This window comes from Magnolia sinica, chromosome 7 (genome assembly GCF_029962835.1).
Source record: "Magnolia sinica isolate HGM2019 chromosome 7, MsV1, whole genome shotgun sequence".
Classification (NCBI taxonomy): domain Eukaryota; kingdom Viridiplantae; phylum Streptophyta; class Magnoliopsida; order Magnoliales; family Magnoliaceae; genus Magnolia; species Magnolia sinica.
In genome coordinates, this window is record NC_080579.1 from 85,647,257 (window position 1) to 85,719,345 (window position 72,089).

Sequence of the window (72,089 nt, forward strand, 5' to 3'; positions counted from 1 at the left end):
CAGATTGGAAAATCAAAAAAGCAATTTTGGAACTTTTTCTAGTTGAGACTGGACCACTATTGTATTTTTCTTCTAAACCGTCTATTTTAGGCCACAAATTGAAAGTTTCAAATTATCCTATCAAAGTGATTATTGGGACACAATTCATCCACGAAGGGGTGCAACAGATTAATTAAAGGTCTGGATTATCGATCCATGGAACTTGCTTGCCATAATAAAAACTCAGGTATGTCAAAGCTGACTCGTATTTTGTATTCCTATAATGCTTGATTCTTCAATTTGTAAATGTGGGCCCATGGTTTCATTTCCTAGTGGAATGCAGACCTATTTTCTAATATGTCCATTCATTGCAGTGTTGTTGGGCTACATCATTACGTATAGCATTTAAAGTAGTAGTGTTGTTAACATAAATGATAATGTAAACCAATCACAATGTAAGAAAGTAAAAAAATTCTGTTTATAACAAGTGGATGATCTGAACTATTCCCAGTGCTGTTGACAGCCCATCCACCAAAAACCATCCAAACCAAAAAATCCTAGCCATTGATTGAATTCAGTTTTCTTAGTCGAATATGAATCATTGCTTCATTTTGTTTCTTAACGGCTTAGATTTTGATCCATGGCCCATCCACAATGGGGTCCACCATATAGATAGTGGAGTCACAGAACTAAGTACCATCTTGTACAAACTCAAAACTCCAGCTACTAGATACTAATACTGTTCAAACCCTTATTTAAAAACTCCAGGAGTAGAACTCGAAGCTGGACTGAGTCAACTCAGCTCGACTCCACGAGGTGTCTTGTATACATGCCACACGTGTGCCAACATGTCACGTATTAATCAGGTTGGTACACTTCTCAAGTGGCCACACTATCAAATAAATATACGGCTGCCAGAAAGTTGGCCACAGTTTTCTAACCCATCAAGCTATTTAGATGATCAGGGCCCACCTGCTTAGTGGACCATATTAATCTTGGGAAAGAACATCTACACGGTTGGATCCAGCTAATGGATGATTTGGCTATTGCACCGTTCTGCCAGGCCACTTTTGGAGATTCTTTGAGAATGGCCCACCATGATGGGGACCACAAATTCAATGGTCTAGATCACTAAAATAAAACTAGTGGGTCCCACATCTTCAACTCCATTAAAGGTTAGGATCTATTTTACTAATCCAACCTGTCATTAATGCCCAAGCCCAACCTACATCATCCATTAAAGGGTTTGATTCAAGATCAGTGCACACATCGATCGTAGGGCTGGGAATGGACTGAGCTTAGGCCAGGAAAATCTAATATTTCGAATGGGTGTGGCCCCACCAATTCAAAATCTAGGCCTGAACCAGCACCATTGTCAGGCCTACTCAATGGGCCAGGTCCAGCTATGGTGGGGATCTATTAAGTTTTAGGCCTGATCCGCTATGGTCCATTGCTACTTCAAATCTTAGCCGTTGGTCTGCTTGTCTTTGGTACTGAATGTCGTCGTTCTTCAGTCAAGGCACCCTGAATTGCATCTCAGATGATGATCTGAACCGTTCATGTTCTCGTTGTTTTCTTATAGATCCTGCGGCCATGCTTCATTGATGATCCTAACCTTTCATTCTTGCCTTTAGATATGAGGGGTTGAGGCTTTATTTTCTAATGTTCCAATTTATCTTTATACAAAGTCATTTTTTTTCAACAAATGTTTTGATAGACACTGAGCATAGAATGCCAGATATGAACGGTTTAGATCATTGTATAAGATGCAATCGTGGGGAAAACCTACCCCATTTGATAGTTGTGATTCAGTGGGCACTGATTCCCATTAAAGTATGGGCCCACTATGATGCATGTATTTTATTGACATTGTCCAATCATTTTTCCATATCATTTTAGGCAGTAGTCTAAAAAATGAGGCAGATTTAAATTACATGTGCACCACATAATAAGAAACAGTGGTGTTTTAACACCTGCCATTAAAAACTCTATGAGGCGACAAAGGTTTTGGATGAAGCTGATATTTGTGTTTCCCTTCATCTATGCCTGTGTTATCTAATCAACGGGTTGGATGGAAAATGAATGTTACGGTGGGCCTTGGAAAGTTTTCAATACTGAGTGTTCAATCAGCACTCTTTTTCCCATGCCTTGGTCCACTTGAGATTTGGATATGTCTCAATTTTGGTTCATGCCCTAAGATTATTTTGAAAAAATAGATGAACATGGTAAAACACATAATTACGGTAGGGCCCATAGAGCACAGTCCAATAGCCAACTCGATGTTGGTACAATCAACAATAGGGCTGAAAGTCGGGCAGGCTGGGTTAGGTTGGTGCTCAACCCTAACCCAACCCAAGGTTCCTCTACCTTAACCTAACCCAACCTTGGGTTGGCAATTCTCAACCCAAGCTCAACTTAATCGGCTCAATTAGGTTGGTCAAGTGAATACATGTTAATATTTTTATTATTACATTAGTCTATTATATTTTCAATACATGTCTTATTTTTTGTACCTATAATCTTATAAATTATAAATATAAAGAACTTTATTTTTTTCTAAACAAACGAGTTAAAATACAAGACTACTTCTTTAAAAAGTGAATGCAATATATTTGAAAGAGAGAAATCTGACATATCTTGTTAGCTTGAGACACAAATGATGCACGCTCAATTATAACTTATAAGTAACTTATAGATCAATCAGGTTCACGTTGGGTCAAGCAACCCAAGCCTGACTCAAGATTCATCGAGTTGATATTTGTATAATCTAAGCTTAATACCGAACCCAATACATCCTGCCCAAGCCCAACCCAATATCGAGTCGGTCGGGTTGAACCCACCCGGCTTTCAGCCCTGATCAGCAAGCAATCCGATGTGTCAGGACCGGAGTCGCTCGTAACAAGAGCTTATGCAACCTATCAAACACCTAAGTTTTATGGGCCCATCATGTTGTCTTAGGACATCCACTCCATCCGTAAGGCATGCCCCTTAAATCTCAGTAATGTAGTAAAAAATCAACCTGATCCATAGCTCAGTGGGCCACACCACATGTAATAATAGGTATGGGACTCCAACTATAGGTTTCTGTGTGAGACTAGCATGGTTTGCATATTGCATCCAACCGTTCAAGAGGTATCACTCATCATGATGAAGGGAAATACCGATCTAATACCCGGGTGGGCCACACCGTGTGAAATCAGAGGTTTCAGGTGCAATTTTACGTTGATCCATGGCATGAAGTCATAGTAAGGGATCTAATACTTAGATGGGCCACATGGGGGTGAAGTTCGAGATTTTAGGAGAAATTGTACATTGGTCCCAATGTGGGGCTCATCTTAATCTAATATTTAGGATGTCTTGATCACTTTCATCTTAGAAGTATGTTCCATCAACGAAGTTTCCTGCAATTTAAATGGATTGATTAATTGTATTTAAGTGCCACATGTGAGGAGGGTTACTCACCATCACCATGCAACGGTCCAATTTCAACAAGAAAGCAAATCAAAGGTTAGGATTGTTGAATAAATTTTTTATTGGGACCGTAACTTTGAAGCAGTGGGCTATATAATTTAGTCGATTTTACAGCTGCATGTATCTCATTTTTCATTGCATGCATGGCCAGATTATGAAATAACTCTAAGGGCCCGTTTGGCCGGTCGATTGGAAGGGATTGAATGGTATTAGGGTGGATGGCATGGATTTCTAGGTAATGATGGTGTTGTCAGTGGATTGTCTTGAGATCCATGGGATTGCTATATCCAGTCTATTTGGCACGCCCGGCCAAACCCGGGATTAAACCTTCCCAACCCTTCCAATCCCTCCAACCAAACACATCCAGGCAAATTTGAATGGATTAGGGTGGATTGGATGGGATTTAAAGGTAATGATGGTGTTGTCAGTGGATTGTCTTAAGATCCATGGGATTGGGATCAGATCACCGACTCTGTTTGGCACGCCCGGCCAATCCTGGATTTAACTTCCAATACCATCCAGTCCCTTCCAATCCGACTAGCCAAACGGTCCCAAAGCAATTTTTTTAAAGAGAAATACTTTGATAGTCTGGCTAGAGTTTATTAAGGAAATGAATTCGGGGAACTAAAGTGATCAAATCTGAACCATCCAAATCCCAAGCCAAATGCGAGGTGACCCCAACACCATGAATGACCATCTCTTGTCACTGGACTTTGTATGGCCCACCATAATGTATGTGTTTTATCCAAGCCATCCATATGTTATTCGGATTCATTTTAGGGCATGATCTTAAAATTGAAGCACATCCAAAGCTTAGGTGGACTACACCACAAACACAGTGCAAATAATGGCATCCATTGAAACCTTCCTAATGATTTCTCCAATATTTATTTGCCATGCAACCTTTTTTAAGGTCACAAGACCTGGGCAAAGGAGAAATAAATATACCATCTTGACCGAAAACTTCTATAGCCCCTAGGAAGCTTTCAACTAAAAGCATTCAATCCTTGATGCAGAATCTAGTTAGCCCCAAAGGTCTTGTGACCTTAAAAAAAGTTGCGTGGCAAATAAATATATTATCTTGACCAAAAGCTTTTATAGCCCCTAGGAAGCTTTCAATTATAGGTATTCAATCCCCATTATTTCCTGTTGATGCAGAAATTTAGTTAGCCCCAAAGGTCTTGTGACCTTAAAAAAGGTTTCATGGCAAATAAATATCGGAGAAATAAATCTATCATCTTGACCAAAAACTTTTATAGCCCTTGGGAAGCTTTCAATTGTAGGTATTCAATCCCCTTTATTTCTTGTTAATGTAAAAATCTAGTTAGCCCCCTCCCACGGTAAACCTGCATAAAGAACGAACAAAGAAGACCCTGGCTCGTACTGGGGACCCTCCAATGCCAAAGTCAGGAATTTAGGTCTAGTTTGGCCCCTGGGTATAGGGCTAGAGAGTGTACGTACCTCTCCCCTATAGGGATCACCTTATTTATAAGTGGGAAGAGCCGGTGGCGAAGGGTGCGATCGTCCCTATTTTGGCAGGGACAAAATCCTACTAGGATTTTGAGTTTACGCGTGGCGGGAATTCTTCTAAATCTTCAGCAAGGAGAACCACATTGGAGATAGTTTCCATGATCTCTGGCGCGGATCGCAGGCCGACTAAATGTCAGTTAGTTCGAGCATGGGCTAACGTTGGGGTCGAGTGCGGCTTATCCATTGAAGTCAAGCTCAGCCAAACATTGGGGTCGGGCGCAGCTTATTTGTTGAGGTCGAGCTCGGCCAAATGTTGGGGTGTTCTGCATCAACATTTCTTATGGTTGGTCCACTTGATCTTGGATTTGCTTCCAATTAAGGCTCATGATCTAAAATGAGCTGGCTAATAGATGGACAACTTGGATAAATCATATACATCATGATAGGCCCTACGTTGACACTAGGGATATTCGATGATATTGGGTACCACCCAATTCGCTTCGCCAGTCCGCCCTCTCATCCTTAGGTCGGCCCATTGTTTTTAGTTTTTATGACCCCATTGTGTATGCCAGCAACTCGAACCAGGTAGCAATGACTCTACCTATGCACATAAGAGGGCCCACCATATCGCCTCCCTATAAAAAGGAACGACACATGTTAACAAGATATAGCTCTTGTATGAGTGGCATGTGCATCGAGGCATGTTCTCCGTGCCCTTATATGATGTACAATATTAATATTTTGATGTCTATGTTGAGTGTAGATAGTTGTTATATCATAAAATAGTCTTGATTTACAAGTTACTTGTAACGTCCTAAAATTTCACTATTTTCGATTTCTAAAAATTCTTGAATTTTTTTTAATTAACTTATAATATCACTTACTGACCATTAGCACTCAATGTTAGTTTATACACTGGTGGTACCAGTAAAGAACCGCACAAGTCCGATTAATCAACCGTGGGAAGCCAACGAATCCGCCCGATCACTTGAACATCAAGTTTAACCCCATGATTTACTCACATGGGACCCAAATCTAATCGACTCATTGCTAACTAATCAAGACAATCATAACTAAATTAAAGATCTAACCGAAGCCGAGTCGGATAAGGCCCGAATCTTGACTAATAGACCAAATCAAACTTGTTACTCTTTTCACCTAGTTTTAGAATAATCATGACCAAATCTCCACTTTCACTAGTTATAAATAGACCACACTATGAATATAATAAATTCAAACCCTAATCATTGTCCACGAGAAATCTTTACCTAATTCATTCCAAAAATGCTTTGATTTTTCGAACAAGCTCTAGACCGCTCGTTGGTGGGTCATTAGTTCCAAAACTATAGAATAATGTCCGTCTTACTGGGCTCGACGTCCATCGCGGGAGTCGGACTTGGGTACTATCTAGAACCACTCAAGTTGAGCCAAAGGACGAGTGCATGAGAAGTGTAAATACCCTAAAGGAAGAAGCTGAAACTTAAGTGAATTGGGTCGTCCACTCTTATGCAAAGTTGAGGATTTCGGACCGTCGATTTACGACCAAACTTCACACGTGGAGTAAGGATATTTTTCTGCTCATATCCATATAGCCGCGACCTCAATCGACCATCGGTGACCGTTAAACAGACTTCTAATCATATCTGTCGATCGGCGCATCCAAATGGCGGACCGATCATATCCATACGTAGATCATCGTTAGGACTAACTATCATACGGTGTATATCAATATGTACGCCCCATAGTGGGCCCTAGGAGTTAGAAAGACCCTCCTTTAGGGTTAGTATAGTAAAAACCTACCCCTTGGGGCCATTTACACCAAATTTGATATTATCTAATGGTTTCATTTAGGCACCCCTCTCCCCATATGAATTTACCATAGAAGAAAGAAATGGAGAAAGGGAGAAAAGAAAGAGGAGAAAAGAGAAGAAAGAGAGAGGGAGGGCTTGAAAGCATGAGGGTTTGTGCACCTTCACCCTCTCATCTCCTTTATAGCAACATTGTTCTTAATTGGTGTCGATTCAGCGACGATTGAAGGTAAGTATTGAGTTATGTTTGTAGGTCTAGGTCTTGTGTTTAATTCCTTCCCATTCTCATAAGCTTGTATGCTTATTTAGGCATTTCAACGATGATTTCCTAACACCCTAACGCTACGAGCGCCGTGAATCGAGCGGTTCGTCACAAGGTGCGGACTATTATCCTTAGGTGACAAATTACCAATTCTATGATGAACTTTATGATTTTGGATGCTAGATTGATATGCATGTATAGATTTTAGGAGATTCTATCTAGGAACCAGTTTGGTGTATATGTCTAACATGCATATAAAGATAAATTGGTGTTTGATCAATCTGAAATGGTGTTTAGGCTTAGAAATTTTGCTGCATGTTCACCCTTGCATTTGATTTCCAGCATGATTTTCTATACTTTCGTATGTCTGCATTTCCTGCATTGTGAATGACGTATGAAATTTTTGTCTCTTAGAAAGAAAAAAATCCAATTCCATGTACATGCGTGTATAATTTTTGTTGTTAGGGGTAGTTTGCATTCATTTTGATATTCTGAATAGTATGTCTTGACTGCTTGTGTTTTATATTCTATGAATACTTAATGAGAAATCATGACTATCTTAATACGTTAAGAATTGAAGCCCTTTTTGTCTAGGTTGGTCAGGAACCTATAAATTATGAGGGCAGCCCTATCAGTTAAGCCGTCCCGAGACTAGACTGACCAATTTGGACGAACTCGTATGTATGACAGTAGTGAGACTACATGGGTTGCTTTCACCTGATGTCGTGCGATACATGCTCGCCTAAGTTTAGGCGGTTGGGTCCACCAACTGACTCACCGTGTTTGTTAACCATGTTTGCTCACGCCTGTTGGAACCTGAAACACCCCTTGCCCACTGACACCCATTGATAACGGTTAGTAAACTGATCCACAGCCTCGTGAGCTGGGCATGGTGGAATGAGATATTATGTCCGTGCTGTCGATCTACGTTGGGGTGACGAGCCTCTCCGTAGTGATCTGCGAGTGATCCCACTTCCCAACACTCCTCACGTGCTTTCAAATTGGGGGTGAGGAACCTGATGGGATCAAGGATCGTGGGGTCCTGGCTTAGCACATTGAAAGGTCATGGCCTCACAAACGGATGAGGGCATTGATATCGTCGGGTGTAATAGTTTCCTCAACCTGCTGAACGAACGGACTTAACTAAAAACTCAGCTAACATGTTCACGATCGCATTGCATTAATTAGATTAGCGACTCGACAGTTGAGGTTACAATGAGGGAGTGTTGGTCATACGCGATCGCAAGACGAAGTTGCTCGAGGGAGTATTTGTTGCAAGGATATGCATCGTACTATAATTCATGCGTATGCATTAATAAGTTTAGTCAGAGTTATGTGAATGTATGATTTTCATTAAATTCATCATATAATTGATATTTGATATAACTTATGGCTGATGGCACCCACTGAGTTAGCTACTCACTCTCACTTTGGGATAGTTTTTTAAAACACCAACCAGACCCTTTACTAGATGCAGGCGAGGCGGAGCTCGACGAGTCGAGCGAGGTGAGCATGGATAGGGATGAGCTTTCCTACTTCCAGCTTATGAGTAGATCACCGTAGAATGTGCGAGTTGATTATGGGTTGTTGAGTTGTAGATCTAGCGCACTTTTCCTTTTGGACATTTATTTTATAATTTTTTTTGGACGACGCCTTGTGCGACTCGTTTAATATTCCTATAGACTTATATTTCTTAGTCGCATTTAATTCAGTAAATTAGTTGTGGTTGTGGTTTATGTTACAGCCGATTCCTTTATTGCTCATCTAAATTGATTTATGTACAAATCACCATAATTAGGATATAAGCGACACTTGGGAATTTGGAGGCCAAGTTCCTACACGGCCCCTGAAAACCCGGGGTGTTACATTACCATCTTCGTACTTGGAAGATGTGGATTGAGTACTACCCTCATGTACAAGCGTGCTGGCATAAGCATAATATGGTGGAATTTAATTAGACTACAGGCTGCTATCAGAGAATATACCCACCTAAAGTATATGTGATTTGATTGAACTACAAGTTGATATCAAGCCCATGTGAAATTCATGGGAGTTGATTAGATCGCAGGTTGCTATTAGAGAATAGCCCCGCGGGAAATATATGGGATTTGATTAGACCGCAGGTCGCTATTAGATAATAGGCCCACGTTAAATATATTCAAAGTTGCTACCTCACTGTCCTCATTTCTCACAACAATCTATCATCCCATCAAATCACGGGGTCATGCAGGTACTTATGTTAGTTACTCGGTTTACATCCACACCTCCGTGTGCATTCCCTATGTATATGGTGGGCCCATTAAGTATAGAGCTACGCCGAATATACAAATTGATGTTTGCTCGTGGAATGCAAAATTCCTACAACAACGTGGTTAGGAACCTGTATGGCCCATTTTGATGTAGCTCATATTAATACAAGATATAATTAAGCAGATCCAAAACTCAAGTGGGCCACACCAAAGAAAAAAATCGAGATTGAACTCCCACCATTGATAAAATCCTAATTTCCAGTGCGGCCCACCTGAATTAAAAATCAATTGGGGTTTTAGAATACATACCTAAAACAGGGAGATGCATCTACTGGACGGTTTAGATGGCACTTACACATAACAATGGGCCCTATGCAACTACCACCTGTTTGATCATTCTACCTCGGCATTTCAAGTAACGTGACATATCCATCACGTCCAATTTCAACTTTTGGAACCTGCTTAAGCCCGGCCCAAATTTCAACCTGGTCTGACCCCATGAGCAACTGGGTTTAGGTCGAGCCCAGCCCAAGGTGCACCCCTAGAGTATGGGTCAGGGCTCGATCAGGCAAAATCATTACTTTCGATAGGTAGGCCCCACCAGTTCAACATCCGGGTCTGGTCAGGCAGGGTCGTTTGCAGGCCGAGCTCACACCCTCGAGGTTCTTGAGCATCCATTCGTCTGGGGCATACAAACTAGAGATTGGACATTAGATAGACGGCCCGGATCAATCTGCACTTGGCCACATGAAGATGGGTGTGCCCCTTAATAATCCGTGACATCCAACTGGCACTTACTGACACGTCCGTGCCGCTCGTGTCCCTTCACGGTAACAGAAGTAAGAAAGGTAGAAAGAGAACTACAGTGTCCTGCTTGCGGCAAAAGTACGCTTTGCAATCACGTGGGTTGACGGTTTGGTAATCCAGACCGTCAATCTAATGTGGCCCACCGTGGATGAAGATTTCACAAACTTTCATAGATTCTAATGACCTAGTCAAAATTTCGTACTTTCCTACATTGAATACAGACCGTTGCTTTTATTACTTTTACTTTCTGTTTGTAATCCATGAATTGAAGGGTTAGGGTTTTGGATCTGGCTCGTTTTAGCAGAATACCCTATATTTAGTAGGTTCCATCGGATGGACGGCGTAGATCTCTGAACGATGGCCCACGTGTATGGAATCGTGCGCGGTAGCATTTTGGACAGCACGGAATAATGAGAGATACTAAGGGTAGTTTGGTAAAATGCAGAAAAGCAAAACGCTGCACCAGAGTATATAAACTAGCAGTTTGCAGGATCTCCATTGTATATAAGCCACATCTTCAGTGACCCACTATCCATCAACGTACCCCACATGTCCCGAAGATAAAATCGATGGTGTATTCCAATTGAAAAATGGTATTCTAACGGATGAACGGTTCTAATCACAGGTATGAAGTTTCGAGAACTACAATTTCGAGTGGTCCAGCAGACTATTGTACCTCCCACTCGAGAAATTGACCACTGTTGACGCCACCTTTTACCCGTCGTCTTTTCAAAACGCTCCCAAGGTAAACCATTCACGGTGGCTAACACCTATGGCTACGGTTATAATTCGTAGCCATAGGTTGTGAAGTACTTTCGTCTCCTATGTCCGTACAAAATGGTTTACTTTTACGGACATGATTTACTTTGGGAAAGTAAAGTTTCGGAGCGTGTTGAAAAGACGCTGGGTAAAAAGGTGGCATCTACCATGGTCAATTTCTCCTTCATCACGGTCCGCGTGGAACGGGAGTTAGGTGAGGCAGGGGTAACAGCTTAGTCGCCGAGTCCCCAACCGTGGGGCCTACTTCGATGTATGTGTTTTATATCCATTCTGTCCATACGTTTTTTCATATCATTTTAAGGTAAATTATCAAAAATGAATTATATCTAGATCTCATGTGGACCACACTAACCGAAAAAAGGGTCACCATTAAAAACTTCCTATGGTCTACTGTAATGTTTATCTGTCATCCAACCTGCTGATAAGGTCATTTAGAGGTGGATGGATGGACAACACAAGTATCGTCTTGTTCCAAAACTTTTGTGGCACGTAAGAAGTTTTTAACGGTGTGAATTCAATTCAAACTGTGTGGTCCCCGTAAGAGTTGGATCTGCCTCATTGTTTATAAAATTATGTAAAATGATCTGTAAAAACCGATGAACGGCGTGGATATACAAAATAAACATATAAGTGGGACCCACGGCAGGGCCTCGCCCACTAAGCAGTTTACCCCTGCCTCGCCTAATACGCGTCCGTGCGCGTGGCGCGTGGGGCGTCTGTCTGAAGGGGTGGAATCGCTCAGTCGCGGGCCGGAGGATGAATGTACGGTATCCTTAGCCGCGAATTTGTACAGGCTAGCATAGTATTAGGTGATCCTGGTCGTTGAATTGATGACCCCTGAAACGGATGGACCATGGCTACTAAAATCTATAAGATGGTACAATCCCAGCGTGCAAATGGATGGGGAAAATTGCAACGGTCTTTATTAATTTGAGAAAATGTCGTATATTGGATGGGTTGGAATCATTAATTTTGTTAGATTTTTATACCACCGTCTATCAACAGTGGGCCTCTCAGATCAGTGGTTTAGATCATTGAAATGGCTCGAATTGTACAAACTACAAACACACGGTCCGACAATGACACGTCCTTTCATGCGAACTGAACGAGATATACAAAAAATGCTCGTGTTTCTCGTCCACTTAAGCATGGACGGCCCTCTCAAAATACTATCCTCGACGGGGCAATCTTGACCTTTCATTCTGTCGGCTGCAAATAGACGGTCAAGCAAACAATTGCAACAACAACCCTCCACATTCAACTGAAAGAGACCCGAGATTGATGGCTAGCATCATCCGATCCGTTCATCTTCCTGAGCATGGTCAATCCAAATTAGGGCCTGGAATCCAACGCACTGATCCGTGGGCCACACTTATAGGAAATGAAAACCCGAGTATACAGTGCACACTTCAGCTCGAGTATCTAACGACGAGTAGTAATAAGATAACCGGTCCCTGCGTTTGCACATTCTACGCGGCTTTTCAAATCTACCAAGTGGAGCCCATGATTCGTTAATCCGGATCACCGGTCAGATGCATGCAAGCGTGGATGGACCCTAACCAAAAAAGTTTCCTCAACAGTACAATCCATAACCGTCCGATATGTGGCCTACATATAGACGGCCGATAACGGAAATACAAGGTCCCCGTTTGGTTTGACCGAAATAACCTTCAAAAGGGTTGGTTCTGTGGATAGCTTCTTAGAGGGAAAACGCGTGCGTACCTCCCCCATAGGGTCACGACTAAACGCGCATGAAATCCACACCGTTCATCGGATACACGCCCCTTGTTTGGCCTGACCCAAGGATCATGATGATTCAACAATCAGGTGGGCCACCTCGTAGTTAGTGGCTTAAACTTCTAAATTCACTTGATATGGTCCCCTGAGTTTTGGAATACCGTGAATTTTGGGCAGCTCTTTCATCCCTCTTGGGCACATCAGATGAATGGAATGGATGGCATAAAAATACAATGACGGTTCTTGCACGAAAGTAATGATGTGCGTCCCATCTCAACTTTTTTTTTTTTTTAAAAGTGTGGCCTAGGTTGTGGATCATGATGATATTTGGGTTCAAGGGTGAATTTAAGGCAGCATATTTGATGGACGGTGTGGATCTGGTGAAAACGCGCGTGAAATTACAGCGAGGCATGAAAGCGCGGCTCTTCTTACCATCCTGTCAATGTTCAGTGATGGGGAGCTATTTGATACTCTTGCGCCCTACGATGCTTGATACACATGCACTTAAAAATTCCACGCGTGGCATTCATGAAGATATTGTATAAATTGTGGAGCCCACTTAACTAAGTCAGAATCTCAAAATACAACTGATTTAACGATACCTAACCACTTATTCGTGAACACTTGTTTGCTGAATCATGACCATTGGATTATTATTATTATTATTTCACCTACCGATAAATGTCCACCAATCCAAAAGCAATATATAAACCATTCTGGGACAAATTTTAATCCGGATGCAGTTCGATTTGAAATACATATGTGCCACGTGCACGATATATCAGGGCCTTTTTTTCTTTTTTCTTTTTTCGATATAGCAGGGCCTGCGTATCATCTATCACATTCTGACAGAGTATCAAAAGATTTCCTCTTTCGTGATTGCTGGGCGGTCCATCCCAGGAAACAAATGCTCTCGATCGCCATTGTACCACGCACGTTGTAGGGAGCCGCATCAACAAAAAGCTCTGTGGGGCCCACAATAGTGTCTTTGTGGCATCCATTCCGTCCATCAGCTGCTCCGGATAATGTTGGAGTGTGTTACGAAAAATCAATTATATACAAAACTAAAGAGGACCACACCACAGGAAACAGCAGCACAGGGATGTACACCATTGAACGGGTTCGATATTGTATAAACATGGCAGAGGTCGTAGGAAGATTTCCACAGTGGGGTATCCTCGTATTCAATTTTTAGTATGGTGTGGCCCACTTTTAGATTGCTCGATTCATGGGTTTAACTCCTTACTTAAGCTGTTGGAACGAGTTTCCTCTTTCACTCATTGCGGGAATTTAGCTGAATTCTGGACCGGATGGTGTAGCATAGCACGCATCACCGACGTTGTACGACACGTTGAAAAAGCTCCTTGGGCGACAATGATCTATGTATTTCGTCAACGAAGTCCATTCATTTTCTAGCTCATTTAATTACATTATCTTAGAAATTAGGTAGATCTAAATCTCAGGTGGACCACACTAAAGAAACAGTGGTGTTTGAAGGTGCATCATTAAAAACTTAGCATTGAGTTGACTCATACTAAGTTAGGGCTGACCTGGCTTGATGTGGTTTTGAAATACAATTGACGCGAACTCAACTAGGCCCCATGGTCTAACTTTGACTAACCCGGATTGAGTCGGTCAAGTCAACAGTGAGTCATGTTGAGTTGATTTTTTTCTTATATGACAGTTTCTTCTTGTTTGTATCTTGATTTAGGTAGTGTATTTGAGTTGAGTTGTTTGGAATAAACATTATCAAAATAAGTTGTAATGGAAAAAAAAACGAAGTAAATAAATATTGTGAAAACTTAAAAATATATTTGGATGAAGTTGCACATACAAATCATTCCATCGATTAATATTCTTTGTATAATTAATGCCTTTTGTTGCGTGTATACCAAGTAACATTGTTTATAATAGTAACTCATTCATCTACCTTCGTTGTCAAAATTATCATTCATCTATCTTTTTTACTGCTTGAATTACAAGAGAACTTTGAGCTGAGTCAAGGTTGAAGGTATTTAAAAGATAGTTGTTTATCTCTTCCGAAATGAATGTTGGTGGTGCATTTCTATCGCCCTGATTCATGTGTTTAACAAGTTTTTTTAACCTTATTTTATCATACGATTTGTATAGGATTCACAATTACTTATATAATGCAGTGGGATTTTAAAGAAATTTTAATGATTTATTACATGGTTTATGTCTATGTACTCCTGCTTACTTCGGCATTATGTTATCTTGTAGGAGGTTGTTGTTGTTTGGTCCTTAATGTTGAAGGATTAACTCACCCACTCAATTGGGGTCGAGTCGGGTTTGAACAAGTCAAAGGAGCTGATTTGCCGAGTCCACTCGTCCTGTGCCGAGCTCTAACCGCATTAATGTTTATTTACCATCCAACTTGTTGATTTGGTCACACAAACTTGGATGAAGGGATGGCATAAATATCAACTTATCCAAAACATTTGTAGCCACTGATAAGTTTTTAATGGTAGGAGTTCAATCACCACTATTTCCTATAATGTGGTCCACATAGCTTTCTTAGCTGCACACTATACCAAGTTAGTGTTGCGTGCTCCCTCATGCAATCCAAATCCCTGTAATCATGCTCAGTGGAGCCCATTGATTACATGCTTGGTGGAGCCCATCTCATTGCCTGGGTGGAATCCACTCTCATCCGGCCACTATTAACCGAGAGCCAAACACATGTTGCAAACCTTGGACTTAAGTAGGCCATGACATAAGAAACAAATGTGGTTGAAAAACACTCACCATTAAAAGCCTTCCTGACCTCGCCTTCATGTTCATACACCACCAAGCCCGTTGATGGAGGTAACTCTCGGGCCAACTCTCACCCAGATGAAGGGGAAACACAAATATTAGTTTTCATCCATAATTCACGTAGCTTTAAATGTTTCAAGGGCATGCATTTAATCCTTACTTATTTTAGTGGTGTGGTTTAGTTGGGTCTTGAATCTGCCTCATTTTAAGGGGCATGGTTTAGGTGGATCCCATATCCATCCGGATGTGGGTGGATCCCTAATTGCAGGGCCCAATGTGATACATTTGACTAACAACCACACTGTCCATCTATTTTGAAAGCCCATTTCCAGGCATGATCCAAAAAAAGGAAGCAGATCTAAATCTTAGGTGGATTATACCACAGAAAATAGTAATAATTGAATCCTCACTATTGAAAACTTCATGGGGGCCAGCGGAATATTTATTTACCATCCAACTTGCTGATAAGGTCAAAAAGACCTGGATGAAGAGACCACATAAATATCGGCTTCATCCAAAACTTCCGTGACTTATTAAAAGTTTTTAATGCCAATTACCACTGTTTCTTATATTATTGTCTCCCTTGAATTTGGACTTGCTTCATCTCTGGGATCATGCCTAATAATGAGTTTTCAAAATGGATAGATGGTATAGATATAAGGTACATAAATCACAATAAGCCCTACGGTCAAGGATCCCACCCACCTCCGTCGATCGTAAGATCTGCTAAAGTGGCAGCTCAATTTTGTGGCCTCACCTTAACATAAGCTGATGATTAACTAATGGACAGAGTGGACTCCAAATGAATATCTTGATGGACCATACATCTGGTGGAAATAGAACTTTCCGACTAAGGGAGAATGTAATTTGTGTTAAATTCATTTTACTGGCTTGTTTTTAGATGGAAGCCTCTGCACAAGGTAGATCTAAAACTCAAGTAGGTCAAACTCTGAGAAAAAGTAGAGATGGAAATGCCTACGTCCAGCCCATTTGCAATGTGATTCTCATCTACTACGTCGAGGGTTTTTTTTTTTTAATTAAAAAAATCATCCTAATTCAATACTTCTTTGGCCCATAGGAAGGTTTCACTAGTCCACTTTCAATCCACACTGTTTCTCATGATGTTTGGCCTGCTCTAGCTTTGGGTCTCCCTCATTTTTAGTAGGCAGCATGTCTTAAAATGGCAAAACAGATAAAACAGATATAATGATGGGATATAACACAAACATAGTTGTGGGCCCTACAAATCGGCCATTCTATGACTCAAAATTAAAGCATGCCAGGTATTAAGTGAGCCACACCGCAAGTAAAAGGGAAGGTAATAATACCCACCATTGAATCCTTCCTAGGGCACATAATAATGTTTATTTGTCATCCAACCGTTGATAAGGCCACACATCCACGGACCAACGGTAAACACAAATATCAGCTTGATCCAAAACTTCCGTGGCCCTCAAGAAGTTTTCAACTGTAGATGTTCAACTCCTAGTTTCTCTTATGTCGTGCCGCACATGAGCTTTTGATAGGCTTCGATTTTGGGTTCCTGATCTAAAATGAGTTGGTAAAATGGATGAACGGCATGGATAAGACACATACATCACGGTGGACCCCACAGTTTACACGCAGAGTTACTTAGTACGCAATCCAGGCAAGTGGAACGGAGTAGGTGTAAGACAGACATCACCGTGGGTCCCACATCGACTCTTTGTTGCTCGGGCACCCTGCAACAGTAGCCGCAGGCCCCGAAACAAAAACCCGAGTGCAGTGCATATATCCTCCGGACTCGAGTATCATCTTATTCATGTTTGTTGCCCAGAGAGGGAGGGAGAGAGAGAGAGAGAGAGAGAGAGAGCTGCTGCTGCCTCGCAGGAGTTGGGTTGAAAGCAGTTAGAGAGAGGGAGAGAGGGAGAAATCGATCGATCTATACTTCATCACATTACATCTATAGAAATTAGAGAGAGAGAGAGAAGAGAGAGAGAGGCTAAAAACCCCCTTTGTAGTTTCAGTCATATTGATATTTCCTATCTGTCTTTCCAAAATCCCTAGAAGTCCCTTTCATTCCTCCCTTTCTCTCTCTCCCTCCCCTTTCCTAGGGTTTCTTCTCTCCCTTTCTCTATCCTGAAGAAGCAAACAGACGCTTTTCAGTCACTCACACTCTCTGGTATGATTCTTCTCTCTTTCTCTCTCTTGCTTTTTTGAATATCTATCGCTGTTTCAAGTTGTAGATTTTGATGTTTTCTTCTGCTTTGTGAATTTTGATGCAAATGATTAGTGTTGAAGAGTGTGATTAATATCTGGATTCCGCATGATGCGCTCTTTTGATTTCGAGATGATTTTTTTTTTGCATGCTATGTTGGTCGCTCTGATCTATGTTTGGTTACCGGAATGGATTTGGTTTCTAGGGCTTCGTCTTTGTGTTTGATGTGTTTTGATTTTGATTGGATTTGGAAGGAGAGAAGTAGAATGGGAATCGAGTTGGTGGTGACTTTTTTTTTTTCCGTGGTGGTTGGATTCAGCTGGAGAATTATTAGAGTGACGCTCTTTTTGGTGCTTGATGTTTCGAATTGTAATTATGAGATTGGATTCACGAAGAATCGACATTGTTACAAATTCACGAGGGTTTGGAATCATATGCTGCATGTTGGTTTATTTAGTGTTGGGATGCAGTGCCAAATGGGTGGTTTGTGTTTAGGATGGCACAGGATGCAGTACTCATGTTAAGTGGGCTTCCATTTTCGTGCCTTTTCTGCCCCAAATCAGTAGGGTATGTATAGCAAAGTCCTAACTTTTTATCAAATGCGAGTTTTGTGTGCCTTGGTAACTTTGAACTTTCCAAGGGACCCTTATGTTCTGTACTGCTATGTTATGAGTTCTATATTCAGGGGACTTATTGGGTGCATACGACTGCTAGACAAAGGGAAAGCATGCTGGTTTTACATACATGCTTTATATTTCTAGCATTTGTTCAGAAGGGGGATTCCGTTTCTATGCTTTAAATGTGTGCTTATGTTGGGTTATGGTCTTGGATCCTTGGCTGTCTGGTCTTTCGATCAAGGGTCTGTATCTGTCAGACTGTAATATGTGGGGATCTTCACTTTGCATGTAATGGTTTATCATGTGTCTGTTTAAGCATTTATCTGTTGATTCAGAGCTCTCCTCTCAAAGAAAATAGGTATATGTTCATCATAATTCTAGGTAACCAACATAGTTAACATTCTGCCCCTAAAATCTGTATGAACTTCGGATGTTTTTGGAAATTACCATACTTCAATTGAGAAAAATGGCCATTGAGCTCAGTTTAATTCTTTGCCTCATTAAGCTCGCTATTTGGTGTTAGTTTTCTGTTCTTTCTACATTCAGCTCAATGCGGAATGGAGTTTCGACACTTCCCGGATTAAACCCAATTTCAAAGCAGCAGTAATGCAGTTTAAATAGCATGACATGGGGATTTTCACACTTTCCAAATGGGGTCTTAATTATCCATTAAAAAATATAAAAATTCCCTTTTTTCATGATCAGAAATGCACACAAAATGACTTCTCAAAAGAAGAAGAAGAGGGAGTAATGCACACAAAATGGAACATGAATAACTTTGGGAAAGTGGAAGAAGTGATTGCTAAAATTCCTTTTGAGATCCAAAATATCGATAGGAAAGAAGAACAATGAATGGTGCCTTACAACAATAGGTATCGTGGAAATGAACTCCATGTTGAATACAAGTGAAAAGTGGAGGAGGAAGAAATTATGTGGGGGCAAAAGTCTAGAGCCCTTTGGCTTACAAGATGGGGACAGGAACATTTAACCTTTTTCCACCATTGGCTAGTGCTGGAAGATGGGTTAACAATATCCAAAAATTGGAGGCAAACAATGTGGCATTGTATAAATGAAAGGATATTCATGTTGTGATTTTAGACTCTATCAAAAGTTGCTTAAAAGATAGAAGTGTAGAAGACCACTTATTGACTATCTTGAATTTGACTGTGTATTCAAAGAAAATGGAGGCAATGTTGTCATAATCGTTATCGTATTGTAAATCGTAAAGGGGTCTGAATCGTATCGTATCGTATCATAAATCTTAAGATTTTTTCAGATTTTCACAAACCATATCATAAAAAAAAACAAAAAAATTGTATATAACTTAAAAAAAAAAACAAAAGAAAAACACATCAACCATCCATTTTGTCATCAATATGTAAAAAAAAGATGTATCATGTAGGTTTGCTCCCTACAAGTGAGGGTTCGATTCCCCTCCTTGGCTTTACCCAATACACGTGGTTGTGGGTGATTGCGTGTATCTGCATGGATTAGTTTCACTTCAAAAAGAGGTGGGGACACCCTGTGTCTTTAAAAAAAAAGAAAAAGATGTATCATGTATATATCGTCATGTCATAATCAAGTTCAAACAACAATCCCTTTTCCCATCCCATCTACATCTAAGTTTTCTATACGATTCAAAAAATAACATTTTCCCCATTCCCATTTACATGTATAATCTCTATTCAATTGTTTCTATAATTCAAAAAGGAAATAAAATGTCCAAATAAATCTATTCTTCATCGGTTGTGCCACCATCCTCCTCCTCATCACCAATGACATTATCAACATCATCTTCATCTTTAGAATTTGATGTCGAAATAAACTCATATTCCTCCTATACTTCTACCACTTTCACTTTTCCCTTCGCCTTGCTTTGAATATCAAAATTTCTAGGACCTACAAAATAGTTGTTGCAAAATTCATTATAATATAAGAGTAAGACTATTAATTAATAACTATAAGGCTACAAGACTAAACAATAAGAATATGACTATATGAGTCATACCACGTCGCCCATCTGGTCTTGATGTGGATCCGCCTGCACCCTGCATATCTTCCAAGCCTTTAGCAAAGCATTCACCTTTGTCCATCCAAGCGTTACCTGTAGGAAGTGCAGGATCCTCGTTCTCCGTGATCCATTCATCACATGGTGTGCCGTAAAGGCCGTTACGGGGCCGTAAAGGTTGTTACGTAAAGGTAACGGTGACAACTGTTACACGTTACGAGGTCGTAATGGCCGTAACAGCCGTTATGAAAAAAATGACTCGTAAGTGCTGTTAACGGTACGTTACGTCCCCTATAAAGGCCATAACAGCCCTGTAATTGTCTGTTATGGGACAAATACAAGTTTTCCATACTTTTCAATCAACATTACGGGGCAAGTACATGTTTTTCAGGATGTTTTTTTTTTCAATAAAAAAAGAGATTGTAACGGCCGTTACGAGGGCCATAACAGCCGTTACGACCCGTATTGTAAAGGTAACGGTGGTGGCCGTTGCGGCCACCGTTACCGTTACAGAACACCTTATTTCATCATTAGATTCCATATCTGATAAGCATATGGGATCAAGCCCTTGGTCCTCTCTCTTTGCATGGCGGATTTCGAGCTGGAGATAATATTTTACGAAGACGAGCGCATTCAATTTTTGTTGCTCAACTCTATCCATCTTCTTTGAATATATCTGCAAGCCCAAGAATGTGATAATATAAGGCTATTGGTCACAGTCAGTGTTCAAATTGTCGGCGAAAAGTCGATAATATCGACGATATTATCGGTGTCGCCAGCCCTGTGACACTGAAAACCCCTTTTTTCGTCTCTCCTAGTTGTCGGCTAAATATCGGCGATTTTTTTCATAGGGCGATATTATCGAAATACGGGCGATATTATTGGGGCTGCGTGAATAAATCGGAAGAAAAATCGGAATGTCGGGGCTGAACTTGCGTGAATACGTAAAAATTGAGAGTGATTTACGTACTTGGTTAATCGAAAGTCGGAACAGGAGGATCTTCTCGAATCTCGATCGACAGAGTTGGTATAGATTTAGAGATTTGAAATCTCCTGCAAAACCCTTCGCATCTCACCGTCTCCCCGCAAAACCCTCTTTAGGGTTTTTTTTTTTTGGTTTTTCCCTCCAGCGAAAAACCCTCTCGCAGTCGCACTGGCCTTTTCTAAGGTTTTCGTGGGAAATCGGTTACTGAGTATGCTCTTATCGTACTGACTAAACTCAGTTGGGCCCACCTTGGATGTATGTGGTCTATCTACGCCATCCATCTGTTTTTCCATCCACTTTAAGGGGTTGAGCCCAAAATTGAAGCAAATCCAAAGATCAAGTGGATCATACCATACGAAATGGTGGGTATAATGATTTCAACCGTTGAAACCTTTCTAGGCCCCACCATGATGTATGTATTTTATCCATTATGTTCTTCCATTTTTACGGATCATTTTAGGGCTTTATGCCAAAATCGAGAGGGATACGAATCTCAGGTGGATCACACCACAAGAAAATAATAGTGATTGGATATCCACCATTTCAATCCTCCTAAGGCCCACTGTATTGTTTATTTGACATCCAATTTGTTAATTATGCCATACAGACCCAAATGAAGGGAAAAAACAAAGATCATCTTGATCTAAAACTTTTATGGCCCCCAAAAAGTTTTTAATGGTCTAAGTTCATTCAACACTGTTTCCCGTAATGTGGTCCAATTGAGATTAGTATATACCTCATTTTTTTATCATACCATAAAATTATCTATAAAAATAGATAGACGACATCGATGAAACACAAATTGTGGTGGGGCCCACAGAGCACCGACCACCAGCCATCCGCCAGTGGCAGTAGCCAATCTGTTTCAGCGGATGGGCGTAGATCAGGTACCACCCGATCCGTTCGGAGCTTGGTACAAGGGGGGATCCAAGGGCCACTGAGGGACCACTGTGATGTATGAATCTTTACCACATCCTCCATCCATCATTTCATATCATTCTAGAGTACTAGACCAAAAATAAAGCATATCAAAGGCTCAAGTGGACCACACCATAGGAAGCAATGATGCTAAGGACGCCCACCGTTGAAACCTTCCTAGGGCCCACTGTATTGTTTATTTTACGTAAAACCCCTTGATATGATAATATACACCTGGATGGAGAGAAAAAAACAAATATAATCTTGATCTAAAACGTCTGTGGCCCCTAAGAATTTTCCAACGGTATTAATTTAATAACCACCGTGTGGCCCATTTGAGATTTAGATATTACATATTTGTTGGATAATGTTATAAAATAATATGAAGAAATGAATGGACGGTGCGGATAAATTTCATACATCACGGTGGCCTTTCAGTGGCCATCGGATCCTCCGCGCGCGTGGGATACAGTGAGATCCTGGACTCGGATGAAAGCGGATTGCGTATTGAGTTACTCAGTACCATCGTATGGACTATGGTACTGAGTAAACTCTTTTGGCCCCACTGTGAATTCATGTGGTTTATCCACACCATCCATACATTTTTACAGATCATTTTAGGGGTTGAGGCCAAAATTGAAGTATATCAAAAGCTTAAGTAGACCATGCCACAGGAAATAGTAGAAGTATTGATTTCCACTGTTGAAACCTTTCTAAGGCTCCCAATGATGTTTATTTTTCATCCAAACTGTTAATAACATCAAAAAGATATGGATGAAAGGAAAACACAAATATCATATTTATGTAAAACTTATGTAACCACCAAGAACTTTTCAACGGTAGAATTCAATTCACACTGTTTCTGATGGTGTGTTCCACTTGAGATTTGGATATTCTTAATATTTGGTTTAAAGATATAAATTTATATGATAAAACGGATGGACGGCGTTGATACCGTGCATGAATGACGGTGGGCCCCACAGAGTTTATTCAGTACCCCTAGCGTACTAAGTTACTCGGTACGCAATCCACTTCCGAAGTGGATTGGCTGGTGTAACACATACCAGTGTGTTGACGTCACCAAGTTCTGTGGGTCCCATCATAAGGTATGAGTTATATCCAAACCGTCCTTCCACTTGGTGAGCTCTTCGTAAGTCTTGATCTGAAAAATAAAACAAATCCAAAAATCAAGTGTACCACACTGTAAAAAGCAGTGGAGGATTGAACGCCCTGCCATTGATACCTTTTTGGGGTTCACATAAATTTTGATGTGGGTGAGTTTTGGTGCATGAAGCATCGGTGCTGAGGCCCATCATATAAACAGTTTGGATCACCGAATCATGGGACACCATACAATTACAAACTGAAAGAAAAATAAAATAAAATCTGAAAATTGGTCAAAAGTACAAATTCAATGGGCAAAATCAAACAATTATGATCAACTGGATCTATGCACTTCCATCTGTAATTTGTGTACATTAAGGAGCTCAAATGGCATTATATGTACCAGCATGGCAAATTGAGATGAGATCCAATCCATCCATCATGTGGTCCACTTGAGCTTTGGACATCCTTTTGGCCCCTATTAAATGGAAACTTATCATTTAATGCATTCTTTTTGTAATTTTTTAATTCCTCAATATGTAAATATGTGTATTCAGGCATGTCCTGAAGTTTCACTGAAAAATTCTACCATTTTCTCCATGTTTCCACCATTTTCCCTGCATTTCCGGTTATCAGCGATATTCTTGGCGATAACAATATTATATCTTTATCTCTGCCCAGCGAAACTTGTAGCGATACTGACAACTCGAACACTGGTCCCAGTCTACATTGTAAATTCATAAGTTGATTAATGAATTCAATGGTGTCTCGTTGTCACCCACTCGAAAGTGCTCTAGTTGTGCTTACAACTAGTAGCACTACATGTCAAACTTAAAATATGAATAGCCAGCTTTTGCAATTCCGGATACTCGTCTCTGTAACTCTCCCACCATAGACCTAAAACATAATCATATATAATTTATATAAACAATAGGCATACAGTTGAACTCAAAGAAGCAAAATAATTGTAAGTAAAATTATCCGGTTGCTTTGTCGTTCTGGTTAATTTTGCCGCCTCTCTTCCAAATAAACCATAAGCCTTCTTGAACTTATCAATCTTCTCATCAATGATGACCCCCCGCCTTTAATCAGAGACCATTATTTCAATACAGTCACGCAGGTTGGTTTTAATATCTAAATTTGGACGAAAGTTGTCATCATATTGAAATCTAAGAAATAAGCTGCCACTGCATTTAAGGGGCCTATGCAATTGAAGATTCCACCACTGGTCTTTGATTTCCCATATATCCGAATATTGTTTCTTCACCTCTCTCAAGTTTTTTGTTATAGCCTCTTTCGCTCGTTCCATCGCTTCATAAATATATCTCATGGCTAGCCTCTCATCTAAATCAACTAGTCGTAGCACCTTGACCAATGGGAGAGTGGTCTTTAAGCAAAACTTGATAGATGGACAAAAAATCTACATCGGCCAAAACTATGTCTTGAACATGCTTCCCTTTTATGGCCTTGGAGAAGCAGCTACTTCCCATTCTTTGGAGGTAAACATTGAGCTCAGGCCAATTCTATTTTCATGAATGCTTTTTAAAGTTAAGTAACATGTAGCAAACCGTGTTACGGCTGGTCGAGTCAACTCCTCCTTTCCGTGCTTTCTTATGAAATTCAAGATCCAACAATGTTTGTAAATTTAGACCGTTATGGCCCTTGCTTTCGTGACGGTCTCTAAATGAACTTGTAGCTTTCCAATGTCTGCAAGTATTAGGTGTATGCAACGGGCCGCACATGGAGACCAAAACAATGTCTTCCTTTTCTCCATTAACAAGTAACCCGCCTTCACATAGGTGGATGCACTATCCGTAATTACCTGCACAACGTTCTTACCCACTTCATCAATCACTGATTCGAGCAACCCTAGCAAATTGTTTGCATTTTTTTGAAATATCGGACATATCAACATATCTTAAAAATACCGTACCACTTGGACTATTAACAATTTTGATTTTTAATTTTTTTAAATTTTTTTTGTAATTGACCGATTCACTCCATCAGTCCACCCATTCGATATAGTCATGCATCTAGTCTTCTCCCATTCATTCTTATATACATCAATAGATTTCTCTATCGACTTAACCTCCATTTGCAAAAATTTATTCATCACTTCATGATATGATGGAAGCTTCAATCCTGGCCCAAATGCAGCAACTGCTTCCATCATTGGTGCAAAGAATGGGCTCTTTACAAGGTTGAATGGTAGAGCATTCGCATATAGGAAACACAAAATATATAGGCACACATTATCTCTATCTCCCTTCTTCCAGATTTTGTTTAGATTAGCTTGTTGTTTATCTTTTGGCCCACACTTTACGATAAAATCATCAATTGTTCTCTTTCTTTTTCCACCACCCATTTCATCGACATCATCAATTATAGGAACCCGTCCAACATCATATGCCATCTCTTCTTGTTGCTTCTTCTCGCTAACATTACCATCCAATAATTTCTTGAATTTTTCTGCTACCTCATCACCTAGGGGTGCACACGGGTCGGTTCAATCTGGTTTTGGGGTGAAACCGGAACCGAACCGTTCCTAACGGTTCTGCAATTATTGCAATCGGAACCGGACCGTTAGCACCCTAGAATCAAACCAGAACTGGACCGTGAAGAACGGTTCGGTCCCGGATTGGATCCATGGTTCTGGGCTTTTAAAAATCCAGCCCAGCTTATGGAATTACAGAGAGCTTTGATCCAACGGCTGAAAAAGTAGTATTGGGGCTGATTGGTTTTAATGCATTGTTAGAGAAGAAAGGCAAAAAAAAAGAAGAGGTTTTTTGGCAGTTGAATTTCTTCCATTGATAAAGGAGAAAAATTACATGATTTTTTTTGGGAACTGGTGATGGTTTTCTTCAGGTTGCAGGGGGATTGCTGAGAAAAGATAGAATTTTGGTTGATGGGTTTTTCATGGATTTGGAGAAAATAGTAGTGGAAATGAGATTGGAATAGATGGTGATTCTTGGTAGCTTGGTTTTCATGGATTTGGGAGAAAGATGACAGAGGAAATGAGATCAGAGTAGATGGTGGTGGTGATTTTTGGAGCTGGTGAAAGATTGCTGAAAAGATATTGAAGTTTTGGATGATGGGTTTTGCAGGAATTGGGAAAAAAAATGGGAGAGAGAGATGGTGATGGTGGCCTTCCTGTTGTAGTAGAGAGAATGTTGAGAATGGATTTGAGCTTTGAATGATGGGTTTTGATGGGTTTGTGGGAAAATGGCATTTCAATATACAGTGATGACAATTTTCTTGGAATTGTAAATAGATTGCTGAAAAATATTGAAGTTTTGGACAATGGGTTTTGCATGGATTGGGAAAAAATGGCAGAACTGGCATTGGCCTTGTTTTAATCGCAGAGAGATTGCTAAAAAATGGTTTTTTTCTTCTTCTATTTTTTGACTGATATATTTTAATGGGTTTGTGGAGAAAATGGCAGGAAAATGGTACCTGAGTATACAGTGATGTTCGTTTTCTTGGAATTGCAGAGAGATTGCAGAAAAGATAATTGATTTTTTGCTGGTGATTGGGAGTTGGGACGGGCGGACGGCGAGAGAGAGAGAGAGAGAGAGAGAGAGAGAGAGAGAGAGAGAGGGCAGAGGGACTGAGGGAGGGTAGAGAGTGCGGCGAGAGAGGGCAGAAGGCAGGGAGTGCGGCGTGAGAGAGGGCAGGGCGTTAAACGACTTAGGCATTATGGTTTTTTTTTTTTTGGTTTTAAATACATCGGATCTACGGTTCCTGTCACGGATCGGTTCTACGGTTCGGATCAACGATTCAGTTAACGGTTCAGATTAACGGTTTGGTTCGGTTTCACAGGACCCTAAACCAGAACCGATTCGTAATCAACGGTTCAGAAAATTTGGGAACCGGAACCGGACCGTTAGCACCCCGGAACCGGACCAAAACAGACTGATCCAACAGTTCTGGTCCGGTTACACGGTTCCAACGGTTAAACGTGCACCCCTATCATCACCCACTTGGGGACATGTCGCAACATTATTCAGATTAGCTTGTTGTTTATCTTTTGGCCCACACTTTACTATAAAATCATCAATTGTTCTCTTTCTTTTTCCACCACCCATTTCATTGACATCATCAATTATAGGAACTCTTCCAACATCATATGCCATCTCTTCTTGTTGCTTCTTCTCGCTAACATTACCATCCAATAATTTCTTGAATTTTTCTGCTACCTCATCACCCACTTGGGGACATGTCGCAACATTATTCTTTGTTCGGGCTAGGTGATGTTTCATTTGAAACACTCCTCCCCAATTTGCCTTACCACAAAAATTGCATCTTAGGTGGAGATTATTGTTCCAACACTCCCACATAAGATCATTGTCTTTCGTTTACGATTTCTTTCCCTTCTTCAATGCTTAAAACGAACCAACATGGTAAGTCGACAACACACAAGTGACAAGCTAAGCCTACATATATATTAAGGAAAAAACTATTTAGGCCCCACACAAAAATAGAAGATTATAAATTGATTAAAAATGAGAGAAAACTAGTTTCTATTTGAAATAAATGAGAAAACTCTTGAAAAAAAGCTATTCAGGCTCACATAAACTCCAAATCTCACCACTATCTCTCCGAAGAAAGAAAAGAAGTGATATTATAATGTATGTGGGGCATAAATAACTTTTAAACACAAAAACCCTTAAAACGAATTGCAAAAAACCGAAAAAAAATGAAATATTTTAATTTTCTTTTTCGAAAAACCCATATTTCCACCAATATACGAAAGAATGAAATAGAAAGTAATAACTAAATATTTTACATGTATTCTTACCTATTTCAACGTAGAAATCGAATGCAAGAAGTGACGTTTGATTCCATTGAGCAACGAAAAAGATATCCTATTTTCTTTCTCTAGGTTTCTTATGGCCCACAAGCTCCAAAAGTCCCTAAAATCTATAAAAAGTTGCAAAAGATATGTTTTTCTATTAAGGTTGGGGCCTCAATACACTTTAAAACAGAAATCTCTAAAAAAATTGCAAAAAAAGAAAAAGAAAAAATAAAAGGAAAAAAAAAATCAATTTTTTGATAAGGCGCTGTCGATTTTGAAATGCGATTGTCTAATCGTATGATTCATAATTTGATCGTACGTTTCAGATTTTAGATCGGAATCGTACGATTCACTTGTAAATGCAATTGGTATGTATGATCTAAATTGTACGATCATATGATATGATATGAATCATATATCGTATGATAATGACAACACTAAATGCATGTTCCTTTAAAAGGCTGATAGATGTCAAAGAAGTTTAGGAAGCAATTGAGCGCTTCGGTTAAGACAAGGCATCGAGACCAAATGGTTTGCGTTGGTGCTTTTCAAGACATTCCGCGAGGAGATTAGAGATGTTTGATGGTATTTATAAATGTTTCTTCCATGGGATCGATATTTTTCAAAAGAGATGGGAGCATCTTTCATTGTCCAAATTCCAAGGAAAGAGCGTGCTAGCTTCTAGACTCGGGTGTGTGTGTTGGGATCCATTATTTCGCCTTCACAAGGGCATTCATAAAGGGGTGTAAAATTTTGGATAGTGTATTGATTGCACGTGAATGTGTAGATTCACGTCATAAATTGAAGTGCCTAGGTGTGCTATGCAAAGTTCACTTAGAGAATGCTTATGATAATGTGGATGGGCGTTGTCTAGATTAAATGCTTAGAAGGATGAGATGTGGCATGAGATGGTGGGTTGGATGAAGAAATGCGTGTCTTCAACCAAATGTTTAAAGCTTATGATAATGCGGATTGGGATTGTCTAGAATACATGCTCAGAAGGATGAGATTTGGCATAAGATGGTGGGGTTGGATGGGAAAAAATGCATGTCTTCTGCCAAAATGCGAAGTTTTAGTCTCATTGAATGGTTTTAAAAAAGGACCCTTTTCCATTCTCTTTGCAGTGCTGGCAGATTCCTCGAGTAAAATGTTGAAAAAGGCTAGAATGGAAGGTCTAATAAGGGGCTTCAAGGTGAGTCAATCTCAATATTTCTCGTTTGTTGATGATCCTTTAATTATATTCAATACTAGTCCTCAACAAGTTTAATGCAAATCCTCAACTGGCAGTTAAGTCTGACATACGTCTTAAGATGGATTGAGGCAGTCTTACGTCTCAAAATTAATCTAGCAAAAAGCAAGATTATGGGTGTCAATCTTGAGGATTGCGAGGTTCGTAGAAGAGTTGGCAATGGTGTTAGGATGTAAGGTTGGGGTCCTTCCAACCACTTCATCTTGGTATCCTCTATGCATTGGAAAACCGTAAAAAAGTTTACCATAAAAAAGCTTATGGGAACCAATTATTGAAAGAATGCAATTAAAGGTACACTGTAGGTAGATTAGCAGATTTTGGGAAGATGATTCGAGTGTTGAGGGTCCCCCTTGTAGTAGATTTGCTTCTCTCTCTCTCTCTCTCTCTCTCTCTCTCTCTCCCTCTCTCTCTTGAAAGAAGAGAATTTTATTAAGCTGCGAAAATAAGGAACAAAGAAAGACTAAAAAAAATAAAGTAGGAAAAAATACAATAGGCTGTCCCTTGACAACACGAGGATAAAAAAAACCCAAGGTGCCAGTCCCTGAAAAGAACTAAAACTCTCGAAAACACCCCAGCCAAAGAGACCCTAATATTCCTGAAGCAATGATTGTTCCTTTCGGCCCACACAACCCTTAGAATTGCCAGGAGAAGGATTCTCTACTTCCTTTTTCAATTGCACCTCCCAAATCCGCATGCCAACCACAGAGGAGATTGTCTATTGACTTTGGCATAACCCACAAAACTCCAACAAGCTTTGGGACGCTCCACCAAATATCGGAGGAGCAGTGTATAAAAAGATGATTGACTGATTCTCTAACCCCAAAGCAAAGAAGATATACATTGGGATGGGCATTCCTTATTTATTTATTTATTTTTAATTTTTATTTTTATAGATTGTCAACCGTCAAAACTCTGTTTCAGCCCACCAACCATCCAAACATAGCTGCTACCTTTGGAGGCACTCTGTAAGATCACAAAGGTTCGGTGTGACAATAAGAAGAAGAAGATGATGATGCAGAATGATCGAACAGAGAAAATCCCTATCCTTGATAGCATCCAACGGAACGAGTCGCCCAAAAGAGGGGATGGATGAAAATCCTGCAGGCGAGATAAAAGAAGAGTAAGCTCCTTTATCTCAAAATCTAATAGGTTTCTGTGGAAAGGAGGGTAGCCGAAGACCTCCCCCTCCCTCGTTAAAGAAACAGGCCCTGCCCTAGCTATTCCTTTCCACAGAAAGGATGCACGGTAGAGGGATGAGTCTATTTGGTCCACTATCCTTGGAGTTTGAGGCCATATTTCGCAGCAATGATTTGGTGTCAAAGACTTTTGCTCTCATTTCCAAACCTCCAAACCCATTTTCCTAAAAGAGCCTTGTTAACTATGAGAAGGTCCTTATATTCGCTCCCCCTTCCGCATAGAGAGTACAAACCTCTTTCCATTTTAAGAAGGGGAACTTTGGAGCATCGGATCCACGAGCTCATCCGTCGGATATTTATGAGGCAGGAAAGGTTGCCAATTGATGCAGGACAATTAACCACTTGCTCTAAAAGTTCGAACTGTTAGAGCATGACGAATTAATCCTTTTATCTCATAGCCAAGGCCCCACATTGCACGGGTTAGGACCTCGGCCGAACCCCCCTCATGGGCCCCAAATCACATGGTTCACCTACCCTGAGTGTGTCTGATGTAGGATATATGTAGGGATGTCATGTTTCACAGGGGATTATTCAAAGGACAATTCAAAGCATACAGATCCTAGGACCTGTGGGTTATAGGCCAAGCCCACTAAACAATAATTTCAGCAGAACAGTTCACCAAACAGTAATTTTAGCAAGCAAAAGTTCATGTCGTTTCATTAGAAATCATCCCCACATGCACACAATCATATAAAGATTAAATCGTAGGATGTCAAGGTTGTTGGAACAACCCCTTAGCACAGAATATCAACAAAATACTCATGGGCAGATTCATACACACATAAAATTTACCATACTCATTCACCACATAAACTATGGGGTGGGATAAATCTGTAATTTGGGAATTGAGGGTCGTGGGAGGAAATTGGGAGAGGGTATAGGGTAGGTTTTATGTGGGAGGCAGGGACATAGGGTTTTAAGGTTTTGGGCGCAATGGATTGAAAGATTTAGGCTAGATAGGATTAAATAGGGTGTTTTTTTTTTTTTTTTATAAATTATATTTTTTTATTTTTTATAATAAGGAGTAGAAGGAAAAGGAAAGTCCATACCTTGCAAAAGATAAACATGTGAGCGAGTCGCATGCCCACAAAAAGATGGAATCTCACCACCTTGCTCCAAGTCTCATGGAGGGTTCTTCCAAACCGCATGGAAGAAAGAAAGGCTTCTCTTTAGAAAACAAACGTGTACTCTCATATGTACAGATGGTGTGGGGGGTGCTGGCTGAGAGGAGGGCTCAAGTATAGGCCATGGGTCAGGGGACTAATCAGTGGGAGGCTCAAGGTGTGGATCATGAGGTGGGCCTCTAAATGGCACGAGATATTCCACGTTGAATGTAGAGCTGATATTCAATGTAGGTGGAAACTCGAGAACATATACGCATTGGGACCCATACGGTTTAAAATTTTATATGGTCTTGTGCTGCAGGCATGTAATTTCTTAGCAACACCAAGTGGTATCCGCTCTGGCCTAATACGGACTATGACCTCATCACCCACTTGAAATTCCCTGAATCGACGGTGCATGTCTGCTTGAAGTTTATAATCTATATTACTTGAATTAATCCTTTGTCTAATCACCCTGTGTAAATCATGCATGTAATGTGCAAAGGACTCAGTAGACTCAGAAGGACGACATGACACAGACATGTGAATCAAATCTATAGGTCTCTTAGGCTTATAACCAAGAACAATCTCAAACGGACTCTTACCCGTAGACCTATTTATTGAACTACTATATGCAAACTCTGCAGTTGGCAAGATTGCGTCCCAAGTCCTAATATGATCACCAACTAGACATCTCAACAAGTCGCCTAGGCTCCTATTCACCACCTCAGTCTGGCCATCAGTCTGAGGATGGTATGCCAAAGAAAACTGCAGACGAGTTCCCATAATATGCCACAATGTCTTCCAAAAATAGCTCATAAACTTGACATCCCGGTTAGACATTATGGTTTTTGGCAAACCATGTAATCGAACAACTTCATCAAAGAAGATCCGAGCAATGTCTGAGGCGTCCAACGTCTTAGAGCACGCAATGAAGTGGGCCATTTTGGAAAAACGGTTCACCACGACAAATGTGGAATCATGCTTCTTGATAGTCTTGGGAAGCCCCAACACGAAATCCATACTAAGATCGTCCCAAGGGGCATATGGCACAGGCAAAGGAGCATACAATCCTGTGTCCTGTTTCTTTTGCTTTGCCAGCTGACATGTATGACATTGCCCTACAATTCTAGCCACATCTCGCCTGAGACTTGGCCAGTAAAATCGGTCATCAACAAGGGTTATCGTTTTATCCCTTCCAAAATGGCCGGCTACACCACCTGCATGTAGCTCCTATATCAGGAAATCCCGTAGGGACGTGCGAAGAATGCAGAGCCGATCTCCATAAAATAGGTAATAATCATGAATGACAAACTCACTGTTTGTCCTCGTGGGATCCTCTAGAAGTGACACATATCTCTCTCTAAAGTCCGGACACTCAGGATATTCGTCTTTTAATCGCTCAAAACCCGTAACTTCTACTCTCAGAGAATGGAGAGTACAACCCTACGACTAAGGGCATCCACGGGTTTGTTCTCAATAGGAGCCTAGGCGACTTGTTGAGATGTCTGGTTGGTGATCATATTAGGACTTGGGACGCAGTCTTGCCAACTGCAGAGTTCGCATATAATAGTTCAATAAATAGGTCTACGGGTAAGAGTCCGTTTGAGATTGTTCTTGGTTATAAGCCTAGGAGACCTATAGATTTTATTCTTATGTCTGTGTCACGTTGTCCTTCCGAGTCTGCTGAGTCCTTTGCGCATTACGTGCATGATTTATACAGAGAGATTAAACAAAGGATTAATTCAAGTAATATAAATTATAAATTTCAAGCTGATACAACGTCGATTCAGGGAATTTCAAGCGGGTGATGAGGGCATGGTCCGTATTAGGCCAGAGCGGATACCACTTAGTGCCGCTAAGAAATTACATGCCCGCAGCGCAGGACCATATAAAATTTAAAACCGTATGAGTCCCAATGCGTATGTTCTCGAGCTTCCACCTACATTGAATATCAGCTCTACATTCAACGTGGAAGATCTCGTGCCATTTAGTGGCCCACCTCATAATCCATACCTTGAGCCTCCCATTGATCAGTCCCCTGACCCATGGCCTATACCTGAGCCCTCCTCTCAGCCTACACACCCCATACCATCTGTACATATGAGAGTACACGTTTGTTTTCTAAAGAGAAGCCTTTCTTTCTTCCATGCGGCTTGGAAGAGGTGGTGAGATTCCATCTTTTTGTGGGCGTGCGACTTGCTCACGTGTTTATCTTTTGCAAGGTATGGTATTTCCTTCTCCCTGTACTCCTTTGAAAAAACCTCTTTGATCCTATCTAGCCTAAATCCTTCAATCCATTGCGCCCAAAACCTCGACACCCTATGTCCCTGCCTCCCACATAAAACCTACCATAGACCCTCTCCCAATTTCCTCCCACAACCCTCAATTCCCAAATTACAGATTTATCCCACCCCATATCCCACGTGATCTTCATCTCCTCTAAACATAGTTTATGTAGTGAATGAGTATGGTAAATTCTATGTGTGTATGAATCTGCCCATGAGTATTTTGTTGATATTCTGTGCTAAGGGGTTGTTTTAACAACCTTGACATCCAGCGATTTAATTTTTATATGATTGTGTGCATGTGGGGATGATTTCTAATTAAATGACATGAACTTTAGCTTGCTGAAATTACTGTTTGGTGAACTGTTTTGCCAAAATTATTGTTTAGTGGGCTTGGCCCATAACCCACAGGTCCTAGGATCTGTATACTTTGAATTGTCCTTTAAATAATCCCCTGTGAAACATGACATCCCTACATGTATCCTACATCAGTGTCCCCGCATCCCTAATGCTACCCCACTCGAGCCCGGTGTGAAATGCGTATTAATTACCCCCGGTGAGGAGTTTCGAACATGAGACCTCCCTCGTGGGCCCCAAATCACATGGGTCACCCACCCCGAGTGTGTCCCCGCATCCCATGTGCTACTCCACTCGAGCCCGGTGTGAAAATGCCCTTGCATTAATCACCCCCGATGAGGAGTCTCGAACATTAGACCTCCCGCTCTGATACCAATTTGATGTAGGACAATTAACCACTTGCTCTAAAAGCTCGAACTGTTAGAGTATGACAAATTAATCCATTTATCTCATAGCCTAGGCCCCACATCTCATGGGTTGAGACCTCGCCCGAACCCCCCTCGTGGGCCCCAAATCATATGGGTACCGCCTCACACGGGCTGCCCACCCCGAGTGTGTCCCCGGATCCCATAGGCTACTCCACTCGAGCCCGGTGTGAAATGCGTATTAATCACCCCCGGTGAGGAGTCTCGAACACGAGACCTCCCTCGTGGCCCTCACTCACCCTGAGTGTGCCCCTGCATCCCACAGGTGACCCCACTCGAGCCCGGTGTGAAAATGCCCCTGCATTACCAATGTTATTGGAAGATATTCTTTCTGATATTGCTAGAGGAGTTGCGGAAGAAGGAAGAAATGTTCCCTCTTTTGGCGAAGAAGTAGATGGGGTGGTGGGAATGCTGGAGGAGTTTTGAGGAAGTGGAAGGGAGCCATTAGTGGTGAAATGGGACAATTGTAGAACAGTGAGGAAGGCTTGTGATAGTCTGGTTGAAAAGTTCCCTTTATAGAGCGAGACTGATGTTTTAAATTGATGGATTTGTTTAATGGCCTAATTAAAGTTAGAAAATCAAAATGTTGGATGGATGGCATATAAACATTGAATGACCTTATTAAGGTTTCACCATTGAAACCTTCTTAAGGCGAAATATTTTTTTTATTGGATAAATTTTTTATTCAATTCATCTTAGTGGGACTAACCTTAAGAGCGGTTTGGATGGCATATAAACATCATGGTGGGTCCCTAAAAAAGTTTCAAGGGTTGGCAATTTCATCCACACTAGTTCTGTTCGTGTGGCCTAGTTGAGCTTCGGATATGCTCACATACATAAAAAGAGACGGAGACACAAGAGCTTTATTTGTGTTAGCAATAAAACACAAGTGCACAACCGCACCCACTCACATCTCTAATCTACTAATCATCGTCATTCTATCCTTGTCGTAACTATGTGTCAGCGTTGCAGATTCCTCTTTGTTGATTATTCCTATCCAAGCCTTATACTTGATTATCATGATCGAAGTTCTTTTGTGTATTCCTCTCGTCCTCATTTCAAGCCCTTCAACCTTACTAGAAGTTTCCTCATTACTTCTCCAGAAAAAAAAAAAAAGGAAAAAGAAAAGAAAAGAAAAAGAGAACAAAAAAAGAAAAAAAAGAAAGGATAAAAAATGTTCTCTTGGGTATTCCTCATGTCCTCATTTCAAGCCCTTCAACCTTAATAGAATTTCCCTCATTACTTCTTAAAAAAAAAAAGAACAAAAAAAGCATCCCTGAGTAGGTTTCTCCAGTTTTTGTAGCACATGGCCTAACCATCTCAATTAGCTCTAAATCATTTTATCTCCTATGCTGGGGCTACTCTTTGGTTGCTATGGATGACCTCATGCTTGATTGTCATTTTTATCCTTTTTTTAAAAAAATTATATATATATATATATATATATATATAAATTTTTTTGGTTAGTAATAATTACTAAGAGAGCCCAACTTAGCAAAACTAAGATGTCAAAAATTACAACTAAGACGGGAAAAGATTACAACCCAACCAAGGGCATAAGCTTACAAGCATCCACAGCCTTGAAGCTGGAAACCGATTTGACCGCAAAAGTCTTAACCCTTCTTTTAACCTCACCCACAAATCTGCTTTTATTTCTAAAGCATCGGCTTATTCCATTCTCCCCGAATGGCTCGAAAAATTGTCATCAATACAAGCTGCCAAACCACCTTTCCGTCCTTTTCGACTCCACCTTTGTGCCACGCAGTAATGAACACATCAATAGTTCTTGGCAACAACCCATTGTGTATTCAAGAGGGAAAAGAAGCTTTCCCACACCTTCCTACGAAAGAAGCAATGGAGAAAAAGATGATTGGGGGATTCAGCGTCGTCCATACACATAATGCATATGTTGGGGAGGGCCATGACTCATTTAATGCGGTTGTTGATTGTGAGTACCCTCTTCCGACCAGCCAGCTAAACAAATGCTGCTACTTTGGAAGGAGCACCGTAGTACTAAAATAAACAGTTATGTGGCCACTTTTCATCTGATCTTGGCTTCCTGACCAGTTTGTAGAATGATCGAACCGAGAATCTGCCTGATTTATGAGCCTGCAATACAAACGTATCTCTTTCCCCCTTATTGGGGGCAATACTTTTATCCTTCCACACATTCATCACAATATCCTTATCATTGTAATGTTCATCATCGTCTTATGTTGCCTCCTAATGGCTAATTGCTCAACACTCTAGCCAATATGATGTAGCTGTTCGAATAATGTGGATCTGCAATGTGGACTATGAGTTAGATATTTAATGATATTGAGTCATTTATTTATAGTTCTAAGTCTTCATGTCCTCAATCCTCAGTTTTTTTTTTTTTTTATAAATTTTACATAGGTAAATGTGTATCAGTTTCAGTTTTGATGACTTAGGAATCTTGTTAATTGTGAACTGTGATTGCAGATTATGATTATCAAGTTTAAGTAGTTGTGAATCTCGTTATATCTGAGACTCTGGCATTTATTCCGTGTTTTCCATAGCTTCTGTTGTCCTAAGGATAATGAGTTAGTGACATACCAAAGCATAGCTCTTAAAATTCAGATAGTATTGCATTCATGTCTATGTTTGATTTAGTTGCTGAATATGTAGTGTGTTATTCTCTTATTAGTTCCGGAGTACTTAATTGTATCTCTTTCACTGGCAGAAACTTGGAGAAGTCAAGTGAGTTGATCGAGTCACAACTTTGGGCCAAGATCTTTCATTAGGTCATTGAGTTCCGTGTTTTTAAGCCTTGGCGCAGACAGAGACAGGTATTCGTGCAAACAGTTAAAAGAGAATGACAAGATGATTGCAAAAAAGAATTGTATAATCTGTAGAGGATGTTGCTCTTTGATGGAAGCTTGCAGTTCTGTTTTATGTCCTCATTTCTTCTTTTATTTATAAAGCTTTTAGCTTACAGTGGAAAGAAAAGCAGATGGTTTTGTTGTTCATCACCAAATTCTTTTGTGTTGAAATAAACTCAACCATTTTGAAATGGTGATTTACTTTTTATTTAATGGTTTTTAAGGTAAAAAAAAATTGTCTCCTTATGTTGGCTATATCTGTATCTGGTATCTCGTTCGGAAGATATTTTTTGGACTCATTTCTCTTATACTTGTTATGTAGATATGCTCTATGCTCCATCCAAGATAGTAATGGATTAGGGGAGGTTTGAGGGCATGCAGCAAGGGTTGAATCATGGGCAATGGAGAGGTCGATACTCCAACAAAGGCTCCAAAGACATCTTCAGCACAGGTCATACACGTACACCTAGTTTCTTCTTTATCCAAAATAACTTTTTTGGTTCAATTTTCTCTAAGAAGTTCCATTATTTGTTTTTCACTAAGCAGCAGGAGCAGCCTCCTCCAAGCAGCCCTGCGACAGTTTTTCCTGATTGGGCTTCATATCAGGTTCTAGCAATTTTATTTTTCCTTGCACGGGAAGTTGCATCCTTAACTTTTTAAGGGTTGGACAAACATATATCTTTTTGCATACTTACATGCAGGCATATTTTAGCTCTGCTGGAACCCCTCCTATGCCCCCTCCGGGGTTTTTTCATTCTTCCGTTCCCTCCAGTCCTCAAGCTCATCCATACATGTGGGGTGCACAGGTATTCCATGTTCTGTTCTTGTTTTTGATTTTATAGTTGGAGTACGCATCTTAGTTGTAGCTGGCAGCAATTCTGGTATAGTCAAACTTGATAATGAGAGCAATGTTCGAAACATCGGTATCACGTTACATATCGCATCCTTGGGATACAAATACGTATCGGTTATCGCACGGGATATATCGTTTATATCGGGTAATTTATCGCACCTTTTGGGAAACATTGGGAAAATTGTTAATTTTTTTAATGAAACTTCAGAGGTTGTTAAAAAAGACCTCAATACACACTTTTTAATCATAACATCTCAAAAAAGAGGTGTACATAGTAGGTTCTTGTATAGGGTCCTAAGCTATGCGCTGTTTGATTGAACTAATGCAACTATATTCAAATTGAATGCATAACATTTAGTGTGTGATGGTCATTTCATCAAACATCCCAAATATTTTGAAATTAGTCTCAATTGACAGCTGGTAATTTCAAAAAAAAATTAATATTTTAATAAATTTTTGTAATAAATTTTTAATTTAAAAATGATTTTTATTGTCCGAAAATTAATAAGGACTTAGCCCTTATACATGCTTGATTTCATGTTTGGAGTGCAACATTGCAAGTAATTTGGGATAAATTAGAGAAAAATTTAAAAATTTTCCAAATTTTCCCAAATCAGACCACTTACACTCAAATTTCGAAATTAGAATGTATGTGATGCTAATTTCATCAAATACTTCTAATTACTTTGAAATTAGTCTCAATTAATAGTTGGTTGAAGGAAAATTTTGAAAAAAAGCATGGAGAACATGAAGAACCAATGAATATTGAAATTAGAGTTCCAACTCCATGATTTTTCATGCAAAATATGAAGAACCAATAGATTTGTAACCATTTGACACTGATTTGACATAATTTCAACAAAAAAGGGGATCGGAAATTGAAAAAGCTCATCGGATCGAACATGTGGGATATATCGGCACTACCTGTGCGTTTCGTATCGCACAGGTGGGATACAAGAGATATCGTGGGATATATAGGCCGATATCGTCAATATTTAAAACATTGAGAGGTCCTGGGCATGGTTCATTTAAAACTTGATTCGTTGACCTTTTTTAAGCTCCTGACTGGATATACCTTTTACTGATAATTTGGGAGTGCCTCTGACATTTCTCTTCCTGCAGCATATGATCCCTCCATACGGGACACCTCCATATGTTGCTATGTATCCTCATGGTGGACTATATGCTCATCCCTCCATGCCACCGGTATTTCACAGCCTATCTTGTTTACTTTTTTGCTTGCTTATATGACGTGTTCATTTGGGATTTATGTCCATATATGAGCATTGCTGACCTGAGTTTTTTTTTTATATATATATTTAATATGTGTGTTTGATACATCCATGTCAGGGATCTCATCCATACGGCCCTTATGCAATGCCTTCTTTAAATGGGACTGCTGAAGCATCTGTGAGTGTTAGCTTCTTATTGAGGGGAATTCTCTAAATTTCCAAGAAATAAAAACACTTACAATCATGCTGCTCTCCTATACTTGGATTCTCCAAAACATGCCCACATGCTAGATTTTGGGTTAGGCCACCATCATGTATGAGGTCTTCTTCTGGAACTATTGATATATGGTACCTGATAAAATAATAGCACGGAAATGGGATATTACTAACGATGCTTTCATAAGATAAGAACTAAGAACCCAGAAATGGGGAGCAGGGATGTTACATTGTTACCTGCTTCTTGCTAAATCCAGGACATGGTTATATATATTTTGTCATCCATAACTTGCTATTCGTATTCAGTTATGATTACAATTTGAAAGATTTTATCATTCAAAGAGAAGAAGAATGAAAGATTTGTTGACTGTTCTATTAATTTTAGTGATTTAGATCTAACCATTGCTGACAAAATCTGAGCTGTCTAACTATTACTTTCAGACTGTGCTATTAATTAAATGTAACTCTTAATATTACATGACAGAAAGCAAGGAAATTGCTAGGAGTTTATTAAGTAATGAACCTATAGTTAAATGATACCCTACGAGAATCAGATATGGCAGCTGTAACATATTGTATTGATACAAAGACCTAACTTGTAGAAGTCTTGGGCTTTCTAGCTTAATTTTAACATCATTTATTGCAGGGTCTTGCTTTGATTGAAAGCTTTGCTCATAATTTCGGACGTTTAAGATGCTGAGCCTACTACCTTTGTAAGCTTAGTCACCCGCCACGAACGAAACACTGCAGTAAATAGTCCAGCTATGTGAATATTTTAGACAATGTCATGATGGAATACGAGGCAATAATTCCAGAAAGTAGAGGTAGTTGTACAATCTCTCTCCTCAATATAGTACCAAGGTCTTTTCCCACTGATCTGTGACCCATTTCACAAGATATCAGGTGGTGGGTATTTTTCATCCCAAAAGGCAGGATATTCCAAAGGCCAGGAATATTTTCAATAAGAGGAAATTGGAATCAAGAGATGGAAAGTTCACATTGCAAATTGTGGTCCAACAGAAGTTCTATTTTTTTCGATAAAAGGGAGACCTACAAAGAAGAAGAGAGCAGCTTAACCAACTTGCCTATAAGGGGACTGGAAGTTGCAGTGGGGATAGTGTTGTAATGCAGCACCAAAAATGAAATCAAACTAGAAGCAGTTGATCTGAGTATGTACTGCTTTTGTGATAATTGATTCCATCTCCCCAGGGTTCTAGAAGAACCACTCTTCTAGTTATTTGAATCTCATTATAGGGGAACTAAAATCTAATTTTATTCATGAAGAATCTCATCATCCATATCCATAATATTCCATTTGTATGGAATTATAGTCCCCACATTCCAATCAGACTGCTGGATCAGTCCAAATCAGTCATCTTGGCCCTTCATTTGGTCCAACATAACCGTTAGGACTTTGATCTGATCCAGATGATCAGTCAGGTCAATCTGGACCTTGACATGGTCTATACTTGATGGTTGGCTGGTCCAGATTGTGAATCTGGATAGTTGCATACCTATGATATGTAGTTTGAACCTTGGTTGTGCCTGAGGTGGGCTCAGTCTGTCCTGTCCTTCTTCTTATTGAAAAGTAGGCAATCCATATATTGAGGGGCAGAGGTAAATACCTATGGGAACTTCGTATTTATCTTATTCACTAATACCGGTTCTCGTTAATGTTTTAAAGAAGGGTTAGAATTTTTGGTTCCTTCACTCTTGAGATGCAAAGTATGCAACAAAGAATTCTACGTTGCATAGTTGTTGTCGTGTCTCAGGTCAAAACCAATGAAGTTTTATAAGTATCCAGAGAAAGCCTTGTTGTAATATTCTTGGAAGAGATCCTTCTTCCTAATAGAGGTGTTTGCGGAAGATTGACATTAGCATCACTATGAAGGGCGAAAGGGTCAAGGTTGAACTTGGCCTAATATAGTCAATCAATAAAAAGGTTGTCAGGAGCCATGGTTGAATTATGGGAGGAAAGAATAGAAGAAAAAAAAATCTTTTCTTGTGGTCGAGCTAGGTGGAAGCTGGAGGAGAGGGTATTGGCCTTCTAGGGAGGGAGTAGGTGAAAGGTTATTAATGATGATGTGGAAAAGGAAAGGTATTGGACCTAGTAGGGTGAAATTAAGATGTCATGGATTGCATGCTTGGGGGTGATTAAGGAGAAATTGAGCCATATGCTCTTTATATCTTTGTTGAGTTGGAGCGGAAGGGGAGACAATGAGTTCTAGTAGGTGGAAAGGGTGGGCACAACTCATGTTATTGACTTGCTATAACACAAGATGCTTTCACATTTCCAAGGCCTTATTCGCTAGAAACTGCCGGATGGAACCTTTTTTTTTTTTTTTGTAAAGATGCCGGATGAACTTCTAGATATGCAGGATATCCAAATGCAATAGATTTGGTGCCATGAGTTTCTTTCCCGAATATTCCGGCCTATTATATGAACCTAAGGCACACTGAGCTTCGACAACAGGTGGAAGGATTCTATTAAAGGATTAATGGAGAGAGCCCTAGTCTTTCACCTTTTTTGCACTCCTTCCTATGAAGAGATGGGCACAACTTGTGTTGTTGACTTGCTATAAGCCAATAACACAAGTTGCTTCCAAGACCTTATCACAAGGAACTGCCAGATTAACTTCCAGATATGCATGATATCCAAAATGCAATAGATTTGGTGCCATGAGCTTCTTTTCTAAATTTTTAGGGCCTATTGTATGAACCCTACGAGGCTCATTGAGCTTCGGCATCAGCTGGAGCGATTCTATTAAAGGATTTATAGAGAGAGCCTTAGGCTTGCACCTTTCTTGACTCCTTCGAAGAAAGATGGCAAGTAGAGGATATGTCAACTATGAAGTCATTATCCAGATTACATGTGAAGTATTGGTTTCCTATCCCTAGATTGGATGATATGTTGGATGTATGTTCAACACAATAATATTTCTCGAAAACCAATCTATGAAGCAACCATCATTATATTGTTATCTTTCCATTTGGCGAATGAAAGACCATTTTCAAGACAAAGGACGGATTATATGAGTGGTTAACCATGCCATTAAAACTAATGGCCCGATCACTTTTATGCATATTAGGACGCAAATCCTATTATCTTTTATGGAAAAGTTTGTTGTTTGTGTGTTTTGATGATATCCTTGTGTATATAACTTTCAAATGAGAAATTTTTTAGTCATATTCGTAAAGCGATGCAAGTTTTATGCTAAGAAAAGCTCTAAATCAGCTTAAGAAAGTGTACTTTTATGAGTCCTAGCGCATGTTTTGGCAATCCACTTCTATGTGATTAGTATGAAACGGAGAAAAAGGAGAGAGCCAAAGGATCTCATTCCATGACAACTCCAAGATGTACAAGGGAATCAAAGACGAAATGACCCTGAAAGAAGACTCAAAGATATAATACAAAAGGATATCAACATTCATGGTAGATCGAACATTTCAATGGCACTCTATCATAATCCTTCTCCCTATGTATGGACTGGACCGGCGCCACAGCATTGTTTGGGAGGCCCTTTTCAAGGTCAACTGTGTGACTAGATTCAAATTTGGAAAGCAATGCGTAGGGCTTTCCCTGAGAGAGATGCCCGAGTGAAGCACTTAGCAAGGCAAGTGAGCATCAGTGAGCAATAGCGTGTTTCGGTTCTTTACTTACAAATTCAGGCTACGAGGTATGAACGGGAGGCTGACATGTTACGGGATTATTGGATTGAGCTAGTTGCCCTTTCTAGGGAAGCAGATAATGTTCCATAGGGAACGAGCAATTGATTCTTTCTTGCGCTTTACCAAAGGTGGGGGAGTTTGGGTCAATACTCGTTGTGGACTGATTTTCAAAGTATCCGACCTTCATTCTGGCGCCTTTGTTTTTGTGCAGAAGAGGCAGCTTAGCCGCTCGTCCGCCTACAACTTTTGCCGAGCTTTGACCACTGGCATATGAAGGACTTTTTGTCTGTCCCTATCTCCTCTGCACCCGACATGGGGAGGCCCTTCTCACTCGACGTTCAAAATCAATCATAGCACGAAATGTCCAGATTGGAATAGTCATCAGCAATTGTTTTCTGAATCTATTAAGAAGGCGGGAACTCCAAAGTCTACAACCGAGCCCTGGACTCCTTGCAGCCTCCAGAGCTAAACAAGGTCGTAAGGGGAACCGGGGAAGTTCAGTGCCCCAATGAGAATCCTATCATGGAACGTGCGGGGGGGTGGGATCGAAGCAGAAAAGGTGCTTAATCAAGAAATCTATTGGGAGAAAAAATCCGGACGTCATTTGCCTCTAGGAAACTAAAGTTCCCACTTTTACGAAGAGACTGCTAGCTTCGCTATGGGAAGCCAACGATGCTGAGCGAGCTACGTTAGATGCCTCCGGCTCGTCGGGTGGAATTCTAATTGCCTGGAAATCGTCTAATTGGGACGTCCAGGCGACATTCATCGGGAACTTTTCGGTGACAATTATCCTTCAAGATAAGTCTTCTAACTTCCGTGTTCTCATTTCCTCTGTGTATGGTCCTAATGAGAATTCTATTAGACCAGACTTTTGGGATGAATTGTTTGCTTCTAGACAATCATTTAATGGTCCTTGTTGTTTTGTAGGCGATTTTAATGCGGTCCATTTTGCTACGGAACATTCTCACCGTAGAAGAATTTCGGTAGCTATGGAAGCCTTCTCGGACTGGATCCAAAATCAGGAGCTGGTAGACTTCCCCTGTCTGGAGCTATGTATACTTGGACTAATGGGCGCAGGGATCAAATCCAATTGAGATTGGATAGATTCCTCCTTTCGACGGACTGGCTAGAGGCTTTCCCTACCTCCTCTCAACTGGCTCTTCCTAGGACCACGTCGGATCACTGTCCGATTATGTTATCCACGGAAGAAGATAATTGGGGTCCTAAGCCTTTCAGATTTAATTCGGCGTGGCTCCAGATTGACGTATTTCATTAGAAAATTGTGGAATGGTGGTCCAGCTTCCAAGTCGATGGCTTTGCTGGGCATAAGTTGATATGCAAGCTCAGACTTCTCAAGGAAAGGTTAAAGGAATGGAAAGAAGGGGAACTTCACAAGCGTCACGCTGACACTGAAGCTTTATTCTCTGAGCTCCAAAGTCTCAACGGGGAAGCCGAAGGTGGTTCCATATCTGTTGAAAGATTGTCCAGGCGCATTCAAATTATCCAATCCTTGTCAGCCAGAGCTTTGGAGGACGAAGTCTTTTGGAAACTGAAATCTAGGGTCAGATGGATTTCAGAAGGAGACAGGAACACCCGTTATTTCCACTGCATTGCCAACATGCAAGCTCGTGCCAAAATAATTTTAAGCATCAATGTCGATGGTACTCAGATAGATGATAAACAGGAAATGGTCGAGCAAGCTATCCGTCATTTACAATCTCTTCTATCCTCTGAAGGTTGGAGCAGACCCACCACGACATCTCTTTCAATCAGCTGGAAGATACAGAGGTGAGTCTCCTCGAGGTCCCGTTTTCTGAAGAAGAAGCTAAAGAGGCTGTGGCTTCGCTGGGAAGCGATAATTCCCCTGGCCTAGATGGTTTCCCCATGGTGTTTTTTCAAACCTTTTGGGAGAACGTCCGCTAAGATATCGTGGACTTTTTGCATGAATTTCATCTCAGGGGCATATTATCCAAAGGCCTTGGAGCATCTTTTATTGCCCTTATCCCGAAGGTAGCTGGTGCGAGTTCTTTTGCCGAATTCCGGCCTATCAGCTTGATTGGGGGTCCATATAAAATTCTCGCCAAAATCCTGGCGTATAGGTTATCAAAGGTGATGGGGAAGTTAATATCCAAAAATCAGAATGCGTTCATTCGGGGAAGACAGTTCGTGGATGGTGCGCTGATCGCAAACGAGTGCCTCCATACGTGTCACAAAGACAATCTGAAGAGTATTTTCTGCAAACTAGATATCGAAAAGGCATTCGATCATGTGGAATGGAATTTCCTCCACTATATGATGGGCCGTATGGGATTTGGAGCGAAGTGGAGGAGCTGGATTGTTGAGTGTGTTAGATCGGCACACTTTTCTATCTTACTCAACGAGACCCCTAAAGGTTTTTTCAATAGCTCCAGGGGCATTCAACAGGGTGATCCTCTCTCACCTCCTCTTTCTTTTGATCGGTGAGGCTCTTTTGCAGATGTTGCTCCATGGTTAGGCAGCGGGGATTCTTAAAGGTATCAAAATGCCGGGAGTGCATACGCCTATTACCCACGTCCAATTTGCTGACGATACTCTCATTTTCTAGGAAGCAGATCCGGTTCTTATTGAAAATCTTCGCACGACTCTTCTCTGTTTTGAGGCGGTGTCAGGGCTGAGAGTAAATCTGGCCGAATCTAAAATATTCGGTATAAACCTCTCCGACAACGAGCTCACATCCTTCGTCGATTCCCTTGGATGTTCGGCTGATGTTTTCCCCTCCACTTTTGCGGGCCTTCCCCTATCCATTGGCCCCCCTCCAAAATCCATGTGGGACAAGATCGTCAGCAAATTTTAGAAGTATTTAGCCAGATGGAAGTGTCATTATCTGTCGATGGGAGGTCGATTGACTCTGATCAAATCAGCTCTCACTAATCTCCCCGTCTACTTCATGACGCTTTTCAAATGTCCCCAATCGGTGTTGCAAAAAATCGATAATCTTCGTTGAGATTTCTTTTGGTGCGGAAAAGATAACCAGAAGAAGCTGCATCTTCTGGACTAGCAACAAGTTTGTAAACATTTTCAGGAAGGGGGCGCTAGTATCAGGAGTCCGAAAATTATGAATAGGGCTCTTTTTGGAAAGTGGACGTGGAGGTTGGGCAATGAACGCAACTCCTTATGGGCTTCCATCGTTAAAGGCAAGTATGGCAGCTCCCCTGGAGGTTGGTGGACCGAGGACTCCACCGCATACAGAGCCTCCTACATCTGGAGAGGGATTCTGCGATCCAAGAAGGCAGTGACGGACAATATCAGCTTCAGTCTGGGCAACGGAACTGCTATTAGATTTTGGGAGGACCGGTGGGTGGATGAGGAACCCCTTAAAATCAGATTTCCCCGTATCTATCGCCTCGCCCCTGATAAACACGTCTCTGTTGCCAGCTATTTCATTGGGACGACCTCCAGCATCGTTTGGGAAGTTAAGTGCATCAGAAACCTGCACGATCGGGAGGTTGCTGAATACGTGGATCCGTTAGAATGCATCTCTAGGATGGTGCCAGACTCCTCTACTGCTGATGGTTTGATTTGGAACAGAGACAAATCTAACGTGTTCTCAGTCAGGTCTTTTTACTCCATCCTCACCCCTCCTACCATATCATCTTCTTCGGCCCTTCCTTTCATCTGGAAATATCCTGCTCCTCCCAAATACATATGTTTTGCTTGGCTGGCTGCCAAAAACTGGATCCTAACTGTCGATAACTTAAGAAAAAGGGGAATGCAACTGGTTAATATATGTCTTTGCTGCATGCGGGATGAAGAGTCGGTGGATCATTTATTGCTTCACTGCCCATTCATATCTCAGATTTGGGCTGAATTCTTCCAGAGATTCAACGTCAACAGGTGTATTCCGAATTCCAGCTCCCATATGATGGTTTCGTGGCATGGTTTTAAACTTGGAAAAGTCAAAACTCGGCTTTGGAGGATGGCGATCCTTGCCGTTTGGTGGTCCGTTTGGGAATAAAGAAATGAAAGATGCTTTAATGATAATCAGTATACGGTTCAGGTAGTTTGGGCAAGGGCAAAAAAAAATGATTACAGAATGGGTGGTTTACATCAAAGGGTTCAACACTTGTGATTTGCTTTTTTTAGGTTTTTAGTTTTTTTTCTTCTCTTCTTCTGCTATCTCAGCAGATTTATCTTTTGTATTCCTGTTTCCGTTTAATATATTATCGTTGTCTTTGAAAAAAAAAAATCATTGGTCATAAAAGCTGGAATTCTTGAGCATGCACAAAGTGATGCAAGTGAGGACAATAGGCTATGAGTTATGCTTTCATTTGAGTTCTTTTAGTGTTTAGATTGAAATCAATGTTCTTTTAGAAAGGGCTATGTATAATGCATGTAGGCAAAGCTTCTAAGTGAAAGCTTGAACTTGTTGCGTTGACCATGAGAGGTCCCAGAGGATTAAAGCCATTACCGATTGATCAATTCCTTCCAATGTTTATGAGGTGTGCACCATGGACTTGTGAGGTACAACATGAGGTTCATCTAGAATTTTAATAAAATCATGGTAACCATTGTTGAGTGTATGGAATCTGGTCCTTTTGAAAGGACCAAGGAGGCGACCAAGGCTTTCAAGACATTGAAAGAATGATGGTTGTAGCTCTTATCCTGATTTCTTGACGTCAATAAGGGGTTTGAGGTGTGTTTATGAGCTGTGTAGTTTCCATGGTCTTGTGAGGTACAATAGGAGGTTCATAGAATTTTGGTAAAATCATGGTACCCACTATCGAGTGCATGTATTCTGGTCCTTTTGAATGGATCATGGAGGCAAACAAGGCTTTGAAGACATTGAAATAAAGATGGTTGTATCTCTTATCTCGACTTCTTGTCTTTGATAAGGTGTTTGAGGTTGCTTGTGATGCCTCTCGTGTAGGTGTTGGTGTATACTTTTGGACTTGGACAAGGTGTTTGAGGTTGCTTGTAATGCCTCCCACATAGGCATTGGTGTACTAAGTATGCCTATTCTTGTATGAAAAGTTCAATGACATTCAGAAAAAAGGTATTCTACTTTTGATATTGAATTTAGTTGTGGTACTTGTGTAGGTGATGAAGCATATACGTGCCTCATGCATTGGGAGTTCGTGCTATATTCCAATCAAGATATTGTTTGTTACCTTGACTCTCAAAAGATGCTGAGTTCGTGGAATGCTAAATAGAGCATACATATTGAAGAGTTCTCATTCCATTTAAAACATCAAGCATGGTAGAGAGTAAAGAAGCAGATGCCCCATTTGTTATTAAGATTCCATTTTCGTAGAAGGATATGATGAGATCAAGAGAGATTACACCAATGACAATGATTGGGGCAAGATTTTTGTGGTCTTCTCTATTTAGGGCAAGTATTGACTATATAATGTGTTCTTCATGGTGAGTGCCATTTGTATTAGGTGTGCAACTTGGGTAGGTTGGTTCGTGTTGATGGTTACCCTGAGCCCAACTTGGTGTCAAATTGGGTTAACCCATGGCCTGACCCAACTTGAGCTTTCCTGGTGCACCATGTCCTCAACCCTAACTCATCTTGGGTTAGGCCAAATATTTAATATCTTCTACTATATCGGTTATTTAGTATCTTATTACATACATTATATAGAATAATTTGTACTATATGAGTAGTATAGGGTTGGGCTTGAGTTGAGATGAAGCCTCAACTTGAGCCCAACTAGACCTTTGGTTGGGTTGAGAATTTCCAACCTAAGCCCAACCAGACCTCAAACCAACCCATCCCAACCTGACCAAACTTTCTGGTCAGGTTGGGTTAGTCGGGCTCAGGTTGAGCCCGACCCAAGTTTCCCCTCAAAATTTTATTTTACAAGGCTTTCCTCCTAGTTCTTTGTGGGCATTTATTGTTCGGGAGTTACATTAAGGACTTGAAGGTCATTTTGGGTGTTGTATGTGCTAGTTGAAGATTGCTTTTACTTATCTAGTTGAAAATGGTTCATTTTGATCATAATCAAGTAGTGCCTAGGTTATTAGTTAGGAAAAGGATGAAAGCATAATATAGTTGCCAATATCTTATGCTCCATGGGAGGATATTAATATGGATTTCAGACGTAGTGGTTATGGTTTCATATATGAGATGGTTGGTCAATTTTTCAATATTTCCATACCTTAAATGAAAGGTGTTCCATAGCGGTAATGATGGGTATAACGGTGCCCGCCGTTAAGGATACGTTGAATCGGCGTAACAGGCGATACGGGGGGCGTAACGGGCGATACGCCTCTGTATCGGTCGTTTTTTATTTTGCTCCAAAAAAATTGGAAAAATATTCAGAAAATCTAAAAAATTGTAAATATTCCAAATATGCATTCATTTATAATTTCGAACATGTTTATGGTACTGTAACGGTCCGATCTTTGGTGAGAATGCTATATCGGGTCGTCTGATGGATTTATGAACCTGACAACTTGAAATTGAGTACAAACCTTTTATATTTAATTTTCTAACTATATAATATCAATATAAATTTATTATAATGAATGTAATACCAAAACATCTCATATTTGCATGTTTTACTATTATTTATAGTATTGGTGTATTACGTACCCTGCGACTCACATTTTAATATATAGAGTCTAGGGACTTTTGTGTCCTGTTATGTAATTCATATACCTAACAATTTGATATCATTTACTTCTATAAATCTTATGAAAAAAATAAAATTAGATTCAGTAAATAATGTTGCCAATTTGGGGCTGATTTGGGAGACCATTCGATGCCCCAAATCAATCTTAAATTCATGCAATTTATTGGCACTTATCCCACTAATGGATTGGTGGACATTTATTAGATAGTGAAGAATGAAAATAATGCAGGGGCATTTTCACACTGGGGTCAAGTGGGGTGGCCTGTGGGATGCAGGGGCACACCCGGGGTGTTGGGGTGGGTGGCCCATGTGAGGTGGGTGGCTCATGCGAAGCGGAACCCATGTGAATTAGGGCCCACGAGGGGTTTTGGCTGAGGTCCTAACCCATGGGATGTGGGGCCTTGGCTATGAGATAAATGGATTGATTCGCCATGCTCTATCAATTCGAGATTTTAGAGCAAGTGGTTAATTGTCATGCATTAAAGTGGTATCAGAGCGGAGGTCTCGTGTTTGGGATTCCTCACCGGGAGTGATTAATGCAGGGGCATTTTCACACCGGGCTTGAGTGGGGTGGCCTGTGGGGTGTAGGGGCACACTTGGGGTGGGTGGCCCGTGTGAGGTGGTCTCTACCTTTGTGAGGCGGGTGGCTCGTGTGAAGCGGAACGCATGCGAAGTGGGTCCCACGAGAGAGGTTCAACTGAGGTCTTAACCCATGGGATGTGGGGCCTGGACTTTGAGATAAAGGGATTGATTTGCCATGCTCTATCAATTCGAGCTTTTAGAGCAAGTGGTTAATTGTCCCTCGTCAGAAAAATATCAAATGGTCATATTTCAAAAACACAAGTGTCTGTAAATTAATGATGAAAATTGTTTAAACAATTTAATTTTGGGATTGTGACTTAGCAACAATGGTCCCAAATTTTAATTGGTTAATTGAGTATTGTACATTGCTATCTTCTTCAGAGATTTACATTGGAAGAATCAACTTCCATGATTAGCAATCTGTGCACATGATTAACAAAGATTTACAACCCCCATCTTCATCGCCAGCATCTTAACTCTATTCGGGGTGTAAGATCCAGCCATCCTAGACAAAGAAAGAGATCCATGCTCATCCCTTAAAATAAGAGATTCATGCTCATCCCTCAAAACAACTCCGACTCAGGATGCCTTGAGATATCTCGTCGAGCTGGAATTCATTTTACGCTCTCAACAGCTTGGGCCATATACCAGATGACGGAACTGGCTTCAGACCCTATTAATGACCAACCTCCAATCTCTAAGAACATTGGGTTTAGAGATCCCTTTGAAATTTCTTGATGTGAATCCCCAATTTACCGAGGACATCTTGACTTTAGCTGCCTCTTAATGATGCTTGAGGATTTGTTTTTAGAAACTTTATTCTTCCTTCCTTTACAAATCCCTTACATAATATCATGCAAAAGCATTTGCCTAAGTATCTTTCCCCGTGGATTGAAAGGCTCACTACTCCAATTGTCCATAAGAGCTATTATAGAATCTATGAGAACCCAATTAATATCAAAGAGGCCAAAGAAGATGATCCAAACATATAGCATCACATCGTAACTTGAGGAAAAGGGAATCAACTGATTCAACGTCCTTTCAACCCATGAAGCGACTACTTGGAAGATACCAATTCCTTTTTTGAAGATTATTTATTGTTAAAGCCCTATTAATGTTAGCCATCCAACAAAACCCTTGGATCCATGCAGTGTCATGTGCACATGCGCACCAAAAGACACTGTTAGTGCTTGTGTCTGAGATAAGCTCATCCTCCTTGAAGGTACAAAGAGTGGCTTCATTGGTGAGATTAAGAATCTCCACCACCATAACAATCCCATGATCCCACAATATGCAACTTAACTGGAACAACCAAATTGTTGTACCTAGAGGTTTACACGAGTCGAACCGAGTTGAGCTTGGCACAACTCGACTCGGATCGGCCACTAGCCGACCCCAGCTCGAACTCGGCTCGGTCCTGGAGCCTGATTGGCCAGCTCAGCTCGGTTCGGTCAGCTGCTCGGCCAGTTCGAGCCAAGTTTGAGCCAAGATTGAGCCTGTGCGGCATTTTCACAAACACATGGAGTGCACTTTCAATTTCTTACTGTCTGTAAAACATCATCAACTGTTTATAGGTATTTCATCAAACTCCTTGTAGGCAACATCGAAATCAAGAAAAAAAGGGTATTTGTATCATATACATGCCTTCCTTGCCACTAGCCGACACTTCGTTGAGTCATTTCATCAAACACTTGGTGAGCAACATCAATATCAAAGTAACCAAGTCACCGAACTGGTTCAATCTGAGTTCAATTCGAGTTGGGGTTCGATCCGAGTCGAGTCGAGCTCGAACTTGGTTTGAAATTTTTTTGAGCTCAAAAAATCAGGTTGACTCTGCTCGAACTCAGTTTCGAACCGAGTCGAATTGAGCTTTTTCGAGTCGAGTCAAGCGAGCTAACCGAGCTAACTCGGTTCGTGTACAGCCCTAGTTGTACCTTCCTCAGGCTCATAGGAGTCGTTAACAAGAGTGTTAATCCTGTAGGAAAACCTAGGAACAAGGGAAACATTCTCAAGAGACATATTCACCAAAAGCAAGTTTTCTCACTGCCTTCAACACGAAATCTAACACAGCCTCTTAGAAGATTTGACGGATGCCTCTGTTTTTGTCTCCAAGCTTTGAGATGGCTTTCATTTGAAAGAGTTGTTACCTCTCTCCTCTCCCACCCTGTGACTAACTCCTATCCAATTTTCCATATTTTGAAGCAATTATCCTTCTCGAAAAACCTATTTGTCTATGCAAATCTCCACCACCACTTGTCTAGGACTTTGCCAAGAGCATCCAATTCCTTTATTTTATGCTACCTACTCCTATCCCGACTTCTTCTTAAGCTCCTGGACATTGTTGTAAGTAACAAGGCAATACTCATGGCTGTCACCAAGCTGATCCGACTGCAACAGCCTTTTGACCATGACAGCTTCCCCACACTCAATCATCCACCACCATTTTCCAAGAAGAGCAATGTTCATCATCCTGATAGACTTCATACCTAACTTGTCCGACTGCAACAGCCCACATATCTTATGCCAAGATACAAGGCGATTATGTGAATAGTGGCCATAACTGCTTCTGGCATAATGATTATCCCACCCAAAGGCTGCAATCTCCCCTTCCAAACCATCAGCCTTCTGTGAACCTTTTCTATAACCGAGATCCTCAATGCCATTGGAGGTCTGCCGAAGCAGATAGGAACTCCCAAGTGCTTGATGGGAAGATTAGTTACACCACACCTCTATCGCAATTGGGGTCACCACACTGGCTTCAAGGTAGATGCCAGAGATGCTATTCTTGATAAATTTACCCTTAATCCAAAGACCACTCACTTGGAAATGGAGCAAAATATCTTGGAACATCAGCGCTTCCTCAGTTGACCCATTACAACAGTGTCATCAGCATAAAACAGGTGTAATCACTGCCTCTCCATTATTTGAACACATACCCTAAACATAACCCAGGTTTATCATCTGAAATGATGATTCACCCACTAACGCAAACAAAAGAGAGACAATGGACCACCCTGCTGCAGGCCACGCTCCCTTTTGAAGAAACCCTTTGAGGAGTCATTGATAATAACCGAGAACCAAGCTGATGAAATGCATGCTTTCATCCATTTTTGCCATCTTTCCCCAGATACCATGCTCTTAGCAAGAAGATTAAAGAACCCCAATTGATACAATCAGACACTCACTCCCTGTCTGGCTTAAAGAGGAATTCAGGACATACACTTTTCCAGTATACATCTACCAGTTCATTTGCCGTAAATGGGCAATCCAAGATGCACCTACCCTGGACAAAAACACTCTTGTAAGATGACACCACCTACCCAATCACCTTTTTCAATGTGGCTGCCATCACTCTTGCAACGATCTTATAATTACTGCCTATCAAACTAATAGGTCAGAAATCGGTCATAGCCTCAGCACCTTTATTTGGGATGGGAACAAGGAATGACGCTGATGCAGGACATGAAATTCAAGTACAGATGCCCCAACAAACTTACCCAAGTAAGCCTGAGAAACCGAAGTCTAGTCATTGGTAACGGAAGATTTCAGGAGTTCCCAAGATAGTAGTAGAAATTGGAGAATATATGGTGCTGTCTATAATGAACCTTCCATGGTAAGTTGGAAATCAATCACTTGGTGGTTCCATCAAGCTTAGTTTTGATGGGACTTCATTATATTCTGGGCCCATCTGTTATAGGAGTATTTTTGAAGACGAAAGAGGAGAAATATAACTAACACTTTCTTGTCTTATCGGGGTTTGAGACTTTTTTATTTTTTATTTTTATTTTTTATTGGGTTTGAGACTCAAATGAAGCTGAGGCGACAGTAATATCAGAAGGATTGAAGAATTTCATTGTGCCCTTGTTCGCTTATTTTATCACGGATGGTTCTCTTTCTCTCTCTGAAAAAGTATGATGATTCAATCATGTTTAGCATGAGGCTATCAGGTTGCTGAGAGACACAAATGGGTTAGCTAAATCATTGCCTGCAATCTTCTTCCTTTGATTAGCTGTTGCTGCTATCTTTGGCCAAAATTTATCATTTAAAAAAGAAGAAAGGTTGGATTCCTTTGCTGGGTTTCAAGGAATACACCACTCTCCTGTAAAATGACTTCTGGGACACATTTGTTTTTAAAGCTGACCAAAACACTGTTATAGAACCATCAATTTTTATTTATTTATTTATTTTTTTCGTTTTCTGAAAGGTAATATAGAACCATCATTCAGGCCTTTAGTTGAAGACAAGGCAAACTTCATGCCTTGTCTAATTCATTGCTCAAGTGATCTAGATATGGAAGTCTTAAATTTTTGTGGCATTGTTTCAGGCTGGTGTGGCTGGTGGTGCAGACTCAGAGGGTAAGTCAGCTGAAGGGAAGAATGGGAGTTCACTAAAGAAATCCAAAGGGAGCTTAGGCAGTCTGAGTATGCTAACAGGCAAGGGTAACGAGGCGGAAAAAGCATCCGGAGCATCTGCCAATGGAACCATGTCACAAAGGTAAACTAAACCACATTTATAGATTCTCCAGCCCATCTTTTCACCATGCTGACCCCATATTCATGCCTAACTAATGTGATATGCAGTGGAGAGAGTGGAAATGAAGGTTCAAGTGAGGGAAGTGATGCAAATTCTCAAAATGTATGCAGTGTCCTAAGCTATCGCCGTCTCCTTTTCTATTTATTTTATGTTGTCTACATTGCAATAATTAAGCATTTTCTTATTAGACTTGTGTGCATTGCAAGAACACTTGGTGATGAGGTGTATTGATCAGTAACATCTCACAAACTTTTTTTTTTTTTGAAGATTACATCTCGCAAACTTGTAATGTATTTGTTTAAGCACAGTGACCGAATTGTGTTTAGACCTAAGTAAGCACATCTGTTTGTGTCTTCATTTGTTTGTCACATACAGTCGTGTGTTAGGTAAAGAGAAACCCATGGTTGCACTGATTGGTCCACTTAAGGAAAGGACCACCAAGGCCTGTGCGTATTTTTGGCAATACTGAATGCACCTTTGCTTAGGTGGACCAATCATGACAAGCTTGTCTTTCTTCTCCAAGTGAGCAAACATCAAACTTTGTTCATGCAACTATAGTAAATGTTTTGGCTTATCAGTTTCTGCATTGCATGTATTTGTTGAGTCTTTCATAGCCTTTTCTGGTCTAGTGGTCTCCATATGGAACTTAAATTTAAAAACAGAAATAAAAGCTTGAGCAAAGGTTTTGTATTCCATTTATGCTTAAGTATTGCTATTGTGCTCTACAATATGTATTTCTTCTTGCTCTGAGAAAGCATGCTGTCTCTGCATCTTTGAATTTTAAGGGAAGGAATATAAATGTGTGATATCATTTCATTCTAGCAGATACATGAATATTGGAATTTAAATCAAATTATTTTTACAGGGTTCACAGCAAAATCCATGTGGTGAAAAAGGTTCAGCTGATGGTATGCTTTTACAGAGTGTCTGCCCATTCACTTCTGTTGTCTCTTTTCTTTCTTGTCTCTGTGGCTTTTCTTTTTTTGCAATAAAATTTCTGTTACCATTCAAAGAAAAACGAAATTTTGCTCTGAAATATCGTTCTGCCGCCTGCTGATAGATTTCTTACAGCGCCTTACACGGGATATTGTATTATGAAAACTCCCAATAATGCCTATTGGAAGTTCTTGGGAATTGCTGTGCACATTGGAAATGCGTTCCTGCCATTTTCCTGGAAAGCAGCTGAGGGAGATTTTTGGAATACAATTTCCTGTGTTGCAATGGGCCAAAGATGTTCTCCTTCTCTTAAATTCTTCTTTTTTTCTTTTAAAAAAATAAAAAATATTTATTCTGTAAATTGTTAATATGTGGATGTTGCATGTGTGGTGGCAGCTGAGGCCCAGAATGGGAGCACTGCTTGCAGCGCCCCTAGTGGGGTTACACGGACTTCCCCTACTCCAACCATGGGCAACCATACTATGGCAATGATGGCCATGCCAGGTGGTGTTTCTGGCCCCACAACGAACCTGAACATTGGCATGGACTATTGGGGAGGCCATGCTCCTACATCTATTGCTGCAATGCGAGGCAAGCTCCCTGCTGTCCCAGCTACGGGGGCCATAGTTCCTGGCAATCACATGGGATCCCGTGATGGTGTTCCTTCGGAACTCTGGCTACAGGTTTTCCCACACTCTGATTTTTTTCCATCCTTCTTTGGTACAATTCTGACACTCCTTTCCTTCAAAACCTCAGGATGAAAGAGAGCTTAAGAGGCAAAGAAGAAAACAGTCTAATAGGGAATCAGCACGTCGCTCCAGGCTGAGGAAGCAGGTTAGGAGCACACACACTATTGCACCAGTTTCATTAGAGGAAGTATACAATGTTTAATTGAGCATTATTTGTCATCATAACAAACTTTGCGCATGGGGCTTCCCTTTGGTTATCCAAATTGGTCGTATGGTGGGCATTGTGGTGGATGAGAGAGACCCCAAATTCTTACCCATTGGATGATCCTATCTTCGGATTGGAGACTGGTTGAAGTGGACGAACTGTAAGTGTTCGCTTCCGCTTCATGCATGCTAGCATCAAACTCTGAAGATATGGTGGTATTAGGGAATCACATATCTCATGATGGGTCCACCTGATCAACAGATTAGGTTACTGATAGGTGGTCAGTAAATAACATCAGTGTGTATTTGTCGCAAGGATCCTATTGATTGTCATCATCAGGTCCATTGGTGGGCATTGTGGTGGATGAGAGAGACCCCAAATTCTTACCCATTGGATGATCCTATCTTTGGATTGGAGACTGGTTGAAGTGGCCAAACTGTAAGTGTTCGCTTCTGCTTCATGCATGCTATAGGATCAAACTCTGAAGATATGGTGGTATTAGGGAATCACACATCTCATGATGGATCCACCAGTTCAACAGATTAGGTTACTGATAGGTGGTCAGTAAATAACATTGGTGTGTATTTGTCGGAAGGAACCTATTGATTGTCAGCGTCAGGTCAATTGGTAATCATTCACTGTGTTCACAGTAATGAATCAGGAGAGAAGTTGCTATTCTGCTGGACGTTTAAACATATTGCTTGGATTTCTTTGTAATTGGGTAATGCATATAAATCATGAGTCACTGGTCCTAGTTAGTTTTGAGCTAGACTTTGAACTGGTAGGACCGGGCTCGTTGAATGAGGTCCATTCGGTATTTTATTTGGCCCAGCCCAGCCCTGGTCAATGGCCCCAGCAAATCCGATGGTTCTTGTAGTCTGGTCTCTAAACTATGGGTAGACATCTTGGCTTCTTCACCTGAAGAAGCAATCCATGGTTAAAGCGAAAGTTTTTAATGATGAATGGTACAATTATTGAATAGCCCAGGACAGCATTCAGTGAAAGGAGGTTTTCTAATGTCACATGTCAGTTCCTATAGCCTCTTCACACTCGGGCACATGTGCCAACCTGGCAAATGTAGGACATCTTATCTGTGAATCTGGTGGGCTTCATCATGTAGAAGCCCTGGCCCAGGAATCTGGCTGTTCAATCCATCAGGTAGCGATTCATGAAAAACAGGTTAAAAAGCAATCAGGTAGTCCAGATTTGGCATACACAAGTAATTGCTCTGGTTTCATTGTAGTCGTGCAAATCAGGCAGGCACTAATGGGTGCTGAACTGTTTTTCTTTGCTTGGATTTCTTCCATTTATATCCTTTTTCTCTTTCCACCTTTTGAATTACTGATGTTTTGGAGCCAGGCTGAGTGTGAAGAACTGGCCCAACGTGTGGATACTCTCAAAGATGAGAACAATTCGCTCAGAGAAGAATTGGAGCATATGCGTGGAGAATGTGAGAAACTGGCGGCGGAAAATGCTTCTCTTACTGTATGTTCTTCCATCCTGCTGCTTCAATTGATTTTCACATCAGTTTTCTTATTTTTATTTTTACTGAGGAGCGGTTTTACTATAATAATGCATGTGACCATAAAATAGTTACCATACACACGGAACATGTGAACAGTGAGCAAGACCGTTGATTTGGTGGGCCATAGTTTGATGAGCTGTAGTCAAATCCTATCCATCTGATCAGTGGCCTGGAAAATGAATGATTGGATTGTTAATACAATGTTGACAGAAAGATGGGCTGTGTTCTGCATTCTATGGGCTAAACTCTGCATTGGTTGGACATTCGGGATCATCCAAACTCTGTATTTTTGGGATTTTGTAGCAATTTCCTTCTCAGGAGTTCATGAAGTCCCTTTTGGGGGTTGGAAGTACTTCGGAAAGGGACTCCATGAAAAAGGTACTTCCAACTTGGGACTTGTTCCACGGTTAGAGCGGCCCTTCCTTTTAATGTTTTGGATGGCGCGAAAAGTGCAATATGACTTGAATAGGATTGTTTTCGTTCTTGTTTTCCGCTACAATCTCTATCGAAATTTGGGCCCATCCCATCCGTCATATCAAAAGCAGAATTGCCTGAAAATGCCTTAGTGTATTGAATCTCGGTGTTCAGTTCATCCTTTTCTTATTCATCTTGAATGAACAGCTTCAGCCTTCTTTATGCTTGGGCATGGGATCTGTGCAGGAGAGGCTCAAGAAACACAAGGGAGAGGAATCAACGGCAAATGATGTCCATGGCCAACCTGACCGCAATTCCTAAACTGCAAGCGTAAATAGGCCCTGATGAAAAGAGATTTGCCGAAAGCAGGTAGTTTTAGCTCACCCCCACAATAGGAAAAGCAGTTTTTAATTATCCATGAAACTGACTGCTTGTGCTGATGATGCTAATGTAGCCTCTCTCCTCCACACTCTTCTTTCTATGTCTAAAGAGTGTACATGAGAAGAGAGAGAAGGCTCATTTAACGCTTAGGTGTAATGGGGAAATACTAACAAAAGGCCCCAATAATGACGTTGTACTATTAGAATGAAAAAAAATCTATTGATGAAGTTTTAGATAGAAAGATATGGCGCATTTTTTAGTATCATACCTTTTCTTTTCCCTGGTAGCCCATGCCTTCATAGATACCAAGAAAAAAAAGCAATCATGAGGAACTATGTTGTAAATGCCATAGTGTTACAATGCCTTGACTCAAAACTTGGATCATTCCACTTGACCTCATGAGATTGTGAGGCAAGTCAATGAGAAAGGCCATGAGGTGAGTCACTGAGAAACTTGGTCACAAGATGTACTTGAACTCGACTTGGTCAGGCAGCTCGAGTGGGCTCAGCCGACTCAAGGTGACTCGGTATGACTCGGACGAGTCATCACTGGGTCAAGCTGACTTATAAACAGAAAGAAAAGAGTGTGTCCACATTGCCCACTTGCTTTTATAACTTTTAGAGCTATTTTATATTATACATATTTTTACTCAAATAATGTTTTTCCTACACGGTATATTCTTATTGAATTATTTAATGCCGAGTCGAGTCAACTAAAGACATGATGGTCGTCACCTTCACGCTTTGTGTTTGTTTATCTTCAAACTCCAAATCCTCCCTCACTCACCGCTATTAATGGGGTCTTCGTAGATTTTCCTTCCTTTAGCTTACTTGGATGTTTCAGTTTGCTAAGTTTGAAAAGTCCAAAGAGCGCAGAGTAGCCACGAAGCATTGGATACGATTTTGAGATGAGTTAAGTGTGGGTGATAGTAAGGATAAAAAATCCTTAGGGGAAGTGACAACACTCTTTGCATACATCCCCTTTTGCTCGACCACAAAGAGAGATTAGATTCCTGTTCGAGGATTTGACAAAGCAAGAGATATCTTCCTTCTGAGAGATTCAATCAGAGGAGGCCATTGGGGCTTTGGCTTCATTCTGTTCAACTCTAGGGAAGAAGTTAGGTTTGCGATTTAAAGCGTCAATGGTGTGGTATTGTGGGGAAGAACTGTCGAGGTTTCAAAAGTAGAGGATGATTGGGAATCTCGCAAGAAGCAGGAAGGTCTATGCCTATCCAGTCAGGGCCTAGATCCTAATAGGGATCCACAAGGAGAGAGTTTCTATAATAGAAGCGTCTTCGGCAGAAGGAGAAGGTTTCTATAGTAGAAGCTCTTTGGCAGAGGTGGGGAAGAGGAGTAAGGAAACCATTAGCCACAAGTACGTCTATTTGTCTCAGACTACCCAGGGAGGAGGGTATAAAGTGATCCTCCTCAATTTCCAAAGCATTAAGATCAGAAGGGTAAGGAGAAACATCACAGGGGGCATGACTTTGGTTGATTGTGAGCGGCAAAAGAGAGGAAGGAGCTCCTTACAGCCTTAGTGGTTGGGATAATTTGGGTGGAAATAGATGATGACATGCTCTTGGAGTCGAAAGCATGGATACGTTCTATATGCATTGGAAAAGTCCCAGGTTCTCGAAATGCACGAGTCGCATTTACTTTTCAAGTTCAAATTGACGGAAGAGGCGGCGTGGTGGAAGAAAAGGCACCTCCCCGTAGCTATATTCCTACCCATCTTCCATGGCCAGAGGACATCTCCATTTCCTTTTCATGTTTAGTTTTTTTTTTTTTTTGAGACGTTCATGGAGATCAAAGAGTGTCTCGAGAAAGTATTAGAAGACGTTCCCCTCTCCATTTTAGGAAGCTAGGTAGATACCAAAAGAATTAAGGTTTATTTCAACGTAGAATTAAGGTTTATTTCAACCAGGAAGAGAAGATTAAGAAATCTCTATGTTTGGTGTGTATGAAAGGCGCGGAGTCGATCGACCACCTTTACATCCATTGCCCCTTTGTCTCCACTTTCTGGGATCACTTTATAGCATTCTTTCATGTTTCTTGGGCTATGCCAAATTCAGTTTTTGATCTCTTATGGGTTTGGCACAGAAGTAGTATGGGAAAGTCTCTTAAAGCAATTTGGAGACTTGCTGCGATGGGAATCCTGTGGTTTTTATGGAAGGAGCGAAATAGTCGGTGCTTTCAGAACAAGGCTTCCTTTGTGGAAGGGTTCATTTGTAAAGTTAATGTGCAGTGGTGGAATGGGTTGCCTACGTGAAAGCAACAAAGATCGTTGACCTTTCCTCCTTTTTTGTGTAGCCTTGGGCTATATTCTTTCCTCACTTTTCGGCGAATCTTTTAATAAAATTTCATGTTACCTCTTTAAAAAAAAAGCTTAAGAAATCTCTATGCCTTTGCTTCCTGCTTCCCGCTTCCTGGTTGAAGCAGTTGTGGAGTGGTGTACGTTGATGGCCGGAATCACCTGAGGCCTTCATCGTTGCAGAATTGATGGAGACAACCAACAACGAGAGTCGGAGGACCAAGGACATGGCAAGGTTAATAATAGTAATAATAATAATAATAATAATAATGAGTCAAATTTTATTTTATTTTTTGACCGGGAAGGCCAATATTGGACATGATTCACTTCAATATTCTCCCTGAAGAGATAGTCACAACTTGGAGGTAAGTCATAGGGGTTATATGAAATGGATAGTAATAAAGATCTAGGAGCTGATGGATCCTTGATTGTTTTTTTTTTTCCTGGAATTTCATAAAGCAAGACTTGATGGCTGTATTTGAGGAATTCCACGAGAGAGGCAAAACTAAACAAAAGCTTAAATACAACTCCTTTTTGACTCATTCCAAAGAGTAACATGAGTTAGAGTCGCATGACTTCAGACCAATTAGCTTGGTTGGGAGTGTGTACAAAATCTTGGCTAAGGTTCTCACCAGTAGAATTAGAAAGGTCTTGCCCCTTCTCATATCCCCTTTTCAAGGTGCTTTTGCTGAAAAGCACCAGATTTTAGATCGCATATTAATCGCAAATGAATGTATGCATTCCCAGTAGGTGGAAAAAGAGCGGGGAATTGTTTGCAAAGTCGTCATGGAAAGGTGTACGATAAAGTTGATCGGGGATTCCTTAGCTACATGTTATGTAAAATGGATTCAACTAAAGATTGGAGGGATGGACTTTGGAATGCCTTTTTGTAGCCCAGTTCTATATTTTGATCAATGGGTCCCCATGTTTCAAGAGTTCTGGAGGTATTAGGCAAGAGGACCCTCTTTTCCCCTTGTTTCTATCAATTTGTGCAAAGCCCTACTGGTCTTCACACTAGAGGGGAAAGCTGTCATTTGCAAAAATGTGTTTGGGTGGCCAATCTATCTCACCTCCAGTTTGCCAATGTGACTATGGTGTTTCGTAAAGCATTTTCTAGAGAAGTTGCCACCGTTATCCTCAGGTGCTTTGAGATGGTTTTGGGGCTTGAAGTAAATCTTTGTAAAAGTTCGATGGCTGGGATCGAAGTCGGCGCAGACTGACTGAAGCACCTTGTGGGTCAGGTGGGATGCAAAATTCAAGGATTTTCAATATCATATTTGGGCCTCTCCCTCGACTTGGGATCCAGTTATCTAGAAAATTGAAAAGAAGATAGCATATTGGAAGCGTGATCACTCATCCTTTGGAAGGAAGATAACCCTTCGAATCCCCCAATATTTCCCTTCATTGTTCAAAATCCCAATTGGGGCGCTAGCTAGAATTGAAAAAAAAAAAATCGAAGGCAGATTCTATGGGGAGGCTCTTCGGATAGGAAGAGGTTCCACTTGGGGACTGTGGAGTACCAAGTATGGGGTCAGGTTCGGGCAAAATCGAGAGAGAAAAAAGGCCGCCTTTGTAAATGTGGTGGCAGTTTGGAAAGGAAAGAGATGCTAATACAGGACAACTAACCACTTGCTCTAAAAGCTCGAACTAATAGAGCATGGTGAATCAATCCCTTTATCTCATAGTGTGAAAATGCCCCTGCATTAATCAACCACGGTTAGGAGTCTTGAACACGAGACCTTCCGCTCTGATACCACCTTGATGTATGACAACTAACCACTTGTTCTAAAAGCTTGAACTGATAGAGCATGACAAATCAATCCCTTTATCTGATAGCCCATGCCCCACATCCCATGGGTTAGGTCCTCAGATAAACCCCCCTTGTGGGCCCCACATCACATGAGTTCTACCTCACACGAGCCACCTACCTCACACAGGCTGCCCACCCCAAGTGTACATAATGTGCCGTAAAGGCCGTTACGTAAAGGTAACGGTGACAACCGTTACACGTTACGGGGTCGTAACGGCCGTAACAACTGTTATGGAAAAAAATGATTGGTAATTGCCGTTAACAGCACGTTACATCCCTTATAAAGGCCATAATAGCCCCGTAATGGTCTATTACAGGACATATATAGGTTTTTCATACTTTTTTATCCACATTATGGGGAAGATATAGGTTTTTCGAGGGTTTTTTCAATAAATAAAAAAATAAAAAAGAGAGACCGTAACGGCTGTTACGGGGCCGTAACAGCCGTTATGCCCCATATCGTAAAGGTAACGGTGGTGGCTGTTACGGCCACCGTTACCGTTACGGAACACCTTGCAAGTGTGCCCCTGCATCATGCTTTGTGGCACAAAGTAGTGGCGGAGAAACATGGTACGTCTAACAGAGTTTGGGACCACGGAATCACCTGCATAGCTCCGGTGTCTAGAATGTGGAAGGGATATAGTTAATATGGGTGGCCGATCAAAACAGTGGTGGAAAACTCTTATGAGGGCTTCATGTTCTCAGTTACTAGTAGCGAGTCTTTCTTGTTTTAGGAAGATGAATGGCTTGGGAGTTGCCCATTGGTGGTCAGGTTCCTTCTCTGAATAGGTTGGTTGGTGAAGGACAAATTTCTGTGAAAAATCGCTCAAATATCTTGGAATATTGTACTTGGAAGAAACCTGAAGGAATGCAGGATTTCCAAACCCTCCTTAGCATGCTCAATGAGGTATGTTTGTCTCTGATGGTGGCTGACGAGAGCGTGTGGAAAAGGAAAAGGATGATTCAAGCAAATTCTCAGCTAAATATTTCTTCTGGTGTCTATCTCTGGAAGAGAGTCCGGTTTGCTGAACCTCCTTGGAGTATCCCCAGTTCCCCTTAGGGTGTCAAGTCTTTTTTCGTGGCTTGCGATCAAACAGGAGTGTTAACGGTGGAAAAGCCACTTCTTCCAAGAATGGTTGTACCTAATAGGTGTGCATTATGCAAAGTTGATGAAGAAAATGGGCCACATCTGTTCCTCCACTGCCTGATAGAATACGCTGTTTGCAGGTTCTTCCTTGCTGAATTCAAGATGTCTTGGTCCAGAAATGCTTTCTTAAAAGATGATTTTTTGCATAGGAGTTCTTGTCCAGGCAAGAGGCAAAGGAAGATCCATTTGAATCTTGTACCTTTTGCTTTATGTTGGGAGATTTGGAAGGGGAGAAACACTGGGATTTTCAAGGAAGCTCAGATATCTGCAGCTGCTTTAATTGAGAGAAGTTAAAGGTTGATTATTGATTGGGGAGCGTTGTCTCTGAAATTTGGTGGGAAAGTCAGCTTGTGGGATGAGAATTGAATGGTCCATCCAACCTATAGGGTAGCGTCTCAATCCATTCCCCTGATTAAAACAGTTCATTTGATCTAGGGAGATCATCTATCCATATATATATATATATATATACACACACACACACACACACACACACACACGGAAACGCTCACCTGCGAACCAGTTCGTACGTACTACATACGAACTTTTTTGAGAACCCATCATACGTGATGTGGATCCAAAATCTGAACCGTTCATGTGAAGCAGCACCTCGTGAAACCTCCTGGGACCAAGTTTTACTTTGATCTAAAACTTTGATGGGCCATGAAAAATGAAAACAGTTTCCTCCCTTGATTTGCATTTCTCTTTGCTATGGCCCACCAGAATTTTAGATCAGGGTGAAAATTTGTCACAGGGGTTTTCATGGGATTCCGCATCACATGGACCGTTCAGATTAGACACCCATGACACGTGTGCAAAGGTGCGCACATGCATAGGTGCGTAGGGGAGCATGACTCTCTCTCTCTCTCTCTCTCTCTCTCTCTCTCTCTCTATATATATATATATATATATATCCTGTTGTGTATCTAGATTTGTGTTTTGGATCTCCGGATCTTTCTTAATAATGAAATTCAAAAGAAAAGAAACTCGTTCTAGTCTTCGAGTTGACCTGAGTTAGCTGGACTTTGAGTTGAGTTTTTGGGTGCATATCTGTACCGAGTATGTGAACACCCATCATACATGTGGTGGCGTAATGTATTCAATCCAGACGAAGACGTGAGCCCAATTGTAAGATGGTGATGATCCCAACTTTGTAATCGTTAAGCATCCCCACATGCCGAAAGTTTATTGAACATATTTCGCTTCTTTGTTTTCTGTATTTTGTTTTGTTTTGTTTTTTTGTTTTTTTTTGTTTTTTTTTTTTGTTTTTTGTTTTTTGTTTTTGTTTTTGTTTTTTTTTTTAAATTTTTAATTTTAAGCTGGGATCAATCTTGAGACCTCATGTTTGCGATGTTGAGGGGCATCTGCTTGAAGGTTACTGAGTTAGTGGGCCTGGCCCATCATTCTTGTCACCTATTTGATGGCTAGTGCCTACTGAGCAGACAGGATTGTCTAATTACCTGTGGTTAGGACTGACAACAGGTCAGGTTCAGGTCTTGCCGGGTCTGGGCCCTTTCAAATCTGGGTCTAGTTCTTGAAGACTTGGACCTGGATCCGATTGGGTTCAGGTACCTGTCAGTTCTTTAGATTTAGGTTTCAAGTTGAGTTTGCGATCTATAAAGGGCATTTATACGGTTGGGTAATGGATGGGTCACTTTAACACATGTATGTGTCACTCTAACACGCGCATGGTGGTAGGAAACCTCGTTTCTTCTGGTAAAATAATCAATATATATGACAAATGTATAATTTTACTATTAAAACTAAATGGACCAACTAGACCTGATTTAACCGGGTCTAAATTGTGGAAGCCAAATCCAACCTGCTTTCTTAATCAGGTCTGTTAAAGTCCGGTTGGGTCCCATCGACAATCCTACCTGTGGTGGGGTCGATGGTTTGCGCCCATTTCAACAGGCTTGTGTATACCTCATGCATGGTAGGCAGGGCATATGCATAAATTTTGAACTCCGGTGGAGCATTTGGTTAGAATAACTCAAATGCAATGCAAGTCTCTCCTTTGCTGGTCAGGAACACTATCCGCATGTTGTTTGTGTATACATGCATGCATTCATGCATACACCCACACTCATGCATGCACGCACATGCAAAGGTGCATGTGTGTGTGCCCACCCATCCTGACACCACACACACACATAAGTAATCTGTACAGTAATCCAGTAAGATGATATCTACCCGACCTGAAAAATACAAAATATGGTCCATTCTTTCTGAGCATTAACCGATAAATAGTCATTCTTTTATTCGTCAGGTCTCATATGTATATAATTTCTCTATTGGTTTTGCTAATGTCCCCACCCTCACGACCTTAGCAGCATCCCCAAACATTTTAAATGGCACATGAAGCGACCTATCAGCAATCTGAACCATTCATTCGTTCATATTACTGGGAGCAAGCCATGGTGCAAGAATCACGCTGATTGGAATGATCCTAACCCTTCAAACGGGCCAATTTGTTACAACCTGCCGTTGTTAATGAGCCATAAATCACATGGTTAGAATCATCAAATCAACATGATAAATTGTACCTCTTTTATTTCTCCAGTCAATCTTGGCTGTCCATTTTCATGCTATTGATTGGAAGCTTAGGATCGTCGGATTGGCTTGATTTTTACACCATGGCTTGCTCCTGGTTGTATGAATGAATGAACAGTTCAGGTTGACAACAGGTAACCCTATGTGCCATTCAAGCAGTTTGGGGATGTTAGCAAAAACCCTTAATTAATTATATGATATTAGAAAGAAGAAGAAGAAGAAATGGCAAAAGAATTTGTATATAGCTATAGCTAGAGCTAGTGGAAAAACAAAAGCGATCTATTGCAGCTTGGTAGTGTGATTGTTTTGAGTACAAAATGCCAACAGGTTCAAATCTTAAATGGAGATAGAGTTTCAAATGGGGGTTGGGATGATTTGGGTTTCGGATCATGTCTGACTCTTGAGTTTTCTTAGTTTCCAAATTGAATGATGAATTCTCTCTCACTCGGTAATGAATTGCTTCGTTTTGAGTTGAAGCAAGTTTTAATAGAGCTGCCGTTCATACTTGGGGCCTGTTTGGTAAGGATGACTTCGTCTTGTTGTAGTTAATCGTAATTATTTATCAGACGTTATCTCTTTGGTAAGTATTAAAAATAATCTGGATGACTGGCAACCTGCAACTATGATTAACTAGAAAAGGAGTATCTGCCAAACAGGCCCTTTGAATTTAGCATGGGTTTTGAAGTGAACAGAGTTCTACATGTATGCAAGATGGGTTTCAGTAATATTAATTTTCAGGTGTTATATAAATGTTCCTGCCCAAAAGATTGTACGGATACTGTTTATGTTTTCCGTTTGAATTGACTTATTGTTTTGTGATCCAGACCATTGATATTTGGATCCAACGAGGATGAATGGTTTATATGTGCCAAAATTCTCAACCTTTCAATGGGCGGCTAATACACCAATGGTTCCAGCATGGTTTCAAGACTCTGATGCGTCTCTACCGAGTCAACTTCAGCTTGGTAGGACCCAATCCAGTTCGATACAATTGAGTTAGCCCTAGGTGGGGCTAGTCCTATGTTGACTCCGGATTGAATTAGGCAATCTGAGTTGGTGAGTCTTTTAACCACTGGGTTCATGGTAGGATCGTCCAATCTAGGATATCTTTGGTGCATGGGCCATCCACGGTGAGTCCCCTTATTTTAATGGTTTGGATCATTGAACCATGGCTCCACTTGCAGAAGCAGTAATCCATAGAATTAGTAAAAATAAAAGTTATTTTAAATAAATCTAGTCAATGGTGGGCCAAGCTACCTAACGAACCTTCTTAAAGTAAACTTGGTTGGATGAGGTGGACAGACATTGGTCTGGTTCAACAACTTCACGCCTGGGCCAAATGCTACCCGGGTGGTAGACTCCCTGGAGTTTCAACACCGGGTCAAGGGTTCGAGTACCCACGGTGGTGAAATCCCACGGCGTGCGTGTGTGGGGTGTGTGTGCGTGTGTCGTGAGTGTGTGTGCGCGTGTTAAAAAAAATAAAATAAAATAAATGCTACAAAGCATTTACATGGTCCCTACTGTGGATTTAAATAATATTAGTAATAACCTCAGGGATATTCCAACCATTGGATCATTTTAACTCATCCTTTGATTGGACCGTCTCTTTAGGCTTTGTTTTGTGGAGCAATGATCAAAAGCTCAGGATATTCACATCTTAAACATTTTCAAGGCAGCAACCATCAGCTGTGTATTGCTCAGATCAACGGTTTGAATCACAGCTTTAGTCCAGATCCAACGGATATAAATCCCATCACAATCAATTAAGGTACAAGCCTCATTCCAGATCCCTCATCTCCTGCATTGCCAATCGTGGCGCATTTGGGTGGGTCCCACATTTGGATATTTCTTCGCCCAAAAATGTAACTGGTCCATTTATCATTTTGGCCGTACGTACAGGGGAAAATGGACGGTTAGAAAATTGATTAACAAGCAATGCCAACATTCAGGTGCTTCTAGGATAAGACAGGCAGTAAAATGATCCTCTGATGAACGCTCCAGATCAGAGATATGGTTTTGGAGTTGGCAGCAGTAGAGGCGAGAATGAAGAGTAGATTAACCAAAGCCAAAGCGAAAGCCAATGCCAAGCCCGCCCAAAGGGGCTAGGCCCGGGTCACCTCGGTCCATTGAGAGCCCCAGTAAACATGTCTCTCCAGTACAAGATCTGGGCCAATAATCAGGTGGGCCACCGCGAACATGAACCTGATCTATAAAGGTGGGTCACACTGAGATGTCTAAAATGGATGGTTAGAAAATCTTCAACGACCTCTCTTTGACATACAAGTGCGACCCTCCTGACGAGTGGATTGACATATGTAGATCCTTACATATACCGTCTCAAAGCTTACTTGCCTAAGGCCCACCATATCTCATTTTCGTGATTAATCATCAAAAAATAAATCTAAAGCATTGATTTTTGCAAAATAATGTACAGGATGATTTCAAAATCAATTCTTTAATTACAACGATTTACAAGAACAAGTTTAACTAGTGATGCCAATCTATCTATCATTTTGATTTCTAATATAAAGCTAATCTCATAAATAGATTTTTAATTTTTAATTTTTTTAAAAAAGAATCTTAGTCCTCATAGAAACGTGAACGACTACTCAACATACATTGATCCACTTAAAAGGCCTACATGTTTTTGAATCATAGTAACCGAATAAATCCGAACTAGGATCCAACTTTTTCTCAAATATAGGGATAAACATAACAAGCATAGTAAGCATAAGCTAATATCAGACAATAAAATTTATCTTGCTTTATTACATCCGGTCAATATATGCACATACATACACTTAGACATGTGGGCACAACATCCCATATTATAGATTCACTGTCATAATATGTATAGTGGCTCATGAATTAAGTCATTCTGACTGAGACAATATTTCATAGTTATAAAGAATCAAACAAGTTAAGCCTGACAATGTATTTCGTATTAAAAATGCATGGATTTGATGAAGTCTCTCAGCTATATTCATTTCAATCGTATTCATTCCATATGCACAACATAATAACAGACGCAAGAAAGTATTAATAAAGAAAAAATATATAATTTATCAAACTGATAGATGGAGCATAAATTCCAACAAGATTCTCCACAAATTTCTCTATGGGATGTTTGTCACAATCCAGTTTTACATGCTCTATGTAATATGTAGGTGACAATTTTACCCCTAAAATTACTTTTACAAGAAAGAGAAATCTTTAATATTTAAAAAGGACATGGGAACAAATTTAAAAGGAAAAATAAAGGTATTTTGGTAAATTAGGACTAGGGTTGGCCACCAGCTGACGGTTGGGATTTCACCAACACAATACCCTCAGGGGCTATATTTTTATCCACAAAAAGGACTTTATGCTGACACTCTCAACCTTCCTCACTCCATGTGCGTGGCACGTGCCATTCTCTTAGCATACCTAATAATCACATTTCAATGTAAAATAATCACTTATCACATACACTTGCATTTGTTTAAGAACTTCTCATGAGAACATTAGTGCCACTAATTCCAACATCTCCCACTAATTCTAGAATAGGTTTGTCACATCCCTAGGCCGCACATCATTCATGTGGCCCACCACTTCCTCGTTCCTTGTGTTTATCAAATTAGAAATGCTTTGATACTCTGGCAGAGTGCGATGGTTAATATACATGTACCACTCAGATCAAACTTTCCAACTTTGAGGGCCAAAAACAAACAGTACCACTAATCTAGGGCGTTCACGGCAGTGGGCCCACAGTGATTGGGCAACACGTGTATGAAGAGTAGACGGTTAGAAACGTCATAATCATCTGTTTGTCTTCAATGTGTGAGTGTTGCTCACCAGATGAGTGGGCCATGTTGTCACACGTGGCACATGGGACTCAATCTTAGCCATCCATTTGCAAGCAACAGATGAGAGGTCGAATATGGTCTAATTGGCCGTATTTCCCGGTGTGATCTATAAACAGTGGGGCCCACCAAAAGAATAGTCAAAATAGCCGTGCTGTTGTTTTGCCACATGTCAGCCATTGGTGGGCCATCCTTATTTTATTTTAATTATTTTAATTATTTTTAAATTTTAATGTAATGAAGATTCCAAGAAACTGCTTTGAATTTATTAATTTGATTTTAATATTAACAAAAATGCTTTTGGTAAGTGCTAACTATAATAAGAAGGTTAAACGCTCAAAGCAATCCATGCTCTTGTAAACAAAGATAATGGCACACTAATATGGTGATTCGCGGGAGTAGAGATTAAAGTGGTAAGTAGGTGCATACATGTGCCAACATGTAAAAACTATGCGAGATCGGGTCCACCCATTTTTTAGATGGATGCTATAATGAACATTTCCGCGACAAAAGCCATGCTGAGCCGCTGGTTAGATGGGCCACAATTCCACGATAATAATGGACAGTTAGAAAATCATGACGAACGGTCCAGATTCAACATTTATGTGGGGCTAATCAGATGAATGGACCGTCTTGATTTTGGGTCAGGGACCAGTTTATGGTGGTGAGGATCCTGCACGCTTGTGCCGACATGTGTGTGTCTGATTTCATAAATGGGGCTTCTTGATTTTTTGATCAGGGGGTTTTCAAGGTAGTTCTTATCTGATAAACGGCTGAGATCTCTCACACGTTTGATAAAATGGTACGTGTGATGTGAATGGGCACTGCAGACTGTCCAGACGCAAGTCACCTGAGCATGTTTCTCTGGATAAAAAACATGAAGTGGAGAATTCAAGAAATGAGCTTTTTGTGGGTGGTAACGCATCAATCAATGAAGTGGGCCTTAGGTGGGGACCACTCTACCTATTCATAGGACTACATCTAGCCACGTGGAAGGATTCTTTTGTCCAGGCCATTCCGGTTGCTGGTGGGAAGCAACTGGGTAAAGCCGGTTCTCTAGTGGGGAGGAGCTGAACGGATTGGACACGTGTCCAGAAGCGGCGCTCTGTCACGTGCTTTGGGCCGTGCTTAACAGAAGCTATAAAAAAGACA

General features: G+C 40.7%; 1 protein-coding gene across 3 annotated transcripts; it reads left to right on the top strand.

Annotated features, from left to right (window-relative positions):
* Window positions 1-17,162: 17,162 nt before the first annotated feature.
* LOC131251599 (bZIP transcription factor 1-B-like) lies at window positions 17,163-59,516 on the top strand. 3 transcript variants are annotated; one of them, XM_058252417.1, is made up of 14 exons: window positions 17,163-17,499; window positions 37,285-37,390; window positions 37,746-37,874; window positions 37,970-38,029; window positions 38,125-38,229; window positions 39,399-39,482; window positions 39,627-39,686; window positions 54,917-55,086; window positions 55,173-55,227; window positions 55,991-56,033; window positions 56,458-56,744; window positions 56,818-56,895; window positions 58,315-58,440; window positions 59,102-59,516. In XM_058252417.1, exons 3-14 carry the CDS (start codon window positions 37,818-37,820, stop codon window positions 59,213-59,215), a joined length of 1,239 nt encoding a protein of 412 aa, XP_058108400.1. In that variant the 5' UTR covers window positions 17,163-17,499; window positions 37,285-37,390; window positions 37,746-37,817; the 3' UTR covers window positions 59,216-59,516. The 3 variants fall into 3 exon arrangements, with proteins under 3 accessions (XP_058108400.1, XP_058108402.1, XP_058108403.1); XM_058252420.1 differs by having other exon boundaries at window positions 17,171-17,499; window positions 59,141-59,516; XM_058252419.1 differs by lacking the exon at window positions 37,285-37,390.
* Window positions 59,517-72,089: the final 12,573 nt, after the last annotated feature.

Excerpts from the sequence above, each read along its gene's own strand:
- LOC131251599 (XM_058252417.1), top strand. The coding sequence starts at position 37,818 with ATGGGCAATGGAGAGGTCGATACTCCAACAAAGGCTCCAAAGACATCT. Across the intron at positions 38,030-38,124 it reads CTGATTGGGCTTCATATCAG|GCATATTTTAGCTCTGCTGG; the intron begins GTTCTAGCAATT and ends ACTTACATGCAG. Across the intron at positions 55,087-55,172 it reads AATGGAACCATGTCACAAAG|TGGAGAGAGTGGAAATGAAG; the intron begins GTAAACTAAACC and ends TGTGATATGCAG.